The 72,089-nt window shown below is 37.8% G+C and overlaps 4 protein-coding genes across 12 annotated transcripts; 1 reads left to right on the top strand and 3 right to left on the bottom strand.

Moving 5' to 3' along the window:
* Nucleotides 1–16,463: 16,463 nt before the first annotated feature.
* Nucleotides 16,464–21,404, bottom strand: LOC113722708 (protein JASON-like). 3 transcript variants are annotated; one of them, XM_072048110.1, is made up of 11 exons: nt 21,184–21,404; nt 20,732–20,786; nt 20,511–20,605; nt 19,618–19,850; nt 18,871–19,028; nt 18,196–18,486; nt 17,991–18,085; nt 17,465–17,578; nt 17,265–17,347; nt 16,805–16,850; nt 16,464–16,663 (listed from the first exon to the last, which is right to left on the bottom strand). In XM_072048110.1, exons 1-10 carry the CDS (start codon nt 21,286–21,288, stop codon nt 16,811–16,813), a joined length of 1,269 nt encoding a protein of 422 aa, XP_071904211.1. In that variant the 5' UTR covers nt 21,289–21,404; the 3' UTR covers nt 16,464–16,663; nt 16,805–16,810. The 3 variants fall into 3 exon arrangements, with proteins under 3 accessions (XP_071904211.1, XP_071904212.1, XP_071904213.1); XM_072048111.1 differs by having other exon boundaries at nt 17,465–17,554; XM_072048112.1 differs by having other exon boundaries at nt 17,465–17,548.
* Nucleotides 21,405–33,681: 12,277 nt separating this feature from the next.
* On the bottom strand, nt 33,682–34,608 carry LOC140006838 (uncharacterized). The gene has a single exon (XM_072049503.1). It carries the CDS (start codon nt 34,606–34,608, stop codon nt 33,682–33,684), a length of 927 nt encoding a protein of 308 aa, XP_071905604.1.
* Nucleotides 34,609–51,164: 16,556 nt separating this feature from the next.
* Nucleotides 51,165–53,658, top strand: LOC140006837 (phytoene synthase 2, chloroplastic-like). Its single transcript, XM_072049502.1, has 5 exons — nt 51,165–51,709; nt 51,959–52,009; nt 52,091–52,263; nt 52,629–52,847; nt 53,147–53,658. The coding sequence occupies exons 1-5, from the start codon at nt 51,337–51,339 to the stop codon at nt 53,495–53,497; spliced, it is 1,167 nt and encodes a 388-aa protein (XP_071905603.1). The 5' UTR covers nt 51,165–51,336; the 3' UTR covers nt 53,498–53,658.
* A 2,186-nt stretch (nt 53,659–55,844) lies between these two features.
* Nucleotides 55,845–62,610, bottom strand: LOC140004220 (long chain base biosynthesis protein 1-like). 7 transcript variants are annotated; one of them, XM_072048336.1, is made up of 15 exons: nt 62,470–62,536; nt 61,987–62,086; nt 61,790–61,890; nt 61,117–61,212; nt 60,944–61,038; nt 59,688–59,779; nt 59,206–59,299; nt 59,047–59,119; nt 58,810–58,942; nt 58,035–58,209; nt 57,205–57,345; nt 57,030–57,125; nt 56,733–56,874; nt 56,520–56,647; nt 55,845–56,365 (listed from the first exon to the last, which is right to left on the bottom strand). In XM_072048336.1, the coding sequence occupies exons 4-15, from the start codon at nt 61,205–61,207 to the stop codon at nt 56,189–56,191; spliced, it is 1,437 nt and encodes a 478-aa protein (XP_071904437.1). In that variant the 5' UTR covers nt 61,208–61,212; nt 61,790–61,890; nt 61,987–62,086; nt 62,470–62,536; the 3' UTR covers nt 55,845–56,188. The 7 variants fall into 7 exon arrangements, with proteins under 7 accessions (XP_071904437.1, XP_071904439.1, XP_071904436.1 ...); XM_072048338.1 differs by lacking the exon at nt 61,790–61,890; XM_072048335.1 differs by lacking the exons at nt 61,790–61,890; nt 61,987–62,086 and having other exon boundaries at nt 62,470–62,610.
* Between the last annotated feature and the right edge of the window lie 9,479 nt (nt 62,611–72,089).

The raw sequence follows: 72,089 nt of genomic DNA, 5'->3' as shown, positions 1-72,089 counted from the left end.
GCCTGTTAATTGTAGTTTTCAATGCCACCAACCATGTCCAATTTCAAGTTAAATTGAGTGAGATGTGGTCAAATTACCGAACTGCACCAGTGATAGAAAACCCTAATTTTTACTAGTCGAATGGCCTAGCTTGAATTGGGACTTGTTATTTTGAAAATTTTGGTGTTAATCACTTATCAAATGTATATTGGATGTTTCTCAGATGTTTGTTTCATAAATGAGACAGATTTGAGTCGTTTTCATTGGGCAAAATATTTGAAAAGGAAGAAGAAAGCAAAAGACAGATTGGTCCTAGGATTTTCTTGAACTTTGGTAGTTTTGTACACTACCTTCCCGTGTAAATTTTCAAATGAAATTTGGTAGAGGAGTAGTCCTCATATGGAGGTTGAATTTTCCAATTTTGGTATCATTCTAAGACTGTTTTGATGTACAAATAAGATCTCAAAGTTACCTTTCAAATCTGGAAAATGGACCGAGCAGTCCTTGTTTTTAACCAACTTTGAGCTGCTATGTCTTGATGCTAGAAACTCCAATTTTAGTTCCACTTATTGTGTTTTAAACCTTGATTGAAATTCTAACTGAGGTACAAATTTCAGAGGTTAGTTCACTTTCTGTGAATTTTTTCGAATTTCCAAAGTTTACCGAAAACTAAGACAGAAACTGCCTTGGGAGTCCAAGTCAGCCCCTTTAAGCCAAAAATTGAGTGTCTTCCATTTAGAATCTTAGGAAAGTGTCTTCTAGGAACTTTTACTTTGGAATTAGTTTCCAACGGTACCAAGTTTTCCAATTTTGGACCTACAGAGTGTAAGATATGATTTTTCAAAGATTGCTCCTTAAAACTGAAATTTTCAAACTTGATGGGAATTGAGTTTTTGGAGAGTCTTCCCTATCCTTCAATACTAATTGACCATTTTGGACTTGCCTTCATGAATGAAATCAGTTTTTCCTTGCGTTATTAAACACCACTTTTGAATCTTGAATTTGAGCAAGTAAAGCCCTATTTCATGATATTTTCTTAGATTGTACAAGTGTACAATCTCTCTTGTTAATAAGGGATTTACAAGTGATAGTGAGTGATGGTCAATTATTGTTTGTTCAGACACTCAAGGGGACCTTCAAGAGGATCTCACAGGAGACGCCTAGACAACTGATTGTGCTTTACTTCCTTATATTACTTGATGAGTGTCAAGTGTATGTGAACTTGTTACATGCTTAATTGTTTTTAGTGATTGAGTATTTTGAAAATGCCGACTCGAGTGTGTACTTTATCGCACTCTTCTCATTTAAGTGAAGTATATTTGAATTACTTGAAGTGAATATTTAAGTGAAGTGTTTCAATGATTAATTATGCTATTTTTGCATAAGTCGATTGGAGTGAATCTCCTCGACTCATTGGCCGACCTTGGACTCTAGCCGGCATGGGCTTGGTCGGGAACCTTGATGAGCCATGAGAAAAACATAAGTTTGATCTATTGAGAGATCTCGCTTGGCATACTCAAGTAGTATCACCTTATACAAAAGAAGAGCGGGCCCGGTACTGGGGTATGTAATGGTGAACGGGGAATGGATAAGTGAAGTTTCTACGGACTAAATACCGACCCGGTTGACGGAGTGTCATCGCGGGGAGGTAATTGATCGAGCATTGGCAAAGCAAGTGAAACTTAACTCTTGAGAGCTCTTATATTCTTGAATTGTTTCTGTTTACTTTTCTCGCCCGAATTGTTATTTACTTGAATATTACGGTTTTATTTGTTAAATGGGATTGTTACTTGGACTACGTGCTTGCATGTGTGTTCTTGGCCTCAGAGCAATCGCTCACCCTGTAAATTTGTCTTCCTTAACAGGAGCGAATTTGGAAAGGATTATGAAAAAACCTATTTGATAGCTCTTTTGACTAGAATTTTGGATGTACTTGTTTAGACATCTTTTGGGACAGTTGTATATTTTGGGAAATCGATGTATTTCGAACTCGTGGTGTAAGATTGGATATTTATGTATGGAAGTGACTCCACTTTTTTAATTCGTCTTGTCTCATTAGTTACTATTGTATTAAGCTTAAACGGGAATTGTCTTGAGTGCTGGTGAGAGTGGGGCAGGCGTTCCGCAGATACCCTTGGGTTCGCCCTTGGGAGAAGTGGGGACGTCACACCATGGGTATTGTTTACTGTTATTCCGCTGAATTGGATCCACTGAATTTGATATACTCGAGTATTACCACCACTGTTACTGTTTGGTGTTCGGACCCGATAGCAGGTTGAACGGTGGACGGAGATTGGAGTAAAGTGGTGATCTATATATATTATTACTGTATTTCAAACGTTGATGAAGTGTCAACAGACTCGAAAAACGCTACTGTTGGACTGGCTGCAAGTGAAAAAATGTATGGGTCTAAGGGCTACGCCTGAAATTTGATAGAAGCCACCATATCAGTTGTATCAACGTTTGAATCCTGGGTTCTCTGTCTAGAATCTGGCAGGAGCTACCAAATCAGTTGTATCAACGTTTGAATCTTGGGTGCTTTGCCTAGATCCTGGCGAGAGCCACCGTATCGGTATTGTATCTTTTTTTGTTGGTGTTAAATTTTTTATTCGAATATGTGAACTGCTAATGATTTCACTTATTATTTCTTATTTTCTTCACTTTAAGATTTTTAGATATGTGGTTGATGTCGTGCCCATTTGACTGCATGTGTTCTTGGAATCTCATTGGGCAATAGCTCACCTCATTAATTTGATTTTCTTACAGGGACGAGAGAAAGGGCATGTGATTCGGAGAAGGTTAAGATTTTGTCTAGAACCCCTTGACTTTGTAATAGTGCTAGTGCTCTTCTAAAGTTAGTAACTCAGTTGAACTTGAATCTTTTGTAACATTTTGGGTCTGTATAGATATTCGCAGTAAACAAATGTACATATATTAAGTTTGAAAATTACTACTCCTCTTGCTTTTGAAGTTATGACTCATGATTCTAATAGTGGTGAATGAGTTCTGACGAAAGTTGGGCAGACAGTCCGCCAAACCTTTGGGTACGCCCTAGGGGGAGGTGGGATCGTCACATGAACTCTGTATATACTTGTGATAATGTATGAAAATTTTATGTTAGGTTGCGCTAGTTATTTTAGCTAATTTTTTTCTTGTAGTTGGACCAAACAAGAGTTAGACAGGCATTTCATTGGGGTTTCGAGATGGGCACCCCATTGGGGTTTGGATATGGAATCTAGTTGCATCATCATAGAAGTTAAACTTTTGATAAACAAAACTTCTAAACATCGATGTGGATATAACTGGTGATCTTAACAATAGGAAGTCCACATCTGGATATTTGATAATTTTTACAAGAATAACAGTATCATGACAAAGTAAGTTATAGAAGTGTATCGCCTTTTTTAGTACGGAGGCATAATATATCGCAGCCACTAAAGCATGCAAGGAGACTCTTTGATTGCAAAAATTTCTTCAAGAGTTGGGTATGAAGCTAGAGAAATATAGCATTTATTGTAATAGTCAGAGTGCCATTCATTTGTGTAAGAATTCTACATTTCCCTCTCGATCCAAGAATATTGATGTGAGATATCATTGGATTTAGAATGTGTTGGATTCCAAGTGGTTCACACTAATGATAATGATGCTGACATGTTGATTAAGACATTATCTAGGGAGAAACTATTGTTTTGCAAACAAGAAGCAGATTTGGTGGAGCTTCCAAATGAACTAGAGGGGGAGATTCTTGGGCTTGTGGTCCAACCCATTTGGTGGGCCAAACCACAACTTAAGCCCATTAGATTTCCAAGTCAATTTTTGACTTAGATTATGTCATGTACTAGTCAACTTGACTAGTACAAGTGGCTGTAGGTTTTCATTTTTAAAACGAGAAGAAAAGCTTCAGCCGCTTTTGAGAGAGAAACAAAGAGAGAGAAATTTGAGGAGAGAAACAAGAGAGAGAAACAACTTCAAGATCTTGATTGAAGAGTGATTCGAAATCTAATTGAAACGAAATTTTACCCACGCGATCTTCTTATCAAATTCTACCCATTTACTAGTTTAGATTTTGAATTTCCTCTTCATTTGATGATACCTTTCCAAATCCACTTTTTTGACAGTTATAATTTTTGGAGGTGATTTTGTAGCAATTTTTCTTAGTTGATTTTGGTGATATTGTTGTCATCCTATATTTCGGGTAGACCTATGTATTTCCATTATTGTGATAGTGGAGTTTTTGATTGGATTAGGTCCCGTGATTTTTCTCAATTTCGATTTTTCAAGTTAAAAATCTTGATATCCTGTGCCATTTATTTTTCTGTATTTTATTATTACTATTGGCATTGTTGTTTGGTGGTTTGATTTATTCATATTTTAACTAGTATTTTGGAAAAACAATAACTTGTCCTGAGTTAACTATGATATCGTTTGCTTATACCAGTACCCTTTTCCCAACACATTGGTCTATCTCAAGTTATCATACTGAATATGTTGACCTTCAAGATAGAGTATTTAAGGTGGTTCAGGAAACATTATGTTGATACTTTTTCTTTGAATCCTTTGTATTTTTTAATTGTTAAGTTTGCTAATAATGATTATTACTTGGATGGAGGTGTTATAAATTCCACATGTCTTACTTTTACATGGGTGAGAAAGAAAAGAAAGTAATAATTGTGCTATCAGTTCAGGAGAAAATCATTTCTTTTAACATCAACAATATGTTTGTTAAGGAGCTTGATACAGTAGAGGAAGAGAAGTATTTTTAGAATGAAACCTTCCACCACATTGAGACACTAGCTGATATTTAATTGTTCAATATCATTGAGGTAAGCATTTTGATTTACATGGTATTTTTTTTGTCTTAATCTCCGAAATCAAGAGTGTATATATGAATAGCGGAGAAGCTTACATATTTCCATTTTAAATACTTTATTGATGGTTCTTGGTTAAAAAACCCCTTAAAAGATGATTTGAACATTATTATGTGGAAAAAATAATAAGAATCATCAATTGAGTCATTGCTTTATCATTAGGTCTAAAACCTTCACCAACTTTGGCTAATTTGGACCTTGTTATGAGTGTAAATCAGAGTTAAATGAAAATATAAACTCAATCTTTATCAATTTCTTATTCAATAATTGCTAAATGTAAATTAAAAATAACAAAAGCAAATCTTGCTACATATTAGATTTTTTTTTTATAAAAATTGTGTTTTCCTCAATGTTACTTTTGATTATTGGTTGAAAATTTAGTTGCATATTCAAAAGTAATTTGGAGACAATATGCAAATCCCATAACAGATTAATACATTCTTTATGAAAAGTTTCTTCACTCCAAGCTAGAATAAAAATTATGGTTTATCATTATCCAAATCTTAAATTTAATAAATCCTCATAAAAAATATAACTTGTTTTGTACAAATACTGCTATCAAGATTCAACTTGCATTGGGTACAAGAAGGACCACTTGAATGTTTAGAAAATTAGCTTTCTTTTAATTGTTTAGAAAATTAGTTTTGTCCTTTCATTATAAGAAGGAACACTCAAATAGGTTCTACTTTTGTGTCCTTTTGTGATTAGTTTATGAAAGCAATCTTACTCAAATTTAGTAAAATTATTTCTTTTAAAAATTGAAGACTTTAAACATGTAGGATAAAACTCTTTCTTAGGGCTGATGTCTTTTATCTTATATATAAAAACAATTTATATCTTCTATTAGAAAGAAAACATAAAAGGAAACACGTGCATGAGTATCAAAAACTATTTACTTTTGAAAGAGAGAACATCTACAAGTGACGTGCATTAAACGTGCATCTAAGAATGTTTGAAACTATTGGACTTATAATAGATTTAGCATTATACTCCGTATCATGGATTCTATTGCAATATTCTACTTCATATTCATTGTTTTATCTTTGAGTACACACCAATTAAATGTAAATATAAAACTTTTGGTCAATTAGCAAAACAAACAAAAATGACCGACAAACCAAAGTATTGCACATTCATAAACTATGTATTTATGGTACCTTATCATATCTTATTTTTGTAATATAAATAGTAAAAGGTATATAAAGATGCCTAATATCACTAGCTCTTGACAACAACAGAATAATCATAACTTAACCAATGTAAACCAAATTTTAATTTGGGCATTAATTTTATTTATGTTCTAATAATTATTTATTTAATTTCACTCTAAAAGTTCTTGTTAAGGTTCCTATTAGACTATATTTTTATGAAGGTTTTTGACAAGATTACAATAAATGATGTTAACCTCTTCATATATATATATATATATATATATCGTGTAAGTTCTATGTGACTATTGGCTCTATTTCTCTATTTTTTAGCTCTTGATACTTCCCTTTCATTGATGACATCAGAAATAGATAATAAATCGTATATTTTTCTAAAACCTCTATTAAGATGGAAACCTAATCCTTTGAGTAGTCCTCATTTGATAGTAATTTTTCTCACAATTAAGACAATAAATATGCTCTATGTGCACTATTTTGTCGTATTGAATGATGATGATGATAATAATAATAATAATATACTTTTTCTGTACCCATCTAGTATGGTTGTGCCATTGTCGAAATACAAACACAATTTGGAAGTTTTCTTGAGATAACTGAGGATCCATTTGACAGTATTTCAATGCTCCTTACCAGGATTAGAGAGATATTGACGAACTACCTTAACTGCATGAGCTATATCTGGTCTAGTGAAAATCATAGCATACATTAAACTACCAACAGCAGATGCATAAGAAATATTTCTCATATTTTCTTTATCTTTCTCACTTGTAGGACACTGCTTAATGCTTATCTTGAAGTGATCTGCAAGTGGAATAGAGACTTTCTTAGATTTACTCATGTTAAACCTGCAAACACCTTCTCAATGTATTTTTTCTGAAACAACCAAAGTTTTCATTTTGCCTATCCCGAGAGATTTTCATCCCAAGAATTTGTCTAGCCGAATCCAAATCTTTCATAACAAATGATTTACTTAATTCCCTTTTCAACACCTCTATTTTCATAGCATCACGACCAACAATCAACATGTCATCAATCTACAGTAAGAGAATAATAAAATCACCATCAGAAAAATTCTTCACACAGACACAATGATCATATGTAGTCCTATGGTACTCATGGCCCGTCATGAATGAGTCAAATTTCTTGTACTACTGTTTTGGCGCCTATTTCAATCCATACAAATTTTTTCTTAGACGGCATACAAGATTCTCTTTGCCACTTTCTTTGAACTCCTCTGATTGTTCCATGTAAATTTCTTCTTCTAAATCACCATGTAGAAAGGTTGTTTTCACATCAAATTCCTCAATCTCCAAATTCAAACTAGCTGCAATTTCAAGAACAACCTGGATTGAGGACATTTTTATCACATGAGAGAAAATTTCTTCTGGTTGAATCTCTCCACAACTAATCTTGCCTTGTACTTTGGCTGTGAACTGTGCTCTTGAATCTTCAACCTATAAACCCATTTATTTTTTAGTACTCTCTTGCCTTTAGACAGTTTTACCAAGTTATAAGTGTGATTCTCATGTAAAGACATCATTTCCTCTTGCATAACTTGAACCAATCTTCTTTCCTCTCATGCTCTAGAACCTCACTATAGGACTCTGATTCCCCTCCATCTGTCAGTAACACATACTCATTAGGATTATATTTGTTAGAAAGTCTCCTTTTGCTGGTAGATCTTCTAGGTTCATCTTGTGGTGGTGGTAGAGTTGGCAGTATCTCTTACTCAAATTCATTAGTAACAGTATCATTACCATCAATATCCTCTCTCTACTCTATCTCAACTCTCCCATGATCAAAATCAACGGGTACTCGAATTGGATTTGAATCTGAACTAGCAAGAATATCATCTGAGAATCTTGACTTGTCATCTTTATCAATGCTCTCAATTGTTTGATCTTCAAGATAGACAACATCTCTACTTCGAATCACTTTCTTTTCAATAGAATCATACAGTCTATAACCAAAATCTTTATGCCTATAATTCAATAAAATACATGTTTTGATTTCACATCAAGTTTGACCTCTCATCTTTGGAAATATGAACAAATACCTGACAACCAAAAACTCTCAAATGTTTAAAGCACACATCTTTTTCTGTCCATACTCACTTTAGGATATCACCATCCAAAGGAGCTGACAGAGAAAGATTATTCAAATCAACTGCAGTCCTCATTGCCTCACCCTTTTGGTAGTTTATCATTGAAGAGCATGCATCTGACCCACTCAATGATGGATCTATTCATTCTCTCTGTAATTCCATTTTATTGAGGAGTTTTTTGCATTGTCTTTTCTAGTCTGATCCCATGAGACTTAGAGTAACTTTCAAATGATCCCCTATATTTACCACCATTGTCAGCACGAACACACTTTAACTGTTTGCCAGTCTCCCTTTCAACTTTATTATCAAAATTTTTGAACACATTTAAAACCTGATCTTTGAATTTTCAAAGCAAAATACCAAACTTTTCTAGCAAAGTCATTAATAAAAGTTACAAAATAAATAGCACCACCAAGAGACCTATCTTTCATGTAACAAATATCAATGTACATCAACTCTAACGGATTTAATTTTTTAGATGGAGAAAATTTTTGAAATGCAATTCCGTGTTTTTTTCCATAAATACAGTTAACACAAGCTTTATGTGCATTACCTCTGATTTCAGGTAGGAACTGTTTGAGTACAAGTGTCTGAATCACCTTTTCACTCATATGCCAAAGTCGCCTATGACAAAGGTCAATGAAGGAATCATGAACTATATTTACTTCTCCCTTCTCCAACTTGACTTGCATTAAGTAAAGGGTACACTACTTCTCTCCTCTGACAACAACAAGATTTTCTTTGCTAAGTTTTCATTTGTTTCCACCTTACGAGTTATGGTAACCCTCATCATCAAGTTTTCCTATAGAAATGAGATAAGCACGAATATCAAGAACATGTCGAGTATTTTTCAAGACTAGTTGGCACCCGGTATCTGTATCTAAATACATGTCTCCCATGCCAATAACTTTACACGAGACCTCATTTTCCATCCTAACATAACCAAAGTCTCCTTTGGCATAGGTTGAGAAGAAATGTCATGAGGAGTAACATAGTAGTATTGTGACGCCCCCACTTCTCTCAAAAGCGAACCCGAGGGTATCGGTGGGACGCCTGCCTAATTCGCGCCAGAACTCAAAACACAAAATAATAAAACTAGATAAACCAAAAGAATACTATTCACAGTATATACAACCCCAAAAGAGTTCTATTTACATCCTCAAAAGGAGTTATCCAAACTACTACATTATCCTATGCTAAATCAAAAGTAGAAAGTAGACCCAAAGAGGGGTTCTTATATAGATCACCAAAACAAGAAGAAACATCTTAGTTGTTCGGCTATTACAAACCAAGCCTAACTATTCTAGTGATAGTGCCAAAAGAGTTCTATTTACATCCTCAAAAGGAGTTATCCAAACTACTACACTATTCTATGCTAAATCAAAAGTAGAAAGTAGACCCAAAGAGAGGTCCTTATATAGATCATCAAAACAAGAAAAAACATCTTAGTTGTCCGGCTATTACAAATTAAGCCTAACTATTCTAGTGATAGTGCCAAAAGTCCCCCGCGTCAACCCCTGTTAAGGAAAACAAAGGAAAATGGGTAAGTTATATGTTTAGTAAGTAAACAGGGGTAAAAATGTAAATTTCACATTAAGACGAACAATTACGTCACAAAGATGTCAAATCAAAAATATAAAAGTAACAATACAAATTAAGGATACAGGTTGCTCCAAAGCCACATCATGTGCCATGTGTGACCTCCTGTCGACATTCCGTCGACCACTGATAAGGGTCCGTAGAACTCCACTTGTACTCCCACCTAACACCTTATCACCCTCACTGGCCAGTCATCTCACGAAATGGCTCGAGCAAACGAAACGAAATTGAACTTGATTCACAAGCTCGGTTCACAAATTTGGTTTACAAACTTGGTTCACAGAACCACAAACTTGGTGACCTTAAGACTAGGTTGGACTGGATTCGACCAAACCCCAACCGGCTCGAATAGTCCGTCTAGGTCTTAAGATCGGGCCCCACAAAAGTCATCCCGAACTACAAGCTCAAGGGGTTTAACACCAAAATACTTCATATATACACATCTCATAAAGAAGCACAAGTGCAAATTAGGATTTAGATCGAGTATGATCAAGTACACCCTCGTCTAAGTACCCTCTCATTCACACCAAATCACATAAGCAAGTTATACACAAAAATGGCCTGAATACTTACACAAAACACAAAGATAGCACAAGGGCGAAAATCACTTCGCGTGTGATAGCTAGTGGGCCCCACTGGCTCCGTCTAACTCGCCACCATCTGTAATAGAAGGTTGCACTACATTATTACACAAACCACTACTAAAGTACATAAATCAAGCAAAACAGCAAACGAAAACAGAAACGGCCGGCAAATGAAAACGGGCAGATTTGGCACCTAAAACTGTTTTGATCAAATTTCAGGTTACGGTTATCGGATCGAAGTGCATGTGGTACCGTTACGAAGCTAAGAAGAAGGGCTACAACTTTCATGAAGACACCTCAAGTAGATCTCAATGGAACTAGGACAAAAATGCACAAGACAGTCCCAACCGTTTCAATTCAGGTTACCGAGCAGGCCCTGTTTGAACGACTATAACTCATGACTCAGAAATCAGAATCAAGAAATTCTAGAGGCGTTGGAAAGCTCATTTATAAAGCTATAACTTTTATGTTTTGACCAAAAGCTGAATCAGTACAGAGCATAGGGAAAAATGGGTCCAAAATTCCTGTCAGAACTGTCCAACTTCAAAGGTAGTTCTGACACCCGATCTTGTTTTAGGTATAATAACTAGAGTTACGGAACTCGGATTTGGACGCACTTTATGCGTTTTGAAGCTGAAACAAAGATCTACAAGTCTTATGAAGACCTCAATACCCAGTTCCTTCGTTATCAATGTGAACTGAGCACGGTCAGAAGCAAAATCAAGAAACGTAGCACAATTCATAGTTTAGAACAGAAGCGAGGGTTTTGGCCATAACTCAGGCTACACATATCCGTTTGACCTGAAATTTTGTAGGCACAACAAGAACTTAAGAAGCTACAACTTTCATGTTTTGGGCAAACCCTAAATCAGTACTTAGCACAAAGAAAAATGCAGCCAAAGTTCAGATTCTGGGCTGCCTTGTTTTCCAGTTTAACCGGTTTCGCACGTCGCAAACGCTTGGTCCGTTGCTATGGTTCTCATGCAAGTTTTCTAACCAATTTCATACCAAATAAACACACATATGTCAGCTCCTACATCTTACACAACTAATCCAAAGATTCTCCATAAAATTCCACAAAAACTATCCAAACACGAACCACAATTTCGAACCTAGCGTTATATACATCACTTAACCTAATCCAACCATTACTTAGCCAAACCCTATCCAACCAAACCCTAACCAAGCTAATACACCCTACCTTAACCTAGGGTTTCTTGATTCAAACCAGCCCTTGCTATCAACCAACCAAACAAATGAGGCAAATCATCAAACATATCAATTGCAAGTTAAACAACACAAGATTAGAACTAATTCACATGTGCATCATTAAACCCTAACTAGGGCAGCCATAACCAAAAGTTTTGGAGCAATAAACCACCAATATAATCCATAGAAACATCTCACCATCACTTCATAAGCCATATTAAGGCTCAACAACAACCATACACTTCATTTCCAACCATCTCAAAAATCATTAACCAAACTTAAACTTGCAAGAGCTTTCTTACCTTCAAACAAGGTTGATAAGGGTGCAAGCTACTACAACAAGCTCTCAAAGAGGTTTCTCCAAACTCTAACTTCAAGATTGATAGACAAAAGTTGATGCACCAAAGAAATTTTTCTTCTCCTCCCAAGCTTCAAGTTTCGGCCCTCTCTCCCTCTTTCTCCTTTTGATTTTTGTTTTGTTTATTTCTTATGATTATCTAGCAAATCTTATGATATAAACTTAGTCAAAGCATTAGAAGATATTTTCCCTAACAACCAATCACATAAAAGCTTCAATTTTGCTCTTTAGCACTTACACTCCAACTTTGCATGTGATCAACTCTTGCCCTTAAACATTTGAACTTCTAACTTTTTACTCCATAGGATCTAAACTTAATCTAGTCCAAATTACTTAGTTTCTCTACTAATCACCCCACTAACTTAATCATCTATACTTAACCATGTATTAACATACACAAATGCAATTAAACAACAAGCTTTTTGTCATGGGAAATATTAAGGGTTTAAACCCAACTTAGGATTCTAATAAATCATAACACTAGAGATTTTTTTTCTAGTTTAGGGTTTTCTAAGTTTTTAAACTTACTTAACCTTTATCAAATTGATCAGATCCTATACTTACCTGTACTAAAACACACACTAGCATAACTAACTGTAACTACAACTCGAACTTATGATTAATACAAAGACTAGGGTTTCAATTCCTAACCCAAATTAGAGTTTTCTAATTAGCCCTAACACCTAATTTTACCGCACAAATAATTCATTTCACCTACTATCAAACTTAAGGACTAGCCGGGGTCTCACAAGTATGCACCCGAATCAACTATTCATTCACTGTCATGACAAGTAATATTTACATGACCATCATTGCAGAACACAAGCATATCTTCATGAGCTGCCACAACTGATGTAGTTTCTTTATCATTTTTTTTCTTTCGCCTTGCCTTTGCCCTTTTTCTCAACTTATTCCTATTTTAAGATTTTGCACTCCTTCATATAATGCCCATTCTTTTTATAATAAAAGCATGCATCATTTTTTCACGATTTAGACCTGTCTTTGGATTTGTCATTCCTATTATGGGGTCCTCTACTTTTACTTTTCCTTCTTCCTTCTTTCTTTTCTATCACCAGGACCTGGAATTCATTCACAACTTCTTGTTCCTTTCTCCTAAGTTCTTCATTCATCGCAGCCTCTTTTGCTATATCCTTGGTCAACATACCATTTGGAGGTGAATTACTGATAGAAACCATCATTGTCTCCCAGCTATCCGACAGTGTACTGAACAATAGCAAAACCTGCACCTCATCATCCAAGTTCAAGTTCAACATAGCTGCATGGTTTATCAAGCTCTGAAAATTACTCAGATGCTCAGTCATGTCTGCACCATCTTTGTATCTCGTCCGAGTAATTTGCTTCAGACAAGAGAATCTATTTAAATCGGTCTTTTTTCATACATACTTTCTAACTTTTTTCACAGTACATTAATTCTAGTTTCATTAGCAAAGTGCTGAAAAATATTCTGACCAATCCACTTTCTAATATTATCAACAGTTTTTTTTTTTTTTTTTTGCATAGCAGCCCACTTCTCATCACTCATATCACATGACCTACTCTTATCCCCTAAAATAGATTCAAACAAATCTCTACAATACAAGTAGTCTTCCATTCTAGACTTCTAAATCGAATAATTAGTTACATTCAATTTTATTATACAACTACTATCCGAATCATCCATTTTAACCAGTATAAATAAGCAGTCTAACCTGACTACTGTAATACCGCTTTATTGAGAAAAGGGTACCGGTGCAGACACACAATATCAGAGTTAATCCAAAATAAATTACTCTTTTCCCAATTACCAGTTAAAATAGGAATAAATCAAATCACCAAACAATGATACTAACAGTAATAATAAAATGTAGAAAAATAAAAGGCACACGACACCAAGATTTTTAATATAGAAAATCCAAATTGAAAAAAATCACGAGACCTAGTTTAGTCAAAAACTCCACTATCACAATAAAAAAATACACAAGTCTATCCGAAATATTCGGATGACAAGAATATCACCAAAATCAACCAAACGAAATGTTACAAAATTACCCCCAAAAACTACAACCGTTAAAGAAGTGGATTTGGAAGGACGTTACCAAACAAAGAGAACATCCAAAATATGAATCAGTAGATGGGTAAAGTTTGACGAGAAGATCGCGTGGGTAAAATTTCGTCTCAATTGGGTTTCGAATCACCCTCCAATTAAGATTTGACTTTGTTTCTCTCTCAAATTTCTCTCTTTTCTTTTCTCTTCCAAAAGCGGCTGAAGCTTTTCTTCTCATTTTAAGAATGAAAACCTACGGCCACTTGTACTAATCAAGTTGACTAGGACATGACATAATCTAAGTCATAAATTGACTTGGAAATCTAATGGGTTTAAGTTGTGGTTTGGCCCATCAAATGAACTGGACCATAAGCCCAAGACAATGTAATACAGATGCCCTTCTAATACCCAAAATAAGAAGATTAAATCTTATATACACAAATATTATATGTACTATTACCGTTGGATACATGACATATGTACAAAAGTTAAATTTTAAATTCAAGTATATATATTGTTAATGTAGGAAAGATTAATCCAAATAAAAATCTCTATAAAAAAAATAATAATCATTGATCATGGAACTAGGCATTTCAGGCCTTAAGACTGTCATAGTCCAAAACAAAACACAAAGCACTACCCAATTGACTAATCCAACGAATATCACCCTTCCATAATAATATATTTTCAAAAAGATACAGCTTAAGATGCAACAACGAATTTGCAGTCTCTCTACAATCCAATTTAGGATGAATACACTAGGAATCGAAAACGAATTTCTACTGCTCTCATTCACGCGCATATAATCTTCCAATGATCATAGGGTCAAAATGGATATTGATAACTGGCAATATATCATACTCTTCTGCTTATAAACGTTTAAACTATACCAATATAGATATGTGGCTTACATGTTTATTAACTCAAATGAAAAAAATACCCTCCGAGAAAAAAAACAGACCAACTTATATCCCAACCAGCATTAATCATTATCTTGTCCTTACCTAATTCAGCTTCTCCTCAATCACAAGTTCACAACTCATTCTACACTGAGAAACTTGTGGAGTGAAGCAATTTTGTTGTTCCATATTTTTTTTATCAAGTGAGAAGAGACATTTGAGATCTAGAGCAGTGTAACTTAAACTACCTTCATTTTTTTTAGATGAAATGAACTTTCAAACCGTTCAGCATTTCATTTAAACCCTCGCCTCAGCCCACTCCATTGGTGTTATAGAGAAAGTTTTGACTAATGCAAATTTTTATAGAATTTAATTGAAGCAAATTCTAAATGGTATTGGGGCTAAGTCAAATAACTGCGAAGGAAAATCGTTTATTTAGTCCTCAAACTTTTGACTAGGATAGGTTATTCCCTAAACTTTTATTTAGTCAATTTGGTCTTTAAAGCTTAAATTTTGGACTTCTATATACTTTTTTGCCAAGTTTAGCCAAATAAAATTTTTTTGACACTAGAGGAGGTAATAAAAATACTTGGCCAAGTGTAGTCTTTGCGCAACCTCTTAGATGCAATGCTAGGTCATGTTTAACCTTTACTGGACATCTTTACTGCCCATCTAGCATAAATACACACTTGACTAAGCATTCAAAGCCAGTAATTAACCTTGTTTCTACTAAAAGCCGCTAAACAAATAAGATGTCCATGTGATTTCCATGACTACCATTATTAACAAGTTATGAACATGAAAGTGTTATTTGTACTTTGGAAAACCATCTTTTCTGCGTATATTTTAAAAGCTTTGCAAGAATTGCATGCGCCATTTTATTTTTAACTTATATGTATAAATAAACTGCATAGCTCGGGGGAGAAATGAGTTGAATCACATAGAAGGAGGAAATATAAATAAGAGGTACCGAATTTGATAGCTCACACTTACACTTAAAACAAAAAGATTAGGTCTTAGAGAAAAGAGAACTGCATAACTCAACAGTGGTGGTAAGTGCAGTGTTTGAACCACACGTTACTCAACCCATATTTTTTGCGTTTTTTATGTTTTGACTCACAAGTCAGACCCCAGAATACATGTAAGAGGATGACGAGACAGCCAAGGCCTTAGTCTGGTAGAGCTTGATGGTGGATTTTTCAATTTGAAGTTATCTTAGTTCTATAATTGTTCTAGGGAAAAGAGCAAGGGGTCCAAGTTTAAAATGGCTAGAGGAAATGCCGTGAATGACAATGGCTGCGCAAATGGAATTTGGCAATGGAAATGGCCAAGATGGCAAAGTACCACTAATGGTGATGCCTGCGCAATTTATCATTGGGGATGTATTATTATGCACGATGAAGACAGTTCAGGTGCCTACTTTAGATGGTTAAGTGAACCTGACAAATCACGGAAATGCCAATGCGAGGTTCAGTAAGACCAATCTGATATTGGTATTCATGCAAAGTATTTCGCAAGAAAATAAGTGATGATCTAAAGAGAATATCCTGATATACAAAGCTACTCATCAAGGCAACGGAAATTGGACAGGGTGGATGATCTACAATTCCTCATCTTTCCTCATCGTCTAAGCATGCAGTACAAAGTATCTTTTGTACAACTTAAGCAGATATATTGATTATATGCCGATTTATCTATCCATAACACAATCTTCCGTGTAAGCATGAACTACTAATAAATTTCCGATTCAATTGGCTGTACAAACACTATGCTCAAACTACAGTCTTGAAATGCTTGAAGGTAGCGATAAAAATCTGCTTGTACCACCCTCCTGGTTTAATGCCTACAATCTACAAAAACTTAAAAAATAAAAATTAACAAATTGCAGGAATTAAATTAAAAGTTTTGTTCAACAAGAGCAGAATATTAAACATCAAACTCCTGATAAGCACAGAACAAGGAATTTCCAGCCCACTTAGTTTAACTAATACCTCAATTCAGCTGCTTCCAAAATTTATCGCCCTGCTGGTTTGACGCCTACAATTCACCAAAGAAAAAAGAAAAGAAAAGAAAAAAAAACGTAGAATCCCAATTATCTCAATCATGAATAGCAGGAACAAAATAAATTCATTGAAAATAGCATTTTACTGATCGTTTCATTTGGTTTAGAAAAAACAAAATAGAGTTATTTGCCCAAATCTTATCACAATCTCTAAGACTTTGAGGAGTTCCTGAACAGAGACAAAATATGTCAAAATTTTCAGACACAGAGAAGTCGTTCAGGAATATGCTTTAAAGACCGAACAGGGAGAAACTAATGTCTTTGATGCCCAGCTAACAAAAAATTACAGACACAGCTTAACACATTATTAACCTCTACAGGACTGTACCAAAAAGATTGATAATGATATTCAACACTAATTTCTAAGAGGCGCAAGAAGCCATGCATACCTCTGCCGGATGAAAGTCTCCTCAAACAAGGCTTTTTCTAGTCTCTCCTCAAAAGGAGTCTCATGCCAACAAACTTTCCGATCCTGCAAACATAATCAAATTTACCAGCTTTCTTCTTCATTTTTTAAGAGAAAAGAAAGAGGCAAGAAAACTTCAAAATAGGAAGAGAAGAAAGGAACGATCAGGACGGAGAGATATACCTCTCTGTACTTGTGTGTTGTATTGGGAATTCCATTCCCATCCCACCATTTGGGTGAAACCTCTTTGCACTTGTGTATTCTTCCCTGAAACTTAATCCAGCACATAGCCCACACCTTAAAATCAGAATATACACCGACTAAAATTCTATCCAAGCATTCACAGCAGGGAAAAATAACTCTAAATTGAGATAAATTACAAAGCTCCATGGATCTCAATCCACTGGTAACTATTACAGCAAATCTCAACTGTTCCATGCTACACATGCAGAGAGTACTAGCAAAACCTAGAAACATGCATATGACAATTACAGAACTCTTAAACTTAAGCCCAAAGTTATCTGTCATGACAAGGCCATAACATTTTAATCTTATCAAGAACAATATTACAAAACTTGAAAAGAAAGGACTCTAGACCAGAACATGTTCAATGCACAAAATAAGCAGACCAAATTTAATGAATTAGTCTGACTTAAAACAAGAAGGGATCTACTATCTTAGCATTGAAGATCATACTAGAGCAACAGACCTCATCCTTGAGCTTCTTTATATTGGACTCAAGTTCAGGCTTTGGCGTTCCCAAGTCTTGATCTTCCTTCAACTTAGTTGGAGTATCATCAGTCTCTTCAATTTTGCGAAGTTTTGTCCAAAACAAAACAAGATTTCTCCCATCAGAATCCCACAAACACAATAAGAAAATCAAATAAATAACACAGAATCACATGAGAGAATACCTTCAGACAGTAGTGCTGATGATAAAGGAGTCTGATTTCTAGTCACCGCACCCACCTGATCATGGAATTCCAAAAGAGATTCATCTTTATCCCAGTCAGAGGCATCCATCCCAAGAATGGACCTATCTACTTGAATTCTACAACAATGGGAGTTTTCACCAGCAGCAAACTCATTATGTTCGGGATCACCATCAGGATCTCGGAAAAGTGCTCTTGGCCAAGAGGACCAAGAGGACCAGCTTGCCTCTACCTTCAACTCTTGTCCCGCTGAAGTTCCACCTGTCCCCACATCTGACATAGGAGTTTCCTTATCAACACGTACACAAGGTTCTTTAATGTGACTGTTCTGATGATCATTAGTATCTTCATTCTTCAACTGTTTCCACTGAGAGAAATTCTCAACAGGATTCAAGACAGAATACAAATACAGAGATGTGATACGAGTATTTTTGTCCTGTCCAAAAGCATCTAGATATACAGGGAAAACTATTCCAGATGTTTGCATCTTATCAGACAGTTTGATTGGGGTTGGATAACAGGAAGAATTTGCAGTACTTAAATTGCTTGCTGATCCAGATTGATTCAAGCTTTGAGTAGATGTTTCAGATGAATAGTTTTCTGATGTAACTGAAGAAGTATCAGAGTAACAATCAAACTCCACAGACTTGTTCTCACCTATTATGAATGGAGAAATATCCCTGGGTGTAGCTAATGAACCTGTAAGGCCGTTTCTCGAACTAGCAATAAGTTCGACGGATCCAGCATCCTCAATTTCTTTGCCTTCAGTTGAGCTAGTAGAAACTCTTCCAGCATTTTGCCTATTAGTCATGCAACTTCAGAATCAAAACATGAAAAAATGTCAAGAACCATTGAAGTTTCAAGTAAATGGCAAATAAAACAGAGGAATGTTCTGATGTTTGGAGCAAGATAAACTACCATAAAGCACTGTATAGTAAGGAATTCGGAAGGCAAAGACAATGATCAGCTTTTATAACAAACTCTCCCATGGAATACCTAGTGTTTTCCTTAGACCTGTTCAAAAAAGAGACTTACTCCTTTTTTAACTCCAAACAAAAAGATTATACATGAACCAACGTCTGCCTACTGAATTATACAAACCATAATAAATAAAAACAGGGACGGAAAACCAATAAAAGTTATAAAGTTTATGTTCAACCAAATTAGTAGAATAAGCTTAAAGTTCTACTTGAGCTATGTCTAGTAAATTATAAAAACCATGTAGGGGAGAAATCTAGAGACAAAAAAGAAAACCAAAGAAGAGGTAAGAAAAGAGAACAGATTAGAATTTATGTAGTACAGAAAAAAAAAATGAGAGTTCTGCAATACCTTGTAAGTTACCATTCTACGTCATGCCCAAATATGACACATTCTAAAGACTAATAGGGAGGCCAGGTATTATACCTGCTAGATTTATGCTCCAATGAACCAGAAACCTTTACCCACCGCCCACAACATTTCACTGGTGTCAGGGGCTGCTCAAATTTCACTTCTAAGTCGCGTTCCTCAACAGATGTATTGGTGATCCATGATCTACATCTTGAATTCTCACAGCCTCCCTTCTGAGCTGATAAATTGTTCCATTTCTCTGGAGCTTGGCAAAAATTTGCAGGAGTTTCACGTAATGTTCTACAAGCCTGCAGCATAGTTTGCCGAAAACAGTAAATACCTTTAGTCTCCACATAGTAGATAAGTGAATAATGCTGCCCTGAAATAGTGAAAGATGTATCTAAAGTTAATTTTCACTGAATCTCAATCCAGCAAATGGCACACCCTTAATTATTAGAAGATTTACCAACTAGGATTTTATCCTAGATTTAGCAGCAGGGAAAAGTAACTCTAAAATGAGATGATGGCATGAATAATAAAACTCCATGGAGCTCAATGCACTGATAACCAAATAGAAAATCTCAATTGTTCCATACTACTTAATCTGACAGTACTAGCAAAATCTACAAACAATCATATGGCAGTTAAAGAACTTCGGAGTCAAAAACCAAAATTCCATAAACGTTTCATTTTTATCAAGAATGGTAACCTGAAACTTGAAGAGAAAGAATTATAAGCCAGCAGGCATTCCACAAAGTCTTTCTACATGGATTTATATCTGTATAATCCAAAAAAATGCAAATCTCAGAGGAAATCAAACAGGAAGCCTCTTGTAGCCTATGACAACCAGAGCAAGTTCAATGCACAAAATAAACAGACCTAATATAATTAGTTCACCTATCTTAACTAATCAGTAACACGGAAGAATATTACATGTTACTATTGAAGATCATACTAGAGAAACAGACCTCATCCTTGAGCTCCTTCAAGTTGAATCCACGTTGGGGCATTGGTATTCCCAAGTCTTGATCTCCAATCAACTTAGCTCGTGCATCCTCATTCTCTTCATTTTTTTTTTCAGAGGTTTATCCCAAACAAAACAAGATTTTGCCGATCAGAATCCCACAACGGCAATAAGAAAATAAAAAATTTAAATTCAGATGATAGAATTACATTTTAAAAAAATTACCTCCAGACAGTGGTAAGGATGAAAAAGAACTCCAATTTCGACTCAACATGCCCAACTGTTCATGAAATCCAAAAATATCACTGAATTGATAAAAGGTAAGAAATTTACTCTAATTCACATTGAAAATTCCAATTTTAGGAAAATGAACAATAACTCAAACAAACATAACAATGTGCGAATAACAGAATAATCTTTCGGTTTCTTCAATTAAAACCAACAAATAATATCCAATAATTTCCAATTCCATTTACTCACCCCAATTATTAGGAAACATCAAGTACTTCTATACATTTCATCAATTTCAGCATATTACGTGCCAATTTCATTTTGTTTTAATCATCATATTTGCTCACAAAATCAAAACTAAGCCCAAAAAAAACCTCAACTATCACTGAAAAGCAAACAAATTAATAAAAATTCCAAGAAACCAACATTATTATCAATTTTTTTACCAAAAAAAATTTAGAACAACACCAAACCGCTACTCCGATCATCTTAGTGAAGAACATCTTCACTTGGAAAAACCCCTGCCGCATTGTTTTAGTCAAAAAAGTCATCTTTTCAACTCATTCTCGCTCGCGGCAACAGAAGAGTATTTGTACTAAAACGAATTTAACTGGAAAACCAGCGCAAATAGAGATTTTGGAAAAGAGAGGAACGTTCAATGAGGCATTTCCAGTTTCCAGTTTTCCACTGCTCAGCCAGTCCCAATCAAATTTATACCATCTCGTCCGAACCTTTGCCGCCATAGGGGTTAATTACCAAAACCCCCTAAGGTATGTGTATTTTGCACTTCAAACCCTAAGATAATTATTTTCTCATTTTTCTCCCTCTGTTGGTGAAATTCGTCAATATGACCAAAATATCCTTGTTGTAAACCGGTGAAATTTGAGAAAGGTACCTTTGAGGAAAATATATTGAAAATGACTTGGAAGTTTTCGAAGCCAAATCTCTGTTTCTCCCCTTTTTAGGTATGTCGATTGTAAAAATATATATAAAAAATAATAGGAAAAATCATTCAAAACGTCCCTCATATTATGTATAATGATTTTTTTCGTCTCTCACTTTTAAAAGTATAATTTTACGTCCCTTACAAATTCATAGTGGTCAAATTTGGTCCCTATCTAAGTTTTCGATTAGTTTTTTACCAAAATCCACCACACGCCTTGCACGTGATCATTTTTTAAGAGCAAATTTGTCAAATCAAAGTTTAGACAATTCAATTTATAGTCCCTCATACTTTACAAAATGAATTTTTTCGTCCCTCATATTTTACAAAATGAATTTTTTTTGTTCCTTACATTTTACAAAATAAAATTTTCCATCCTCAATTATACAAAATAAATTTTTCATCTCTCATTGATCATGTATATAAATAGTTTTTTTCTTAAACTCATGTATGTATCTATTTGATTTTACCTAAATAATACGAATAGTAGGTGTACAACTATAATTAGCCTATTTAGACGAAATCAAACAGATATATATTACATGTTATTCATACTGTTTAGCTAAAATTAAATAGATATATACATGAATCTTAAAAAATTGTTAGTTTTTCACTCATGTTCATTTTATGTTACTCAAAAATTGAAAACAAAGAAGAGATTTAATCCGAAACATTGTCAAGTGTTTATATCGAATTAAATTTAGATAGAAAAAATAAAAAGGTAAAAGTAAAACAAAAGGAAGTAAATAATTGGCACTTTCAATTTTTAAGACAATCACAAAGCAAGTAATTCAATTGTTGGTCTTAAAGGTAACGAGTAGAAATTTTAAATTTAAACTGCAATTTGTTAGCATAACTATAGAATTCGAATTAAGACCCATTAATTAGATAGCCTTATTATACAACGCAATAAATGAATTATTACCAAAAGAGAAAAGGCCACAAATATTGAACAAGTTCATATGACAAAATCAAATAGATATATACATGGGTTTAAAACAAAATTGTTAGTTTTAAACCCATGTATATATCTATTAAATAGCATGTGTATAATTACAATTAATATATTTATGTGAAATCAAATAAAAATATATTACATGCTATTCGTACTATTCAGGTATAACTAAATGGATATATACATGAGTTTTAAAAAAACTATTCATACACATGGTTAATGAGGGATCAAAAAATTCATTTTGTGAAATTTGAGGGATGAAAAAATTCATTTTGTAAAATGTGAGTGACGAAAAAATTTATTTTATAAAATGTGAAGGATTATGGATTGAATTATGTAAAATTTGATATGACAATTTTATCCCTAAAAAATAATCACGTGCAAGGCATTGTTTGAGATTAGTGTTGCTAGAGTTGACTAACGACTTTGGAGACAAAAGGAGAAAAAATTTATGATGAATGACAAAATACAAAATATGCTATACGAAACCATATGCATGGCACGTAGTTGACCCTAACTAAGGAAGCCATGGTCTATTACCAAAATAAATAAATGACTGTAGAGTAGGAGTAAGAGTAGGTATAGAATAAACTATTACCGATTATCGAAAAAAAAGAAAAAAAATACAGGCATGGCTTTTATTTCACGCCTTTTTGGTTTCAAGCATTCAAAGGCATATTGTATTCTCTGATTTAAATTTTCTGGTCAATTGCCTTCCTTCTACTTAACTTATAAAACTCTGGTGTATTCATTTTCTGGTTGTTTTAGGAAAATTTTCTTGTAGCACCTTTTGTGATAAAAATTTGTATTGAAGAGATAAAAAAATGGCTGAAAATAAGTGCTTGGAATCTTTCACATATATGTATCTAAAAAACATGCATATTCAAACAAATTAATTTGATAACCAACTACTCTAGTAGTTGGCCACCAAAAGAGTTTTAAAATTCTACTTGGATGTAGTTCAAGGAATCAAATCTCTTAATCTACATTCTAATATTCAGATTTTCTTGAAAATGTTTCGCCAGCGGATACGTAAGCACCTGTCTGAATTAGTGGTGATTCACAGAATTAAATCTGTCGTGTCGATAAAAAAAAATTAATTTGATTAATTAGCTGCACATTCTGACGATGGGATGTGTAGCGTGAGTAGTAGCGTGTTGGAACCATTTTACATTTGTGGCTAACGTCTCTCGTTTTATGTGGGCCTAGAGTAGTTGGCCACCAAAAGAGTTTTAAAACTCTACTTGGGTGTAGGTCAAGGAATCAAATCTCTTAATCTACGTTCTAATATTCAGATTTTCTTGAAAATGTTTCGCCAGCGGATACGTAAGCACCTGTCTGAATCAGTGGTGATTCACAGAATTAAATATGTCGTGTCGATAAAAAAAAATTAATTTGATTAATTAGCTGCACATTCTGATGATGGGATGTGTAGCGTGAGTAGTAGCGTGTTGGAACCATTTTACATTTGTGGCTAACGTCTCTCGTTTTATGTGGGCCTATGACGTGGGAAAAATTTGTTTTGTCTAGTGTCAAATGGGCTTTTATCGATCATGCCGAACTCGACACAATTTTGATCACAATAATAGATTGGGTCTCGATTTGGTTGTGTTTTTAGAACAGTTTTTTTTCTTATAGAAAAATTATTGTAATACTTTTACAATGTGATGTGTATAAATTTAAAGTATAGATTAAAATGTTAAACATGGTTCACAAAATATTCTAAAAGAAAATTTTAAAAGAAGTGAGTAATACCCAAATAATCTCCGCTCTTGAAGCTGTGTGAGTCAAAAATATGAAGGCCCATGCTCAGACTACATCTGGCATTAAGTTGGGCTGGCTTGAACGCTATTTGTTCAAAAAGATATTTGATTGCAATTATACAAACCAAAATTTTAGTTACTTAATATAACAATATTACCAACTAGTAGTATGCAAACTAATCCACTAAATATTGATTACACTTTAAAAAATTGACAAAGCCTGTCAGGCCTCTTTCGGGCTAAGCCGATCTTACGCCTAAGACGGTCCATTTCCATATCAGGCTTGATGTTCAATTTTGAGTCCAAACATGACACTCCATGCAAAGCCCAACCTTAATTTTGTCGACAAATTTCAAGGTAGCTCGACCATGTTGCAACAGCTACCACCTTTTTTTTTTTTTTCTTCAATTCAAACTTGTAGGGATGAGGCACCTCTACAATTGCCCCAAGCAATTTTTTGTTTGGTTTTTGTTTTAATTTTTTTTATAGCATAAGTGAGAGGATTGAATCCGAAATCTCTTACTTATACTTTCTCCGAATCATCCAACTCATCTCTTCTCAAGCCCCAAGCCCACGAACCAATTGTTGAACGATACTCACACATACTTGTGTTATGTGAGTCTATTCATGTGGTACATTATTGTCTACTTTTGTGGTTTAATTATCTATATTACAATGTACAAATGCTATCTGGTGCCCTTGATCTAATCTAATTTTAAATGTTTTGGTACATATATATATATATATATATATGCATACATTCTTATAATACAACAATTGTTTCACATATTTCTAGAATTAATATATTTTTTAACTAAGAATATTTTGTATACTACGTATCCGAGTAAAATTATAATTCAAGGAATTAATCATCAGAAATTCATCATTTCGTCTTTCTGTGACCACTTTCTTGAACATTGCCTGATTCTATGAGGCATATGCTAATGTATTACCATGCATGCAATATAAAGACTGACTCTTCTGCGGAGAGATTGAGTTAGTTCTCAGGTTCTTTTGTTGTTTTTCTTGGAGAAATTTTGTGCCTTGGTTTGGACATGCTATATTAGCACGAACACTTACCTTCTATGGATTATTGATGCGTTTCTATAGCATATTAAAAAGGATTGGGTTACTCCCCATTACTTTTTTTAAATTTATACATACGTTTACGTTTTGATGACTAAAATTGTTACGAAATCAAATTATTATATTTGTTCAGTAAGTACATCAACATACTTAATAATCAAATCTAACTTTTTGTCCAAATATTTCGATGGTCAAAATGGGTCAAAACCATGAGATTGGTAACAACAACTAATCGAATGGCAAAAATTAGTCAATTCAGTTTCATTTTCTATGTATAATAAAATATTTAATGAAGAATACATGTATTTTGGTATAATATTGAAAATAATTTTGTTATGGTGTAACGGAGGGAAGTCATATTCAAAATGTAGCTTGTAAAACTACAACGTGTGGCGGTTTAGTCAAAATTGAGATTGTCCTACCTTTAACTGCAACCTCATCCAGGATTTGGTCCTGTTCTGTCTTTAGCCAATCGGACTTGAGTAATAATCTGTCAGCCCAAAATGGTACACAAATTGTTGCAAGCACATTCCTACATTAGTCTAAACACCAGCTTTTGCCGTGCTCCTCTCTAGAACTGCATACAATTCGAACCGCTCACGAGTAATTTGAATCAAAGTTCAACTTGAGATTAGTCAATATCGAATTTGAGTCGAGTTCAAACTGATTAAGTCAAACTCGAGTTCAAAGATACTCTTGAAAAGGCATCAAAGCATTTTTCTCTCTTGGGGTTTTTCACTCTTATACAATTGTTGGTAAATTGCCTGTCACACAGAGGATAAGCATCATTTTTGTAAAAGAATAAAAGATATAACAGGATAATACTCAAGACCCATAATTCTGCGTTTCGAGTTCGCAATATTCATAAATGAAGTTGAGATCGGTGACTGAGTAATATTATTTTCATTTTCAGGTAATATTGTTATATTCATTTGATAAAATTTACTTACTAACTGAAGAAAATGCATATGCACATAGTGAATGAAGAAGAATGGCTGATTCGTCCCAATATAGGTTAACAACTAAAAACACTTTGAAGTTGTAGTTTGAATTATGAACTCCATAGCTTGGCCAAATGTAGAACTGTCAACGGGTTAGGCGAAATCGAGTTCAGCCTTAAAAATTTAGGGCCAAGTCTTTTATATTATTATACTGCATTGAACTTGTGTTTAAACATGAGGCTCGATTAAATTGTGAGTCGTGTTTGGATCATATTAGGCTCAACTCAATAAGAACCTGTTTTGAATAAGTAAATAAATAAAATTATATATATATGTATAATGATGTGTATAATCTAATATCTATACATACTACAACATACCTAATTTATTATTTATTAATTATTAAATGTGTATTGATGCGACTGCCAAAAACCGTGTCCGAGCTGATGCGGCCGACCTGATTGGAAAAATCGAGCTGGGATCGTGCTAGGTGACCTGAGAAGAAAGAACGGAGGCGGGACTGATGTCGGATAACTCCGACGGTCAAGTTAGTTTGGCCGTAGAAGGATATAGTAATAGTAGAGAATACTTGTGAGCCTACCTTGCGTAGTCTTGATAGCGGAGTATATATAGGACCGTTCGAGTTGTAGTTTCCTTATGAGAGTCAAAGTTCCCTTAGGGTTCGGAGTCTTCCTAGGGTTTCCCGCGGCGGCCCCTAAATGTTCGGAGACGGCGGCCCATCAAGCCCATCATAGGAGACCTTCGACATGCCGAGCTGGCTTTCTTAGGCCGAGCTGGCCCATGCCAGCCTCGAGGTACCTACTGCCGACCTGCCGCGTGTGGTCTACCGACCTGACACATGTCATGCGCGGATTTGCCCCACTACACTAGCCCCCCTTGAGCCTAGAGTCACCGAGGGGTCGCGTGAATTTAGACCAAATCTCGAGGCGTCAGGTCTGCCAGGGATGGGACCCACGATCCCACGACCGTGCACCTTGTACGGATAACCGCCACGCATGCTGTCATAACCGTCACTTCAGGGGTCACGTCCGCCCATGACGGTAGTTGTCAGCTCAAACGTTTTCCAAGGTGACGGTTTCTCAGCAATAAATTTTGAGATTTCAATTCGGGACTCTTCATCTTCCCGCCCTGGTGGCCTATAAATAGGCCCTACCAGACGTCACTTTCATGCTTCCTTTCTCATTTCTCCTCCTTCACAAATTTTACCAGCTCGCTCCCTGTCTAGAGAGTTCCAGAGTAGCGCTTTCCCTTAAGCACATATCAGCTCTTCATCCACTAGTAAGTCTTCTTTTCCCTTTTATGTCTTCTTCCTCCACGCACTCAGACATCACCAGCTCGGCACCTAGGCGTAGAGTAGTCCGACCTGCACCTATAGAAATAATCTCTTCCTCCTCTAGCTCTTCTTCTTCCAGCTCGTTAGAGTACCTACCTTCCCCCATTCATTCTCCTGCTTTAGAGATGGACCAACCCACCCAACCTGTCCGGCCTGACGCTGGAGCTGCCGACATAGGGATTCCCCTAGAGGTAACTCCAGCTCGGACCAGGGCGGGACCTTCCAGGGGGCCGGATATCGACTTCGGGGAAGTCGAGCTTATCCCCCCTATCCTAGACCAGGGAAGTGTCGACAAGCTGGTGGGGAGGTATGATATCCCCCTTCAGTTTGAGGCCAGGGCTGCCCGACCAGGGGAGTACGCTTGCCGACCTCCTTTTGAGGTTGTGGCTATCTACAGGGATCAGCTCATAGCTGGTCTCCGTCTTCCCATTCCCCAATTCCTTTACCAAATTCTAACCTTCTGGGGAATTCGTATAACCCAGCTCGTTCCAAACGCCATCAGATCGATCCTCGGCTTTTTTATTATGTGCCGAGTCCTCGAAATTCCATACTCCCTAGACCTTTTCAGGTCATTCTTTCAGATGAAAGTGAGCAGGCCAGTTCATGGCTGGTTCTATTTTGCTCGCAGGAGCGGGGGAGAACTCCCAACCCGCGAGCTGTTCACGCACACCCCCTCTTCCATTAAGGGTTGGAAAGCTCAGTTCTTCTATGTGAAGAACACGGGTTTCCCTCCCTTGACCTGGAGGGAGGAGACCTAGGTGTCCGACCCCATTCCTTCACCTCTTCCTGCGGCCGAACTGGACCTCCTGGTCAGCTCGGATGCTCGATTATCGGTGAAGGAATTTACCAATGCCCAGCTCCGGTCGGCGGGACTGATTCGAGCAGAGGTGAACGACCCTGCGCCTGACCTCCGACCTCTCACCCCCGAGGAGCTTACAGCTTGTAATCCCTTTGATCTTCTTTTCCTTGCTTTCCTTTCTTTTCCTTTGTCGCACGAACTGACCCCTTTCTTTGCTCTCAGTGAAGAGGTTCTCCCAGCTTCTGAACATAGGGGGGACAGGCAGCTCGCGCGCGGCTACCTCGGTACCCTCCTCAGCTCCTGGTGACGTGGCTCCTCCCTCACCAAAGCCTATTCCCGCAGCTCAGTCTACCCCCTTGGAGGAACCCAAAAAGAAGAGGAGGAAGACCACCGCCAAGAAAGCCAGGACCGAGGTGACCACCTCGGCTACACCTATGCCCCAACCATCTCCTACTGGCGCTTCCACGGAGCACTATGGGGTCAACACTGCCGAGCTGCAGGCCTCATCTGAGTCGCCCCCTTCGATGTGGCGGACGAGGAACATCATTCCTCTCAAGCCCCCCACCGAGCTGAGCACACATCCCCACCCCCTCCATTTCTGCCCGAAGTGGGGGTTGTCGATGAATGACCGAGCTCAGTTTCCAGAGGCTGCTCGAGAGCTCGTCAAAGGTTCGGTGCTCCCACGCGACCATCACTTGATCCAGCTCGCATCCAACTCCGAGTTGCTGTCGCACTACTACCTGAGCGCAGCCCAGGTAGCTTCTTCACTTGGTACTTTATTAGTATCTTTAATCCGTAGACTTCTCATAGTTGGACCTGCAGCTCAACGCTGCCGGTGCCGAGCTGGCTCAGCGATATGAAAACATGGGAGAGAATCTCTCCCAGGCTGATGCGGCCAAGAACAGGCTGTCCGGTCAGCTCGAAACGACCGAGGCAGAGCTGGAGGCAACAAAAAAGCAGCTTGCCGACTCCCAGGCCGCCTGCGAGCTTGAGAAGAAAAAGTCCGCCGAGCTGACTTCCCAGCTAGAGAGTGAGCAGAAAAAATCAGTCGAGCTAGTGGAAGCGGCCAGGACGGAAGGGCGCCAGCTAGGCGTTCGAGATTTTAAGAAGTCCGAGGCCTTTATGGATGATTTGGCCATCTTGAATGGCCCCGTCCTGCAGCTTGGCTACACCAAGGCCATGGCGGATGTTCAGTCTTTGAATTTGCCGGGTTTTGACCTGAGCAGATGGCCTGATTATAATCCCCAGGCTGCTGACCAGATTGACAGACTCGTCACGGGCTACTCCAATGGGCGCGACCTGGCTGCCTTGGTCGCCAACCCTGCCCTGCCTGCGACCTCCCCTGAGCAAGAGCAAGAACAGCAAGGGGAGAACTAGGGATAGTGACTTAGATAAGTCTATTAGACTAGGGCGAGCTCGGCCAGCTCACTTTTTGTATGGCCCCCTCGATGTTTTTCCTCTTTTTGAAATGAAATAGATAGCCTCTGATGGCCTTTCTCGTCCAACACTTGTAAAGATTTTCCTTTATTCAAAGTCTTTGGGTACATAAAAATATCTCAGCTCGGGCATTGGAACCGTTCTAATACGGGCCGAGCTAACTAATGAAGTGAAGATCAGACCTGTCCAGCTGATTACCTCAGCTCGGACGAACTATCAAGAAAAAGCCTCAAAACTGAGTGGTGCCAAAATAGGCCCAACTAGATAAAGTGAACCAATAAAGTGAACTAATAAAACATAGAGCCGACCTGTCCAGCTGAGCACTTCAGCTCGGGCAAGCCCCTAAAGGAAAAGCTTCAGATTTGAGTTGTGCCAGGTACGTGGAACTTCGCTTCCATCCTGGCGGGCCAGCCTACAATAACCCGCTCGGTCAGCCTCTTTTACCACGTAGGGACCTTCCCAGTTCGGGTCCAACTTACCGGTGCCCATAGCTCGGCTAACGGAGTTTTTGCGTAACACCAGGTCTCCTGGCTTGAAAGAAATGCGCCTTACCCTAGCATTGTAGTAGCGTGCGACCTGGCCCTTGTACTTAACCATCCGTATAGCCGCCTCTTCCCTTCGGTGCTCGACCAGGTCCAAATTAAGCCGCATCTCCTTATCATTGTCTTGAGCCACAAAGTGTTGCACCCTACCTGAGGGTACCCCAACCTCTGCTGGAATCACCGCTTCGACCCCATATGTTAGGATAAATGGGGTTTCCTGGGTGGCCGTCCGAGGAGTTGTCCGGTAAGCCCATAGTATGGTGGGTAGCTCCTCCAGCCAACTAGTTCTCACGGACTCTAATCTTGTCCTCAAGCCATGCAGGATGGTTCTATTTACGTTTTCGACCTGCCCATTGGCCTGGGGGTGCCCTACTGAAGTGAAGTGCTGCTGGATGCCGAGCTCCGTACACCACTCTCGGAGAGATTGATCAGCAAACTGTCTGCCGTTGTCCGAGACGAGAGTCCTTGGTACGCCGAATCGACAAACTATGCTTTTCCAAAGGAACTTCTGAATCGACCTGCTGCTTATCGTGTTAAGGGGCTCGGCCTCTATCCACTTGGTGAAGTAATCAATGGCTATCACCAAGTGCTCACAACCCCCTGGAGCTCGGGGAAACGGCCCCAACAGATCAATTCCCCACTGGAAGAATGGCCACGGGCTGCTGAGAGGAATCAATTCCTGAGTGGGGCCGTGATGGATCGGGGCATGTAGCTGGCAAGACCTACACCTGGCTACCAGCTCGGCTGAATCTTTAAAGATGGTGGGCCAATAGTACCCCGCCAACATCCCCTTCTTGGCTAATACTCTCGGGCCGACATGGTTGCCGCAGATGCCCTCATGCAGCTCGCGTAAGACGTAATTACCTTCCTCAGGCGTCACACACCTCAACCAGGGCTGCAAGTAAGATTTCCTGTATAAAATCCCTTGTGTGAGTACATACCTCTGTGACTTGAGGAGGATCTTGCGGGCCTCTGTCCTGTCTGGTGGAAGCTCTCCCTGAGCTAAATACTGAATGACATGATCCATCCAGGAGCTCACTACCTGAATGACCGCCGTGCTGACTTGGTCATATGCTCGACTTTTAACCATCTCCACCAGTATTTCCCGACCTATGCCTCCTGCCGAGGTGGAGGCCAGTTTGGATAAGGCGTCAGCTCTCCTATTTTGGCTCCGCGGTATCTGCTCAAGCGCAAACTGCTCGAACAAACCCTTCAATTCGTGTGCCTTCGCTACGTACCTTCTGAGCGTCCCCGCTTTGACTTCGTAGCTTCCCCACACCTGGTTCACTATCAGCTGTGAGTCACTATAGATTTTTATCGACCTGGCCCCTAACTTCCGGGCTATCTCCATCCCTGCAATCAAAGCCTCGTACTCTGATTCATTATTAGAGGCTCTGAAGTCGAATCTTAGTGCATAGGGCAGTTCTTCCCCCATAGGGCTAATAAGGAGGAGACCTGCTCCGCACCCCTCTTTGCTCGACGCACCATCCACGTACAATGTCCAGGTGGGACCTGCTCGTTCCACCGCCTCTGCGTCCTTCCTAGCCTGGATAGTATCCCCTGCCAGTTTAGCCTTGTCTGCTTTTTCAAGATGCCCGGCCTCGTCAGCATCGGCGGCCTGTCCGACCTTAGCTGCCTCCTCGGCCTCTCCGGCCTTGGCAGTTCCCTGGGTCTGCTCGGCCTCCACTGCTTTTCCGGCCTGCCTATCCTTGACGGCTTTTTTGACCTGCTGAGTCTCATCCGCTTCTCTGGACGGTCTGTCCTCGGCAGCTTCTTCGGCCTGCCGGGCCTCAGCTGCTTCTCCGGACGGTCCTCTCTCCGCTACCTGTGTGACCTGGGTGACCTCGGCAGCATCTTCGGCCTGTAAGACCTCTGCTGCTTCTTGGGCCTGGACGGCCTTGGTAGCCTCGTGAGTCGGTAAAGCCTTAGCTGCTTGCCCGGCAGGTACCTCCTTACCAACTCCCCTGTTCCTCATAGCCTGCATGTCACTGGCCTGATTGACCTCCGCTTCAGGCGATCCAAAGGATACACCATCTGCTATGAAGTCTGCCAATGCTTGGGCTTTGATAGAGGTCCGGGGCTGGTAGCCCAAGTCATACTCCGACAGCTCCACAGCCCATTTTACCATCCGTCCCGAGGACTCGGGTTTGGAAAGGATCTGCTTCAAGGGCTGGTCCGTTATGACCACTACAGGATGAGCTTGGAAGTACGTCCTAAGCTTCCGAGCTGCATGTACCAATGCCAGAACATAGCGTTCTACCGCCGAGTACCTTGCCTCGGTCCCCTGCAGGGCGCGGCTAACGTAATACACCGGCTTCTGCGTTCTTTCTTCCTCTCGCACCAATACTGCGCTAATGGCCCCCTCTCCCGCAGCTAAGTAGATGAACAGGGTCTCCCCCAACTCTGGAGAGGTCAGGGCCGGCAACCGTGCGAGGTGGGCTTTCAGCTCATCGAATGCCCTTTGGCACTCCAGGCTCCACTCGAACTGCCGATTAGCTTTCAGGGCCTTGAAGAAGGGCGCTCCCCGAACTGCCGATTTGGACAGGAACCTGTTCAAGGCTGCCATCCTCCCTGTCAATCGTTGTACCTCCTTTATATTTCGAGGAGGAGCCATGTCCGTGATAGCCTTGATTTTGTCTGGGTTAGCTCTGACCCCCTCTTTAGAGATCATGTAGCCCAGGAATTTGCCCGACCTGACCCCGAAAGTACACTTCTTGGGGTTTAGGCGCATTCGCGAGCTCCGAAGGACCTCGAAGATCTCCCTCAGGTCGGAGACGAACTGCTCCTGGGCTCGGCTTTTCACTAACATATCATCCACATAAACTTCTAGATTCCGGCCGATCTGATTTCTGAACAGCTTGTTCACCAACCTCTGGTAGGTTGCGCCTGCATTCTTCAGCCCGAATGGCATGGTAACGTAACAGTAGGTCCCGTCCTCCGTGATGAACGAGTTCTTCTCCTGATCCCCCTCGTCCAAAGCTATCTGATGGTACCCCTTGAAGGCGTCCAAAAAACAGAAGATCTCGTAGCCCGTTGTCGAGTCCACGAGCTGATCAATCCGTGGGAGTGGGTAACAGTCCTTCGGGCAAGCCTTATTCAGGTCAGTGAAATCCACACACATTCTTCAGGCTTTCTCCTCCTTCTTGACCAGCACCGGGTTGGCTAGCCAGGTAGGATAATAGACTTCCTTAACGATCTTAGCCTCCAGTAACTTACCCACCTCGCTCTTAACGACCTCCTTTCGCTCAGGAGCGAAATTCCTCTTTTTCTGCTTCACTGGTCGGACGTTGGGATCTACATGTAGTCTGTGGACTGCCAGCTCGGTGGGTATTCCGGGCATATCATCAGCACTCCAAGCAAAAATCTCAGCATACTCTTCCAAGAGAGATTCCAAAGAACTTCGGATCTGCTCACCCAGGCCGGCGCCGACCTTCACTGTGTGCTCGGGTCGGTCGGGCTGGACGGGTAGCTCGACCAATCCCTCATCTGTCTCCAATCTTTCCCCCCTCTCCAGGGGTTCCCAGGATTTCAGACAAATCGTCTGAGCTACTAATTTTTCTTTGCCCTTAAGGGTGGCAATGTAACACGCCCTTGCCACCTCTGGATCTCCCAGCACCTCAGCCACCCCATCAGAAGTAGGAAATTTCATACTGAGGTGCAAGGTGGAGCAAACAGCTCGGAGGGCATTCAACGTGGGACGTCCCAGGATCATGTTGTAGGAGGACGGCTCCTTAACCACCGCAAAGTTTACCGGAATCGTTCGGCACTTCGGGGACACCCCCACCGTGACCTGGAGAGTGATCATCCCTTCCGGCCTCACCGGAGGACCAGCAAAGCCGATCAACGGAGTTCGGACCGGTACGAGCTGTCTATCCTCCAGCTGCAGCTCCTTGAAGGTCTTATAATACAGCACGTCTATGGCGCTTCCGTTGTCTATATACACCTTCCTCACCTTGAAGTTACAGGTGATGACTTCTATCACAATGGCTTCATGGTTATTAGAGGCCAAAGGGACTGCGTCTTCAGGTCCATAGATTATTTCCTCATACATCTTCAAACGCTTGGCCGAGCTCTCCCCCGTGGGAGGGGGACGGTTATGCCGCCGAGCTGCATGACTATCTCCACCCGCAGGTCCTCCGGCGATGGTGTTAATCACCCCCGCCAGGTTCTGTATTTCCTGCTCGGGAGTTCAGCCGCGGGGCCCCTGAGGCCGGTCCCGCAGGTAGCTCGGGCGTTCCGACCTGGGCCTTCCCCGTTGCTGGTCAGCTCGTTCCTCTCGTACAAACTGCCCCAGATGACCTCGTTTGATGAGCTTTTCAATGTCTTTCTTGAGGTGACGACAGTCCTCCGTATCGTGCCCCACATCCCGATGATAAGCGCAATACAGACCTTGATCCCGTCTGCTTTTGTCCCCAACCAAAGGTCGAGGAGGTCGGGATAGCCCCTCCTGCTCCATTACTGCGAGCACTCGAGCTCTGGGTGCCGTGAGGCCAGTCCAGGACTTGTCCCCTCCCATCGGGCGACTCCTGGGGAGGCGGTCATAAGCACCCCTCCTTCCCTGGTCAGGCCGTGCCCTCACTTGGTCGGCGCCCTTCCTGCGCTTGTCATCCCTCAATTTTTCTTGTGCACTCTTAAGGCGATTGGCTTCCTCCGCGTTGGCCTTCTCATGGGCTCGATCTAACATCTCCCGAACTGTCTTGGGAGGTCTCTCCACCAGCTCGGTGTACAGCTTTTGCTTGCGCAGCCCGTTAATGAAGGCGGCCATGACCACCTTGTCGTCGCGATCTCGAACCTGAAGGGACTCATTATTGAAGCGCACCATGTACTCGTGCAAGGACTCCTCGGCCTTCTGTTGGATAGTCATGAGGTGCGCGGTGCTTTTAGAATAAGCTCGTGAAGAAACGAACTGTGCTGAGAACTGCCGTGCGAGCTGAGTGAAAGAACTGATCGATCTAGGGGGAAGCCCCTGGAACCACTGCCGAGCCCTTCCTTCTAGGAACATTGGGAAGGTCTTGCATCTGACCGCATCCGCGGCTGTTTGTAAACGCATCTGCGTCATGAACACAAACAGGTGGTCTTCCGGATCCGTAGTTGCGTCGTAAGGCTTCATGTTCGGAATTTTGAATTTCGCGGGCAGTTGAAACTCCTCGATATCGAGCACAAAGGGGGAAGCAATGTACCTGTCCGCTTCTGGGTCCAGAAGTAGGTCCAGTTCGTCCCGCACCTGCTGTCTCTCTCTCCGGGGGGAGAGGTCTTCCCTGGGGAGCCTCCGGACGGGCTCCGGGTGTTCAGTCCGGGAGTTCTTGTGAGAAGGCTCCATGACCTCGACTTGCTCACGCGTGACTTCCCGGTGTGCTCGCTTGGCCCCAGTTTTGGTGGGACTCCCAGTTCGGGATTCTGACGGATCTGCTCCCTGAACCTTGGGCTCCTTGTCCTGATGACCTCCCAACTGCTCTTTGAGGTAGTTCATGATTGCCTCGAAGGTGGGCAGGTTTTCGGCCACTGTCTGAACCAGTTGTTCAGGCGGGATTCGTGAGGGCCCTGCCCCTCCTTCTCCGGGTGTTGGACCCCGAGAGGGGTTTTGGGAGCCACCACGCTCGGTCCCCTTGGACCCGCCAGCGTTCCTCTGCGACCTAGTCTTCGGCATGACTCGCAATGAAGTGTAACGTGTTTCCCACAGACGGCGCCAATTGATGCGACTGCCAAAAATCGTGTCCGAGCTGATGCGGCCGACCTGATTGGAAAAATCGAGCTGGGATCGTGCTAGGTGACCTGAGAAGAAAGAACGCAGGCGGGACTGATGTCCCTGGGATAACTCCGACGGTCAAGTTAGTTTGGCCGTAGAAGGATATAGTAATAGTAGAGAATACTTGTGAGCCTACCTTGCGTAGTCTTGATAGCGGAGTATATATAGGACCGTTCGAGTTGTAGTTTCCTTATGAGAGTCAAAGTTCCCTTAGGGTTCGGAGTCTTCCTAGGGTTTCCCGCGGCGGCCCCTAAATGTTCGGAGACGGCGGCCCATCAAGCCCATCATAGGAGACCTTCGACATGCCGAGCTGGCTTTCTTAGGCCGAGCTGGCCCATGCCAGCCTCGAGGTACCTACTGCCGACCTGCCGCGTGTGGTCTACCGACCTGACACATGTCATGCGCGGATTTGCCCCACTACATGTATAAATAATAAATATGACATAATATGTATACTATATATAAAGTCTGAGTAAGGAGTTTGGAGTTAACATTGGGTTAACATTTATCGTCATTTTATAAATTTCCTTTTATGCCCTTATAAAAATTACTTTTACTTTAACTACCTATAACTACAAATGATTATTTTTATTTTTAACTATTTAAGTATATGTTTTCAGCATAACTACTCCTAAACATTACAATTACCAATATAAAATTATTTTATGAAAAAAATATTTAAAAGCTTAAATATTGCTTTAGTAATAAAAATTTTATTTAAAATATATGACTATAAATATTATGTATTTTTTTATTGCACACACATGGGGTGTGAATTCAATTCTAGTACATATTATGTATAATTATGAGTTAACTCTGTATAAATTAGATCCGAAACTTTAATGTATCTGTGAGTTAAGTATGGGTCTCATATTATGAATTCAAAGCCCAAAATCCATAAGCCAAAAATGTTACTATAATTGTGAGTCAAACTTGGACTTACTAAGTGCCACTCACAAACCCCGATTGGCAGCCAAATCAACGTTACACAACTTTTTTTTTATGATAGCGTTACACAGCTTTTGAAGATTGTGCAAGACACTTTATTGATAGGGTAAAAAACCTGGATGACTCTTAAACTTTTTGTCTTGTTTAACTTTTAGCCCCTTAACTTATAAAAGTGTACACATGTGACCCTTTTAGTCAGTTTAGCCAGTTTTTCAACCGGTAAACCCACTACAAGAGCTGCAACCCCAAATGTGAAGGGTGTTTTTGTTCGAACAAACTTAGAAAAAGTGATCAAAAACTCCAACACATGTAATGGAAGAAACCCTACCTCCATATTATCATCTGCGAGTTGCAGAGACGAAGGAAAGGAAAAGCGGAAGATGTCTTAGTCGAGTGCAAAGATGCACATAGTTCGTAGCCCTCCCCTCTCCATATGCCAATGTGGGAAAGTAACAAAGATGATAACTTTGTGGACGGATCGAAATCCAGGAAGGAGGTATGCTGTTTGCTCAGTAAAAGTCGGTGGGTATGGGTTTTGGGATTGGATCAATGAAGAGATGTGCCCGTTGGTCCATGGAGTTGATACTAGGGCTTTTGAGGAGGATCAATGCAATGGAAAAGAAAAAAGATGAACTTGAAGATGCCACAAGAAAATTGTAGGCAAAAGCTGTGAAATTGAAGGCAAAATTGAGAGGATTAGAGCAGCAATTGCGGTGGCAAAAATGGGTCAGCAAGTTTCTTCTGAGGCTGCTTGCGGTTAGTTTGTTGAGTTTGCTATTGATGGTAATAGTTTGGCAACACCGTAAAGGAGGTTATTTAGGGATGCTGCAAATTGGTCATGAATCCCGTAGAATGATGGAAATTGAAGGTGGCTTATGAAGGCTCTTTATTCATTGACTGGTAGTCAATGAATAAAGATTGAATGTGAAAAATCTATAGTACTTGTAGTAGTAGTAGTTATGGTAGGATAAAATGTGAGAAGTGGCTGTACTTTTGTTACTGAGCACTATAAGATTGGTTTGTTTGAATGAGCATTTAAATCAAAGTTTCATGCCTAAACATTTCATTTCATATATAATTGACTGAGATGAAGGATATTAGCAAAAGGAACATAATCGAATGCTATAGTTTAATAGAAACCAGTTGGGAAACATTGTCATAACATTGTATCCAAAACCTGGACATGATGAGAATCTTTGACATCCCAAAACAAAACAAAAAACTACACAAAAAGGCTGTTCCAGGCTACATCCAATCAAAACATTTGGCAATTTATCTACATACACATTCAATTTTTGTTCTTGGTTTCAACAAAATAACAATCAGATTTGGAGGCTATCTTCCATTAGCATTAACTAGCTACTCCTTTGCCTTGATAATACCGTAATCAGCTACAGCAGACTTAATTGCGCACGTGACTCAAACTTCATGTCAACCTCAAACTGAGGGTCCATTAGAAATTTCTCTAGCACAAAATCTTTATATCTCCCTCTAAAATCTTCATCTTCTTCCTCATCCGATTCGCAATTGTCACTTGATAAATGATCAAGTATGAAGTCTTCCTTAGGTGCATCAATTTCATCTTCAACAGGTGTGGATTGGCTCGGCACTTTAGATTTTCTTACCCTCACCTATTTTTTTTCATGGCTTTGATTGCTGTGATTCAAATGGCTGGTCAATCACCTAAGCCTGTGACTGCTGCCCCATCTCGGCATGTTGTGTCCCTTCTCCTTGCTCATTAAAGTCTAACTGCTGCTGCTCGTGAGTCTAATTTCCATTTGCAGTAGCATTTCCCTATTACTATTGAGCCCACTATCATCGAACATGTTGTTGACCAGCTGCTCATCACCACAGTATTCATTTGCACTACTAAATCTGTCCTCTTCACAGTCTGACTCTGATTCTGGATCACTTTCAATGGACCCCTCTCCATTCTCACCAACACTAGCTGTTTCTTTGTTACCAATACCAGTATCAGGCCCTTTTGATCCCCCGGTTTCTTCTGTGTCCATGAAGACAGCATTGCAACGCCTTGTACTAGGGATCAATGCCAAAGAAGGCTTTCTGAACATGCAACCTTGCTAACCAAATCTTGTATGATAACTCCATCTTTCCTCTTTTCTATTGGTGGCCCTATATCTAACAGTCTTTTCAATTCATCAATTTCATTTGCTATCAAATGATGGTAGTACACTTCCATCACCTTAAACTGATATGCACATGACTATCAGTAGACAACTCTTGTAATCCGGTCAACATATCTTTATCCGGCTCAAGGTAATAGTATACTATGGATGCCCTAGTTTTGCAACCATACTGTCAATCTCATGAATGGACATTCATTCAGCATCACAAAGATCAATGTAATTTACGTTCCCACCATCATAGCTTTCATAAGTCCCCCCAACTAATTCTTCCCCCATGGTGTATTCTTATGGGAAATAATTCTAAATTTGTATCTGTGCATGAATATTTACTTATCAATTTCACACCCAACTCAGAAAATGACAGATACATAATGAATATTTAATTACCTATTTCATCGATAGCAAGCAAATATTTCATATAAAAAACCCTAATCGAATACTACTGTAGACACCAAAATTTTATCATTTTATTTTATTTTTTTGTTAAATTTTATTTATTTTAATTTGTTTGTTTCATTTCTATTTCTTGAGAAAAATCAGAAAAAGAAAGAAAAGAAAAGCAAAAAAAAAAAGAACAAAAATAAAATATAATTTTGAAAAAAAAAAAAGCAGACCCAAGCGCGCTTGCCATTGCCATTTTCGTACCCAAAAGACGGGAAACGCAAGGCATGAGTACAGCAAACTTGCAAATCCATTTCTCCTCCTATTTCCACTCATTTTTTCTTTCATTTTTTCCTCCATTTGATCACTCTAGTACATGGCCACCTGGCCCTAATCCAAAACATCAAGAATCTTCTGGAATCAGGCCAATCTAATGGCTCAAAGATTGCCAAGAAAGTGCAGCAAAATATGCACCATTGATCCTAGGTTTTGAGAGAGGTTTTGTTCCTATAAAAAGGCTCCAAATGCGGCCATTAAAGGAGGAGAGGCAGTGGACAAAGAAAAATAGAAAGAAAACAGAGGAAAAAGAAGAAGAAAAAAGTGCAGAAATTTTTTCTGGAAAAACTTGAGCCAAGGTTGAGCGGGAGGTCCTGTTCAGAGGCAATTTTTCTCCTTTGTCCTGACTTCTTTTGGATCGATTCTTGATTTCTGAATACTCTATAGATGTAGGAAAAGAACTTTTGTGTTGGAGATTTTTAGAGAAAACGTCTCTAAAGTCATCGAATCCGGGCTCGAAATCGGACCATTGTTAGCTCTTGAAGCCAGTTTTTTCAGAAATCTTCAATTTTATCTTTCCGATCTTGGATCCCTTTTTCCTGAGGTTTACAGCTCTCATTCGACTTCTTGAAACATCATAGGTATCTGTTAAACTGTCTTCCTTCGTACAAGTTCGGATCTATGACAGATTTCTCCCTTTTTTGCTCTCTACATTTTCATTCCTCTTGTTATGTTTTTTGTAAAATCTTGGTTGGAATTTTTTTTAGGGCAAAAAACTGCGGTGGTCCTCTAACTTTCAACTTTGTGCACTTTTAGTCCTCCAACTAATAATTGCGCAAATGTAGTCCTCGAATTAATAAAATTGTATATTTCTAGTCCATCCGTCCAATTTGGCTGTTAAGATGGACGGGAGAGACATCACAGACTACTCTCATAACATTTGTTGGGGGCAAAGTCATCAGCACAGCAGAGGGACTTACTTACCTTAAAAATCCCATTATTCTCCATTTTCACTCCAATTGACATCTGAAGCTTGTAGGACTGGTAGCAGTAGATTTTTGGTCTCAATTGAGCCGAAAATGAGGAGATTGAACACTCCAACTCTTCCCGTGTGCCCCTACGGTAAATCGACGTGACTTCGTGGACATCTTGGAATCCTGGCAAGAGGTATGCAGTATGCGCAGATGGGGGTTGCGACTTTTGGGATTGGATCGACGGGGAAATGTGTCGTCGGTCAATTGAGGTGATACCCGGTCTTCTAAGAAGGGTGAATGCAACTGAGCAACAAAGGGATGAATTGCAAACTGTACTGATCAAATTGGAGTCAAAAGCTGCAAAGTTGAAGGTGAAAGTGAAGGACATGGAACACGAATTGGTGAGACAAAAGCATATTAGGAAGTGGCTTGTAAGACTACTGGTACTCTCTTGGATTTTAATCTTATTAATGGTGGTTTGGCCTCGAGATGAAAGATGGACTTCTGGAATGCTGCAAATTGAAGAAGCTCTATGAAAATTGCATAGCTGACCAAATTGTATCTATCAAGATGTTGATGGAGTAATCTGATTTTAAGATAACTGTAAAAATTGTGTTGTAATCTTGCTATATTGTATTGGCCTTTTGTAGTGTTAGCTAGGCTAACGAATATGCAGTTGAATTGTACTGAATGCTTTTGGAAGAATGGAAGTAATAGAACTTCATTTGATCTGAACTGGTGTATTGTGCTTGGCAGGCTGGCAGCCATACAAGAAGACGATATTAGAATGGGAAAAATTGAATGAATGCTAAAAATAATAGTAGAAACCAGAATAAAACAAAACAAAATGCCCTGTTATGTTCATTCATTCATTTACTTGATACCATCCAACTATGTGTTTAAAAATAATAGTAGAAACCAGAATAAAACAAAACAAAACAAAATGCCCTGTTATATTCATTCATTCATTTACTTGATACCATCCAACTATGTGCTAAAAATAATAGTAGAAACTAGAATAAAACAAAACAAAACAAAACAAAATACCATGTTATATTTATTCATTCATTTACTTGATACCATCCAACATAGCAGTCAAAAGAGATACAATAGTCAAGCTTGACCATTTAACAATTAGTAGAAAAAAAAAACTAATCCACTTATACATAAAAAGCTAAGCAGTTGGACAAAACCATTACTTGGTCACAAGCTGTCTAATACAAAAGACAAAAGACGTTTCCCAGTCAAAAGAGATCCAACAATAAAGTACTGCTGGTTTGCAAAACAGTGGGTGTTGTTGGATTAAGCTGCTATCTATCCTCTTGTACCTCCAGTTCCCCTTCCTCTTCCTCTACCAGCTCTTCCTCTGCCCCTGCCACTCCATTTTCCCTTCCAATTCCCAACAGTGAAGGGAGGTTGCTTGCCCAAATATGCATAGTTCTGATTGATAAATCCTTTATCAGCATCTGTTAAAGGCTGGTTTGTTGAATTTTTCTGCTTCTGCCTCTTAGGAGATAGTTTCTACAAGAGGCCTGCTGTTCTTGAAGATTAGCACCATGCTGGAATGATGATTGGTGGTCTTCCTGATCCACTTGCTGTTGATGTGTCTCATTCTGATGCTCATGTTGGTGTTCATTCTGATGCTCATATGCCTCGTGAACTTGAGGAGATTGTCGCTGAACATTTCTTTTTTTCTTCCTTTGCTGGTCCTTTCTAACCTGTCAATGGCAGCAAATAACAAAAAGTAAGATTTTAATCTGTTTTTTCATGTATACCAGAATTTCTATACACTTATAGTCTGTCTTTTAGATGGCCTCGCAGAGGACTTTGGACTTTTAGGATTTTCTGCACCCTGTGGAGTATGTACACCAATATCAGTACCCTCTTTTACTTGACTAGATTGAGTAGACCCTTCTTTGCAGCATGTAGCCGCATTGTGACCTGCCTTCCCACACTTTTTACAATGTATAACAATTCTCCTTCTCAGTTTTCTACCATGATTTTTTCCTTCTGTGATGTCTATCCTTCGAGCCTTTCTTGGCCTCCCAGGCTGAGTAACAATGAGTGGTGGGTCCAATATAGGCATGGTGGATGGGCCATAGAATTTCACCACTAATTGGTTGGAGGACATTACAATATATCTTCAAAAATAGATCTGTACTGTAGCAACTTTCAACTTTGTTATAAGGATTTTCATTATTCTTATGAATTGCTGCTATTGCATGACAGTAAGGAATTCCACTTACGGCCCACAATTTGCACGTGCAATGCCTTTTTTTAGGTCTACAGCATATTGGTCTCCTTTAGGGCCCTTCACTTGATAACCAACAGCAGCATTCCAAATAGGATTCCAGTGAGTTGAACGCTTCACCCTTTCATCAACAATTTCGGTGGGCAATGGTCCAATAGGACCTTTACATTTCTCCATGGCTGCCTTTCTTTGTTGAATCCTATCCATAATATACTCTTTGATAGTCTTCAGTAGTGAAATTATAGGCTGATCTCTGGCTTCAAGGATATGAGCATTGAAAAATTCACAAAGGTTATTGACCAGAATATCACATTTGGTATGAGTTGGGAAAATGCCTTGCACCAATGCCGAGGATGAGGTGCCTTTTTCACCCAGCTATGTGCTTTCTTGTCATACGTCTCCAGGTTTGACATTGCCTCATTGAAGTGCTCAGGTGTAGTACAGCATGCAATATTCCAGAATCTCTCCTTCAACGCCTCTCCTGGATGCTTTTTCTTAAAATTTCTATATAAATGCTGTACACAATATCGGTGCTCATAGTTTGGAAGCACCTCAACTAATGCTATGTCCAGTCCCTGCAATATAAATAGAAAAGTAAACACCTAACTTGACGATAGAAACCAGATTACAATGATATAGTGCATAACCTTTTGTTGGTCAGAGATAAAAGTGTAGTGGTATTGGTTTTGTATATCCAAATCCACACTCAACAACTTCAGAAACCATGTCCATTGTTCCGTGGCTTCTTTCTCCACAACTGCCCATGCAATTGGCCAATAACCATTGTTAGGGTCCACTCCAAGAGCAGTAAGTAATTGTCCTGGATAAGTGCCTTTCAGATGGCATCCATCAAAGCCTATAATAGGCCTACAACCATCCCTAAAGCCTTGCTTAAGTGGCCCAAGGCAGCAGTATAGTCGCATGAATCTTGGATTACCTGTAGGCAGTCTAAATGGGGTAAACATGACCTCCATAGTACTTCCCTCATGTGTCTTCTTTATCTCATTGCAATATTCTCAAATCTTCTTGTATTGTGGCTCTACAGACCCCTTAATAAGCTGTATAGCCTTGGCTCTTGCTTTTCTAGCCACCCATTTAGAAATCTCAATCTCATAATCCTCATGAACAGTTTGCCTAAGCTCCCTAACGGGCATCTTTGTGTTAGACCTGATTCTCTCCATATACCTACTGGATAGCCACGTAGAAGTCATGTTTTTATTCTTCCAAGCGTGATTGCAATTCTCATGCACATCATGCATTGTCTTTACCACCAAATCTGATGTACCAAGTGCCCTCTCTATTGATGCAAAGACAAACCAAGGATACGGGTCTCTACAAACAGCCCTTACCCTTTTGGTATCATTTTTACATGTCCAGACTGGTTTACCTTTTTTGATACCATATTCGGTCACTGTTGCCTTGAATTGTTGCCTTGACTCAAACTTCATCCCCAATTTAAACTTGGGGTCTATCATGAATTTATCCCATACAAATCTCTTGTATCTCCCTTCGAACTGGTTCTCATCTTCTTTTGATGAACTGTAATCACTGCTTAAGTGATCCGGTACATAGTTCATCCAATGCATTTGTCTGCCTCTCAGGACCTTCATCTACAGGTTTCTCTCTTCTTCTTCTCACTTGTTTCTTCCCCTTTTTTGGCTGCTGTGGTTGCTGATTGTTGGTTTTCTGCTAACTGAGGGCTGTTGGGGTTGTTGCTCAGCTCCTACTTGATTTTTGGACTGCCGATGCTTGTTTCTAGCCTGCGAAGACCTCTCAGATGTATCATGCTGCTGTTCACCTCTTGTATCCAGTTGCTACTGGTCTCCTTCTCTAATGAGGTTATAGAGAAGCTGTTCATCTCCACAATAATCATTATCCCAAGGAAACCTCTCTACTTCAGCATCTGATTTAGATGCAACTTCACCATCATGTGTAGTGCCCTCATGTGTAGTTCTAGGCACCTCATGTGTAGTGCCCTATTCATTCCTTGGATTTTCAGCAGTTGGTCCATTGTCCCTTAATGGTTCTGCTGAAGTCTGCCCAGTGTCATTGTCAACAGTTTGCCAAGTTGACTATGATGCCCCACCTCCACTACGTACCATTTGTAAACAAGGTTCCGCAACCACCCTACCTTCATCATCTAGTTCTTCGATTACCACACCACATTTTTTCTGCTCTACTGAATTACCCCTACCAGTAGCCTCCATCAAAACTTGATCAATTTTTTCAATTGTTAAGTGTTTACAGTAAACCTCCATCACTTTATATTCATAAGCCAAGGTACAAAATTTGTTTACATCAGCATTTGTACACAATTCCCTTAATCCACTGTTAAGATCTTTAGTTGGTTCAAGATAGTAATACATTTTGATTTCCTGAATATGACCGAGCTCCTCTACCATTTGATTCAGTTCATGAATTGACATCCGTTCACAATCACATAAGTCTACATCGTCCACATCACCACCAACATAACTTATGTAACTTTTCCAACGAATCTTTCCCCCGTGATGCATTCTTATAGTAAATCATTCAGATCCTGCATCTACATTAACAATTATGAGTAATCATTAATTTGGTAACTAATTAATTAACTCATTAATTTGGTATATAAAAGACCTTAATCACAAACCTAGGTCAATAGGCACTAATATATACTAAATTAATCAACATTAGAAATTAAATAATTTGGCTAGCTCAACAAGACAAAGTAGTCATGGCCCAGTAGTTTAAAAAATATGCTTCAGGACCACTGGTGCTTATTTATAGACAGAGACAGTGAACCCAAATATGGGACCACTTTCCTCCCATATTTGAGACAAAACACCCTCACATTCAACCCCACAACCAAAATAAAACTTCCTATGTACTTAGCAATCACTATAACACAAATAACCATCAATTGTTGCTCATTTTTGCAGAACTTTGTACAGTTTAAGTGCACATACCGTATACTAATTGGGGGTCGAAGGAGACGCCCTTTCTCGTAATTTTCCATTCCACTATTCCTCTGGGTAGACTTCAAACCCAATCGTCTTTTTCTTTGCTGCAAATCTCGTCACAGCAAGGCGTAATTTAGGGTTAATTGGAGAAGAAGGAGTTCCACTAACAGTCCAAACTTTGAAGCTTTCGAGGGACTTTGTTGTTTTCGAGGGACTTTGTTGTTTTGTGCTGATGACTTTGCCCCCAACAAATGTTATGAGACTAGTCCGTGATGTCTCTCCCGTCCATCTTAACAGCCAAATTGGACGGATGAACTATAAATATACAATTTTATTAATTCGAGGACTACATTTGCGCAATTATTAGTTGGAGGACTAAAAGTGCGCAAAGTTGAAAGTTAGAGGACCACCGCGATTTTTTGCCCTTTTTTTATCATGTTTGCATGTGATTAAAGATGATATGCAAATGATGAGTTTTTGCTTGAGTTACCGGGCCATAGGATCTTGTTTTGGTCCAAATGATTAATGGTTTGTTGGTAGCATCCATTTTGACATGAAAACCCAGAAAAGTTGCGGAAGGAAGAAAGCTTCTTAGTACCAGGCTGCATTTTTAAATTACAGTTTCACCCCTCGATTTTCATCTAATTCCACTATAGCCCAAAAACTTGGAAAAATAAATCAGTTTTGTCCCTTTTTAAGTTTAATCCTATTTTTTCATATTTTAGCATGTTTTTTTCAGCAAATGATTCATGGGATTTAGAGTATAATTAGACTTTAATCATTTTTAGTTGACTTTTTAATTTGTTGGGGTTGGTGAATTAAAGGAGAATTGGATTTGGTTATTTTGTTTGGATTTTTTGGAAGTGGGTTTTAGTTATTTCTGATTGGGTTTGACTTAAGCTTAGAGGCTAAAGCCCATGGATTTTCCGGTTGGGCTTGAGTGATAAAAGTAAAGGCTGGCTTGTGTTATTTCTTTTGAACTTTTGGTTGGGCTAAGCGGTTTCTGGCCTAGGAAAATAAAAGAATGGCCCAAATGGCCTTTTATTTCAAGAAGTCTGATACAAAATTTGCATTCGAGCCCTATAATTTTAAGTAATTTTACTACGACCCTAAAAACTTTTGTTATCTTTCAATTAGGTCCCTAATTTAATTTCAATTTGATCCCTAAACTTTATTTTTCTTTGATGTTGACCCCTAATTTTTGTAATAATTATAATTTTACCCCAAAAACTTTCTTAATTTTTGCAATTAAATCCCTAATAGTTTTGATTTCTTAAATATAAGTTGCTTTTCTTCTTTAATTGTTAATTATACGTCATTTAAGTGCTTTAATTGGTAGATTTCATGATTATTTCCATTTCTTTATAATTAAATTGGTGCCATGATCATTTTATTGATTTTGGAGCATAAGTAGGGTAAATTTCACCCCATTTAACCACAACTTCAAGGGAGGTAACATTCTTTTATTATTTTACATCCTCTTATGTGCTCTAATGTGTTTTTTATGTGTAATTGCATGTTTTGAGTGCCTTTTCTTTTAATTATTCATTTTAAGTTTCATTTATTTATTTTTTTAATGATTATTTGAGAGGCATTAAAATGCCAAATTGTAATAGATAGGTGCTCAAGACATGTAATTAGCTAGCCTTTGTAATAAATAGGTTTTAATTTTTGCCAAAAATACAATTAGTTAGATAAATGTAATAGTTAGGTTATTATTATTTTAATTTTTCCCTTTGATTGTAGTTAGGACCCCAAATGTAATAGTTAGACTTTTATTTGCGTTTATTTGCTTGTGTGCTTATGTATTGATTCGTTTTCTTTAGGGTTTTTGCATCTAGATATTATGCTTATGTGCTATGTGCACTATGTGCTTTATGTGTTTACTTGTTTTAATTATGTTTTATATGGTTTATTTAGTTATAATAAGTGCATGATGTCACTACACTAGTCCAACACTAGTTGTGGCCTTTCTCCCGATTTCTCACTGGTCCAACACTAGTGAAGAGTTATAGAAATGTGTTAGTTCAATACTAGACTCTTAAGGCCGTTTTCGCGCTAGATTCACATTCCTTGCGTAACATCCATTGCATTTCATGCATATTTTTCATTTTTAGGATATTTTCTCATCTTGCATGATATTTCCTCTATATATAATCTCCCTTATCTCTATGTGTGCGAAACATGACATTTAGACTTGCATTTCATTTAGAAAATTAGAAGTAGGTTAGTCCATTTGCTTGATTAGGTTAGGAGAGTTACCCTTCAAATATGGGAAATGAACGAGTGTGGCTTTTTAACCTTAGCACGCGCTCGTCTCCCTCTATACGAAGGAAAATTTGAGTTACGAATCTTAGTTCCCTGTACTCGTTATATTGCATTCCTCTCCTTTAGGTCACATATGTTTATATATTATTATTATTTTTTTCTTCGAGTCTCATCATTGCACATTCGTGACATCTTCTAAGAATCATTTTGGACTTTACAATTAATGTGATTTGCACTAATTAACTTTTGAAGAGATATTTTGACCCTCTCGATATTCATTAGGTCTAGAATTGCATCCATATAGAAAAGCTCTAATGTGATAAGTTTTATAGGTTAAACTAAGAAAATTTTTAACTAAATCTCGCAACTAGTTTTGACTAGGTTGAAAGGGTGTTATTTGACAAGTACATGATAGGTATTGTAAATGCACGCCCACTGGTTTTGTCCAATGACACATAAATCATGACTCATACTTTTCGTTTTTTTTTAAAAAAAAAAAATGATAGGCATTTGATTGTCAGAAAGTGGCAATAATGATGATCCTAATGGTTAACATGATGTAATTAAATAAGAGGTTGGAGTGTTGGGACCTTCACCAATGCTATGCCCTTAGACTCACTACTCAATGGCAACGAAGGGGTTTACTTTACATTACATCTGTTGGCTAGAATTAGAAGCAAAATATCAAACTAGAGACTGGTAATATATTAAATGCACTTGTCACACCATTGAAATCTTGAAAGTTGCACCTACTCGTTCCTAACATTATTGATAAGATTCATTGAAGGTGGAAAGTAAGAACAATATATGTTAGCCTGAGGATTCGGTGCAAATGGGAAAGCTTGTTTCCCGATGTTTGCCTACAAAATGTACAGTACCTGACATGCATGGAATAGCTTTTACTAGCGGATATAGTTACAGATTCATTGAATGAAGGAAAGGGTTAGATTGAGTAATAAAGTGGAAGGAATTATAAGTTTGAGGTTCTGATTTTAGATATTTTATTTTAAAAAGTTATTGAATGAGTTTGGCATCTTTTTTGTGTTTTTATTTTTTTACCTTGTTTATGTCCTATTCGTGAGTTAGATTGAATAATAAAGTAAACAAAAATTGTAAATAAAAGATTTTAAATTCAAAATCTTTAATTATTTTTAAAAAAAAGTCATTGAACGAGTTTGACATCCCGTTTGTGTTGCTATTTTCTTCTTTTTTTTTCACATCCTACTCACATAAGTAGACAACAAACTCTATCGTTTCCGGAAAAAAAAAAAAGGTAGACAACAAACACCATGTGATGGATTGCATCTCTATAATCCAAACCAGATTCATGGTCAAACTTGTGGTTACCCTACATAGAATATGCTAGCCTAATTTTCTGGTGTGAGATAACTCACAGCTGAACCAGAAAGAAAATCAAATAGTACATGGTTTAATGGTTTTCAAAGATTGTTTGAGAATTTTCATGTCCCAATTATTCGTCGGTTATAAAAATCTTAGACCACGTCAACTTACACTACAACTGACATAATAAATTTTATATGATTGTCTAATTGTTCTAATTGTTGGCATATTAAATCAAGTCTAAAAAATAGAAATTTCTATGTTATTGTTTAGTAGAAGTATTTTAGTCAAGTCAAGTTTTTAATAATTCATTGAACTCAAATTATAGTAGTTTTATTATTTAAGAATTAATATTTTATTAAGTAATTCTATTTTTAATTTTCTTTTCTGGGTTAAGCTACAAATGTACACTGCACCACTAGTATGCTTCAATTCACACAATTAAGGTAGATTAAGATGCAGCATGTTTAGGCGAATCATACCATATTTGCTGCACATGTTAGTTACGTATTCCGGATTTGGAGCAGCACATAGACTAGAATAATCCTTATTTTATCCTTGATCACACATAATTTTTGCGAGAATTAATAATTAAATTTGGGATAAATTATATATTTAACTCCCCGTGATTTCAACATAATCACGACATCTCTAATATTTTTAAATGTCCACATAACCCCATTGTAGTTTGATGTAAAGTAAAAATTTGATGAAAAATAGTATACGTGACATCGTTAATTGAAATGTCAAAGTCACTCTTACCTAATGTTAAATCGAACAGTGGTTTAATAATCATACATAATACCATAAAGAAAACACAAGCGGATAATGCAGATAATCATGTACAATTCATTTGGGGGAAGGGGGGTAGGGGAGGTTATGTGCATATTATGAGTCCATGACACGCATTTTTGGAGATGTCTGGTTAAATCACCACAAAACTATGGTGCTTCCAGTCCATTTTCAGTCTTACATACAAGCATAGGGGGTCATGTGGGTATTTTAGAGCCTTAATGTGATCATGTGACAATATGCAAAACTATAAGGGGCTATGTGTAATTTACCCTTAAATTTGCATATTTACTATCTACACAAATAGCTTGTGCAACTCCAAAATTTTATGTGGTTGATCTCTCTCCATAACCAAAGAGAGTGATGGCACATTGTGGCATCTGCCTTGGGTTTGTATAAGAAACTGCCAAAGGAAAATAGGAGAAGCTGACCATATTGATCAAGTTGTCCGGCCTAGCCAAAAGGCATCCTTAACATAATCTTAAAAAGATCCTATAACAGATGTTACAGACATAAGAAGTTGGGTATATGAACTCGAGAAGATCTCTTTAATTTACCTGGCTAAAACTCTATTGCCTTTATATTGTATGTATATGGTTACAGGTATCTTCGTTCCGCCTATGATGCAGACAATAAATTACTCAATACAGTTAAGATTGACTGCTATAAATTAGTGACAGAAGCCACGTTTTGCTCTCTGCAATATAGGAAAGATGTCATGTAGAAATATAAGTATGGTTTGTCCAAGGGAGAAGTCAAGGTCTCCGTTTTCTTTCATCGCTAGAAATAGGAATAGCAAAAGTAACTCCAGAATATGTTTTGAGCTGAAGTTTTCATCGGCTGGAATGGTGCCTGCAGCAGTAATAACTGATGTTACTAGTCCATCAAGAACAACATCAGAGGAGAAAGTGTATGATGTAGTTTTGAAGCAAGCAGCTCTTGTGAAACAAAAGAAGACAGATAGAAGTATACATGAAAAGAAATTACTGGAGCAAAGAACTGGTAATATAAGCTGGGATTTTCTGAACAAGGCCTATGATCGATGTGGTGAGATCTGTGCTGAGTTTGCAAAAACATTTTACTTAGGTACCTCCTTGTTCTTCTTGCACGTTCTTTACTTGATCATCTCATTTTTTCGCCTTCTACTCAGTCTTGGTGAACTAGCTACTGATCGATTAAGCAAGCAAACAAACAAATCAGGGCTGACAAACCAAGGTTTCATGATTATGCTAAATATAAAAAACCATGAAAGTAACCATTTCAGAAATTTCCAAAAATCCAATGTTCTGAGACCATATCACGAAACATACTTGACCTTTTCCAGTACTATTTCAGGAACATTATTGATGACACCAGAGAGAAAAAGAGCTATATGGGCTATCTATGGTATGCCTGTTGAGTCTTTTGAAGCTTAATTCTTGATATCTGATTGTTTGAGTAATGATGAAATGAATGACTTCGCTCTAGCGTGGTGCCGAAGAACTGATGAACTTGTAGACGGACCTATTGCTTCTCATCTTACACCAAGGGCTCTTGATAGATGGGAGGAAAGGCTAGCCGGCCTGTTTGAAGGCCATCCATATGATATATTTGATGCTGCTTTATCTGATACTGTATCCAAATTTCCGGTTGATATACAGGTGAAGTATCAGAAAACAAAAATTTAGTACAATCACTTTTTGTCCTCAAGCTACACTATTTTAGTGTTGCAATCTTCATGTTGATAGTCAAACCAAATAGACATGCTTAAACAGAATGAAGAGATTCTAAGCTGAACCTGACTTACCTACCATTAACTCTTTGTACCCCTCTGGAATTTAACATAAAGTTCATGTTCTAGAACAGATGCAGTCTCAACTAGACTCGGTCTATCTCTGGATCTTCTTGACTAAATTGGTTATAAACAGTTCATTTTGTTTGATTTTTATTTAACTTATATTTGTCATATCAGCTCATACTACATCATTAGCCCTTAAGGTGACGTTTGTGTCTTATATTTTGACAGCCTTTCAAGCACATGATTCAAGGAATGAGGATGGACTTAAAAAAAACACGGTACAAGAATTTTGATGAGCTTTACCTCTATTGCTATTATGTTGCTGGAACAGTAGGGTTAATGACTGTTCCTGTGATGGGGATTGCGCCAGAATCAAAGTCCTCAGCAGAAAGTGTCTACAATGCTGCATTAGCCCTTGGGATCGCTAATCAGCTTACCAACATCCGAGTAAGACCTCTTGAAACTCTAAATTAATGCTAAATATTAACTAAACTATACCTTGAAAGATCGCAAATAATGAATAATTTTCACAGGATGCCCCATGCATGTAGAAATGCTAATACAACCCTGTTCAAACATAACAATTTAGCAGACACTTTTTATTAATCTGCATTTCATCACTAAAATCTACATAGTTTCCACTACAATTATACAGTAATTTATCTATTTTTTTTCCCATTTTATCACCCTAGTATAGTATGGAGGAAACTGATCGAAGTAATTTTTCCATTTCACTGTAAATATTTCAAAATAGCGCGAGGAGAGGAAGAATATACCTTCCACAGGATGAACTCGGGCAAGCTGGTCTATCAGATGATGATATATTTCGTGGCAAAGTAACAGAAAAGTGGAGAAACTTTATAAGTGGACAGATAAAAAGAGCAAGGATGTTGTTTGATGAGGCTGAGAGGGGCATAGCAGAGCTGAATTCAGCTAGCAGATGGCCTGTCTGGGCATCTTTACTAATATATCGACAAATCTTGGACGTCATTGAAGCTAATGATTATGACAACTTCAGAAAGCGTGCTTTTGTTGGAAGAGCAAAGAAACTAGTCTTCCTTTCAGTGGCTTATGGCAAAGCTGTTGCTGCTGAATGATGTTGCTCCAATTTTAGCAGAGTTCATGCTAACATGAATTCAAATAATACTTAGAGCAGACTTGTGAATATATTGTAGTAAAATTTTTGAATGTAACAGGTACTTGTGTATATACACTTTTGGGGTTAATACAAGGACTTGCTTTGCAATCTTCTGCTGTATTCTTGTTAGTTGTTTCTACACTACATATATTTGCATATGTTTATTGCAAAATAGTAACAGCAAAAGACTCTAAAAGCATGAATTAGAGATCAAGAGTGGGCAGGAGAGAGTTTTTAGAATGCTTCTTACTGTTAGGTTCAGAGTTCAAATCTTGTGCCTCATAGTTAAGGATAGAAAGGATGTGGGGAGGAGTAGGAGGATAAAAAGAGAGAGAGAGGTCAAGATTAATTATCAACAAATAATATCGCCACAGTCAAAACTTTAATGCAACCGTTTTGGTATTTATTGTTAAAATTACCTTTCCAAATGGTCTTGGAGGGGGTAGTTTTCGAAATTTTGGTTTGACATTTAGATTTTGTTTGTGGCAATATCACTGGCCAAAAAATTAGTTTGTAGCTCTTTGTTGAGCATATAGTTTGAGCTACATTTTGAAATTTTTGCAGTTCAGCAACGTGAAATACCTCTCTCTTCCTATTAATTAGCGTAGTTTTGACAGTCAAATAAGTTGATCATCGGATTTTTTTCTCTATTTTACTATTTCATATTTTGAGAGTCATTTTTATTTTTAAAAATTAAGAAAGTGACTAATAACTAAAAAAAATTTATTGAGTTAGACAAATGATTTTGTTCCTTTTTTTCACACTTTAAGAACTTGAATATTCCAGTGGAAAATTTTTGCGCATAAAGTTGGAATAATGGTACGTTTTATACATGAATGTGGGAAAAGAGTAAAGACACAACGAATCTTGAACCAAGGCTGCACGTGCTCAACCACAGTCCACTGGGTTCCTATACTTAAACTATCAAGGGGAGAGCTCTTAGGATCTTCTCCACAGTGCCACTAAAGCTCTAAATTTGGTTGAACTGAATCTTTCATAAGACAGAAATTGTTAATATAAAATTGGGCAAAGAAAATTGGTAGGTGTCTATTGCGAGGAACTTTGACCAGAGGGTTTTCCGATAGTTTCATACAGTGGATTTAGTTTAATTATGTATAGGGATCTATATTGATAAATTATTTATTTATTTATTAAAAAATAAATTTATCTGTACTGATAATATAGAGTATATTTCTTAAATATCACGCCTCCCTGCTAGAAAAAAAATTTTAAAAAGAAAAGTTTGTAAATTTGAAGCATATCCTCGACTATTCAAAATTTTGAAGCTAATCCATCTTAAAGTAGCAAGCTAAAAAGTAAATTATTCGAGTTTGAAGGAACAACATAAATTAATAAGGTATCATGAATAAATGACAACATTGCCAATTACTAATAACACGTGAATTTTAGTAGAATAGCTTGCTTGAATCTTTCTGGGATTTAGATTGATCCTCTCTCTAGTTATTCTGCCCAAAAATGCATTAAAGAAAATAATTTAGACTCGTTATAACTAAATTGTCAAACTAGATTAACACTAACTAGAAAAGGTCGATATTTCAACTTCAAGGAAACGTGAGCATCAATTTCAACACTTGGCCAGTTTTCAATAAATATTCTTCATTCATATCATACAGAAAATATTTTAACAACTACTTAAAAACTGTAAATCTAAACATAAGAACAACTAACATCAAGAAGTTAGGCTGCCTATTGAAAAAGCATTAGAAGCTTTTACAGGACAACGTAATCTGAGGTATATGCAAGCACTGAGCAGTGTTGCAATACACTATGTTTTCGGCAGCAAATCCTAATTCAGCAGATTTGCTCAGTTTGTATCTTTTCTGTTACCAAGGCTTTTCCAGAAACACTACCTGGATGTATGCAGATGAAAAAGATTTTAATAGCCTGGTACTACATTTCCTCATCCATTGATGTCCTTGTCTAGTCTCTTTCTCAAATACAAATCTTTTCTAGTTATTATGTGATATCACTGATATGGTAGTCTTGGTACTGCTCTATCTTCCTTGCAAAAACTATTGTGCAGTGCACTGAGAGAATAATCACAAATAGATGTCCAAGTAATTATTGATTTCATCTTTTGCAATATGATTCTGGATGAGACTCAACTACTAAGAATCGCAACGAGCTTTGAACATAAAGCTAGAATGGTTCAGATGTCATATTTCCGGTTTGGTGTTCTCTACCTTCTTATGGATGGTCTGATAAAGCATCTTTTTCATCTGACGCTTGCTGTGTAGCTTAAGATGGAGACGCCCAACAAATCCAGGAAATAGAGGTTAGTGACGTTTAACTTAAACATGAATATCTACATTCAATTGACGACTACGGTTCTTCTGTTATCCCCTTTCTGGTGCTCAGGGAGAATAAAAGGAATCATATTCCACTACAAAGATCTAAATAGCTTGCATCAGTCAAAATTGTACCATTTTAGCAGTCCTACTGAATTCGGATACAAGGATTAAAACCAACAACAGATTCAAAATACTCGTGCACCTGTCTTCAAATAAACTTGCAGTCTTCTTGCCATTTCTGCTTGCATGAGAAGATCACTGAATTGAAGGTCCATCACCAGATCTGAAATCCGTGCTCCAATTGAAAAGACCATGCCAGACTTCCAAGTTTGCAACATCTAATCATGACCATTTAAAGCCAGAGCTGCAACTCTCTTCAGTGATTCACCTGCTTTCATTAGGTCGTCTTCTGTATGAGCAGCAGAGACAAATAATCTAATGCCCACAGGCAATTTGCATTTGTCAAGAGTTGATCTTCTTGAAGTAGCAACGAAAACAGTGTCTTCCTTCAGTACCTGCGGACACAAGATTTATTTCAACTTCAATTTTCAAGATGGACAGAAAGGATGTGCAGGCGTGTGGTTTCCAAGTTCCAGATGTAAACTCAATCAGGCAGACCAATTAGGGAAGTAAAAGAATTTACTGGATGAGTTCAAGTACAAAACTTACACGGTGAGCTATCTCTTCAAGCACCTGAAGGTCACCTTTCGAGGAACCTGTTGATTTTTTTAATTGGAGAAAAACAATTGGTGATGCCGGATCACTTGCTATCTCAAGCCCTTGAATACCAGATAACCCTGCAAGCCAAGTTTGAAATGAAGAGCATATTCCTCACAGTTGAGGGATAAATGTAAATAACAAGACATGAAAAACTGAACGAACCTTTCCATAGCGTGCCAACATTTTTCTTCAGTTTTGTGATAAGATCAGGATTTTTTTCCAGGATATCAATTGCTGTGATTGCTGCAGTTGCTAGGTAAGGGGGCAAAGAAGCAGAAAAGACATAGCCAGAACTGCTAAGCCGCTGCCCAAAATATATACTGGGTAAGCATTAGTGCAAAGACCTAAACAGCTCAAGGAATATTGTAACTGAACTTTAGAGTCGTAAATTTATCTGCACTGTATCCTCATCAATGCAAGAATTCATATTACAACATTAAGCAGATAAAGTTTACATACTTGGTGGTCAATCACTCTTGCATTCCCAGTGCATACTCCTCCCTCTGTAGCCAATGCATGCCCCATAGCCGCCGTTATGATATCAATCTTGTCAACCTACAAGAGGACACAAATATAAAGCCACAAACAGGGACCTTTTGACTAATTAAACTTGGAAAAGGTACAAAATCATTACCGGAACTTTGCAGTACTCAGTTAAACCTCTGCCGGTACTGCCAAGAGCACCCAATGAATTGCTCTCATCCAGTAAAACACGGAATCGATACTTTTCCTTGAGTCTAACGATTTCATCTAAGGGAGCAATTTGTCCAGAATTCTGTAATTAAGCTAAGCCATTCAGAATAACACATCGTTCATCAAATAGAAGCTAGTTTGGAAAAATAAAAAATTTTAGTGGTAAGCATGTTAAGACTTGAAAAATACAAAGAAAAGAGAAGAAAAGAGGCAACATCAGCACTGCCTTCTTGGGACCAGTTTCCTTAACTTTGTCACATGGCACAGCCAGTAGTGCTACATGATCTATCATACTACTCTCTGGATTTCATGATTGATCCTTTATACCATATAATGTATAGTATTACTTGCTCGCCAATATTTTTCTTGCCATGTATCCAGCATACACCTCTCCTTGTCCTCTCCTTGTCCAACATACACCTTTTCATGCCTTTACCTGACATGCCAACTTGACCCTATCCCCTTGTCCTCTCCTATGAATAACAATCCCCTCTCACTCTGTCTCCCTTGTGTTACTTTGTCTAATTCTGTCTACTGCCTTGATCACACCCAAGTTTACATAATGCCCCTGACTAGTTTACAACTAAAAAGATAAGAAATACTCTTAGCAACTCAACAACTTGGAACAATGCAGAGGAAAGTGGGGGGAAACTTTTCATTAAGGTGAGGTGGGAGGGAAAAGGGAATATCACACTACATATCTATTTGCTTCTAAAACATGATATGTGCAAGGATGATCAATGCACGATGTCATAACAAACCAAATAATACCTGATACACCGCTTCTACCACAATATAGCGCCTCAGCTTCTTTGCACGCTTGTTCTCCTGGGTGACCTTCTCTAGCATATTTCTTAAGGATTCCATGTCATTGTGCTTGAAATATACTACTGTACTTCTGGAAAGCTGAAGGCCATTTTGAATTGCCCAGTGCACTCCCTCATCCCTGGAAGAGCAAAAATTCTTTTGAGAACTCATAACAAACCTTTAGACAGATTACTGCAATAGATTTGCCAGTCAACAACTGAAAGAAACAAATACACAAAATTCCGGTGAATCATGACAAAGTGACATTATATGATGATGTATATTGATGCCCTGTACCATGAAGGAACAGGTAGACATGGAAATCATAGGGATATAACTGATATATCATATAACTAATATCCAACACTGTTGCTCAAAAGGGTGGCCAGTATATGCTAGAGAGTAGCATGAATGAAACAAGAAGAATAAGAAGATGATGCTGATGAGAGACCGAAAAGTAATTAGGCAAGCAGGAGGAAAAAGTTAAAAGAAGGGGCAAAGAAACAGATGATAGCCAAAGCTTTAGAAAGGAAGAGATGTTTCAGTATGCAGAAGTGATCAGAAATTCTACTCAGACATCTTCATTCGTTGTTAGTTACATAATTGGATGATGCGATACATCAAACATAAGGCAAGCCATTAATGACATATACTTGGAATCCGATCCCCAAGCAAAGAAACATCAGTAGATGACTAATGTTCATTGATGAGTTAAAACAGATAGATTGGATATACTCACACAACAATAACATCTCCCTTTTTGCAAAATGCTGGGATTGCACTGAACATGGTGGAAAGCCCATAAGAGTAAAGTATAGAATCTGGAGTACCCAAAAACTTTGCTATTCTGGCCTCACAATCAAGGTGGACATCTGTACCAAAGATCAAAGGATAACTGGGTGCCCAAATTTCCAAGTTAAAAGGAGAAAATTGCAACCATGCCCATTGAAGTTTTGCAGATTAAATCAATTTATACCTATTGTTCCATAAAATCCACGAGGACCGCAAGAACCGACACCATATTTCTCCAATGATCTTGTACAAGCTTCCTGTTGTGCAACTTAGCTATGAAGGACATGTTTAAGAAATCCAACAGCACAAATTACCAATGACAAGAAAGGTAGCTTCTCCTTACAAGTAATTTCCCATGTCCGACTAATCCAAGGTAATTTGCTGAGGCAAAATTGATAACTTCTGTGCCATTAATTAATGTATGTGGTCCTGCAGCACTGCAAAGATACACCTGTTAATCAGAATGTATTCTTAACTGCAATAAAATCAGAAATTGAGATACTCAAGAACTTGTTTACTTAAACAAGGGAAGCATCATTGCTTTATCCATCACCTGGAGTCACAGTATCACGGGACCAATTTTTTGAAATAGGGCTATCGAAACAAATGGCCCCATTTCATTCAGTAAATATAAATTCAAGTTGCACATTTCCTTTCACACGTACGTTATTCTAACCATTTTCTCGGTAATTCCAGATAAAATTCTATGGTTCCATTTACCCCTCAAAAAAAAAAAAAAGTCCAACTTTACTAAACATGGCAGTTGGAAAAGCCAAACTTCAACAGGAAAATACTATGTAGGGGGCAAAAAAAGCCCGACTTTACCTCTCCAATGCAGGAGGTTCATATTTCATATCATCTGTGATTTTAGGAATTAGAGGTTCAGGAACCCACTCATCACATAGCTCATCAATTTCCTGAAAATATCAAGAAAATGCATTTGTCAGATCAGCCTGGTGAAACAAGTGACACTTTAGAAGACAGAGACACCAAAATTTTAACAGGTTAGCCCGGTCAGAAGACATAGAATAGTGCTTTCATGTAGTTTACTCTTCTTCCATTACTCCAGTATGTATTAGGCTTTATAAGAATTGATGGACTTCGATTTTCTTGCACTAGATATTGGAAGGTAATTCACTTGTAAGTTTAGGCTCCAAAACTTGGTGCACACTTCAGCTAAATATTATGCATCTTCATTGTGATAAAACAGGTAAGATGACATGCTCTATACCCTACTTTCTCAATGTGGGTTTTCTTTAAAGACCAAAAACAATACGTATACTAATTAACAATTAAAAAAAATGGACACCAATTGAATTATTCTCAGATTGGAGAGGGGGCCTGGCAGAGAGAGAGATTGCAGCTTTAACATCATATGCACAGATACATATTGGGGCAAAACAAACTTACCATCTTTATATGCACTACAACTTCGAATATAGACACTTCTCAGTCTTTCTTTTCTGAAGTGTTTGGTTGCATTTGGCTGGGGAAATCTTTTGTGTTTCCCCCTTTTTTTTTTTTAATTTTTCATTTCCTTGCTTTCATACTGTGATATATATCTCTCCAGGAAGTTTTATTTCTACAACATGCTCATCATTCTATTCCTCTAAATCCTAAGCTCAGGGAAACAAAACTTGGCATAGATGCAGCTATCTAGTATCTCAGTTAAGACAATCGCACTAATGTTTTGACACCAAAATTCTTACTCTAAGACATGATACGGATAAAGAATGGTCCAGAATGAACAGATACACCAGCCTCGTGAGAACAGAGTAACATACATCAACTGTATCATACAACGCTCATTTTAAACAATAAACAAGCACTTTTCCTATAGACACAGAACAATTCTAGTATCAAGAACTTTACATCCAACTCTGAGTATTACTGCACCCTAATAGCAATTCTCTTACCATATAAAGAATCAACACTGGAAGCAAAGGAGTAAGAGAAAAGCCCAGATCAAATTCTTTTTCTTAATTTGAGTCTCAAAAAGCACAACACAAACCAGGCCAACTGAAAAAAATAAACAAATGAAGAAATACAAGTCCTTTGGTGGCTAGGTATCCCTAACAAACCTTCTTTGTCAATGGTCTTTTAGGTGGTTTATAACTCTTCTGCGAAAGAAGGAAAATAATGACCACAACGAGAAGACCCTCCACAAATAGATGACCTACATGGAAACAGGAAAAGTTATACACCCCCAATATGAGGAGTAAGCATTAGAGCTTTATCTGGTTTGATGGCATACCTCCAATGTTCACTCCAAAGACAACTGCTCTTGCAAAAGGAGCATCAAAAGCAAAAGTAAGCCAATCTGATGCAGCTTTTAGCATATCCATAGCAACTGATGCCATTGTACTAGTTAGCTAATTGCATAAATGCAAGGAAATTTCATTCAACCCACAAAGAAGTAAAAAGAAGGACAAATAAAAGGAATTAGAAGATTAATATATAGAAATTAAAGGTTGACTAATAGCCTAAAATAAACGTTGCATCTTCTCAAGCATAAAAAATAAGAGACATATCTTGTTAGACGTGCCAATCATCTAATATTCAACATAGTAAAGAATTTTCGCATGCTTTGGTGTTTGGGGTTGGCAACAACATCCTAGTTCTCCTAGTGACAGATATCTGGATAGATTCTTCTTCTTTATCTCCTTTATTTTCCCCCACATTCAACTAGAAGAAAGGAGATTTAACACTGACAGATATTTTAACCTCCCTTAAGATGAAATGTCAGTTTTACACTAGCAACTACACCTCAAGGTCCAAATGGACGTAACATGTTTAATGATGGCATCAAGAAACTCAGAGATTCTTTATCGTATACATGTCTCTAAAGAATGGTCTTGATTATTTCTCTAATCCAAAAAAAGTATAAGACGATGAGTTTCATTGTCATAAGATATCAAAAAACTTACTAAATGAGGCCTACAAAGCTTTCTGATCAATTACAATATTGATATGGTTTGAACTTTCAATCCCATAATTCTAGCTCACACCACCGCTCATGTTTTTGACTCTGCATTCAAAGTTAGCTTCAGCTTACGTCGTTGTTAATTTAGTGCCAATAGCAATTAATAATAGGAATTATAAGCATAAAGATGAGAATTTTAACTTCATTTGAAATGGTTTCTAGCCCAAAAACTCCCATATATTCTTCCAATTACATCATCCATCCACTAGGCTCAAAATCACAGCCAATCAAACAGTAGCTCCTACCAAAAAAGGGAAAAACAAGATGAATATATTTGGCAAATTCTAACATATTGAAACTGGCCACCCCAAAAAAGTGAATTTGATCAGATCACATCAATCGCCTAATTAACAATCATACTCGCAACATTTTCACCAAAAAACTAATACTAATCAACAGCTTAAGAAAATCAAATCTAGTTAAACGGAGGAATTCCTGTGGAGGAGAATATTTTTGTAGAAATAATTAAGCAAAATCTTAACCTCCAAATCCAAAATTATTCTAATATGCATGCAGAAATTACCAAAGCAGATTTACTAATACATAAGGCGGAGAAGTGTTAGTGAAGGGGTGGGGGATGGTCGCCGGCCGGCAAAGAGGGGACGGGAGAGATGGATGGCGTACCTCAGGCTGGTGCTTGGCTAGATGCTGAATGACAAATGGAGAAACAGTTAATTTTGTTAGTCTTTTTGTTTTAATAAATGGGAAATAAAGTCCAATGTCTTTTTGGAAAAGTCGAATTTCTTTATGAAGCCAACTTTGGCGGTTCGACTGGTCAACCAGTGAACCAGTAGCATAACCGAGTTGGGTTTTTCTTATCTGATCGGACCAGAAAATGACCCAATACTCCAATAGGCACTTGAATTTCAGTTTATTTACCCCCCCGCGCGCGGGTTTCACCAACACCAAAAAAAAAAAGGGTAATTTCAGAAACCTCCCCTAAGGTCTGTCATAAAATCGCTCAGCTCTCCTAAAGTTTTTAAAATATCACTTATCTCCCCTATTAACTTGATAAAACTAAATACTCCAATGAAAGGTTACAAATTGACAATAATACCCTTGTTCTTAATAACTATTTAAGCAAAATGCCCAAACAAAGTGAAATTTTTAAACCAAAACGTGTAAATTAAAAAAATTGCTATTTAATAATGGTCCATATTTCTTTACATTGGAGTCGTGGTAGGATAGCCAAGGACCGGGATAAATTAAATCTAATGAAGATCAGCTGCTTAGGAGCATTTAATGAGTAATTAACATGTTGAAAAATTTCGTGGGCGATTATAATTAAAGAAGTGAAGGTATTTTTTTTAGAAAATATGTTTTAATAAATGATTTAGTTTAAGTTGTATTGAAAACTAAAATAATCTCTTCATACATGTGAATTTTTCAAGGTGTAGAATTTGTTTTTGCTCCAATACAACCAAAATAAATAGTTTAAATCAAGAAATTTACCCCTTATAAAAATTTAATCTTATTTTATTTGTTATTGTTGTTATAAACTCCATAAGTAGGATAACATAAGAGTAGTATTGGAGCAAAAGTTTTATCTTTCTTGTATTTCCTTCAAAGGGGTTACAATGTTACAAGAAATGGCAATTCAAAGGAGGTAAGTGAGATTTTAAAAATTTTAGGGGGCTAAGTGATATTATGAGAAATCTTAGGGGAGGTTTCTAAATTATTCCAAAGAAAGGAAGAAGGCTTTAAATGATATGCCTACTTGGCTAATTGATAAACACAAACATGGGAATTTCTAAAAATTAGGAGGTAAACCATTTATTAGTTTAGAATAATATGCTCCATGAGTTTTATGTTGTTCATAATATTTGGTTCGCGGAATGACACAAAACTGGACTACTAATCGTATGTCATCTTATGTTTGGTTGCATTTTTATACATGAGATGATACATCCCACCTAATCGAATTAACCCCTCATACGGGACATAAAATAATTCGATAGGGAGAGGTGATATGAATTATCCCAGGATAGTTTAGTGGTGAGATGATAAAATAGACTTATTTATCCCTACCAATAGAATAACGTTTTATTCCAATAACTATATAAACTTATCCTCTCACTATAATATTATCTAATTTTTGGACTAATTTGCCACTATTAATACCATAACAAGATTTTGCACGAATTTGCCCCTGCAATAAAAAATTAATTTTGGACTAATTTGCCCATGTTAATAATATATAATAATCTAGGACTAATTTGCCCATACTATTAACAAAAACTAAAATTTTTACTATTTGCCCATATTAATGAAAAGACTAAAATTTTGGACAAATTTGCTCTTACTAATGAAAATTTTATGTTTTGAACTAATTTGCCCATTTTGATTAAATAACTAAATTTTGGACTAAATTACCCCTATTATTAGTAAAATTAAAATTTTGACTAATTTGCCCCTATTAAATTTTTAGATTGATTTATCCTTATTAAAAGCAAAAGTAAATTTTGTGCTAATTTGGCCGTACTAGTTAATTATATGACCACATTTTGTTGGTTAATATTAATGTGTAAAAGATTAGACACGTCAATTGAAACTTGTGAAACCCATTTGGTAAGCTCGAATTGGGCTCAAAATAGAAAGACTTGTATGTTGGTTCAGGCTCGAACCACTCAAAACTCATATATGTGTGTTATTTACTAATATCAAATTCATGTTCAAATCATGTACATATGTACATGTGCGTGCGTGTGTATGTTTGTGTATGTAACTTTCTACAAGTTGAGTTTGGGCTTACTAAAACCCAGTTAACAATAACTATAGGTTTGCTATAAGGGTATTTTGGTCTATAAATAAGTAATTCCAACTCATCCTATTTTCAATTAAATACAAGTTGAGATTATTTTCTAAAACATTCCATTTAACATAAAACCAACTAAATACTAGCTAACGAGATTACTCATCCAGAGATGACTCAATCCAAGGATAAGTAATCCTCTCTCATCCAATCCGTGAACCAAACGTACCAAACCTTTGGTAAAGAAAAGGGCATTTCTCTTTAAATGTTTTGAATTTAAAACATAAGCCTTTGAAACTTTAAACTTTTCAAAATTCATGCTATTAGGTAAAATCATTCTTCTCCTAATTTACTATTTTATGAGAATATAAACAAATAATGTTGAATATGTACAATATATGATTATAGGAACTTATTCATCTTGTAATGTTAGTTACTAGTGTAATTTAGTACGCATTTTTTGTTATTTGGTCTTTTGTATCAAAAATTTCATGATTTGGCTTACAAGGTTTCTTGGAATCTATATGATTTTATGAATGAATGATGTTTTTCATATAAGATTCTTTTAATTTCGACATGATAATTTGTAAATGGACGCAAATTTGTTTTTGATATGGTTCATTTTTTTTTTATATGTCATTGTTAAAAGGGTAAAAGAGTTAAGTATTGATCCTTAAAAGATAAATGTAAGAAAGAAATTAATAATTATTATGATATATGTGACATGCGTATAAATAAATATAATAGAGAAAAACCTTTTAAAGTTTAGTAACAAGTTAACTAGCATCACACAATAGCACAAGTTATCTGAACTCTCATGTGAAAGGTTACAATGAATTACATATTTGTAGAAAGGTATAATATATTTTACAAAATGAGACATTTTCCTATACCTATATCATTCGTGGACCATGGAATAAATAGTAAATATTTAAGTCTTATATAAGAAAAGTAATTGGCAAACCACTTTAAGAGGGCAAAATATTTTCTTATATACTTTGAAAGCACACAAAATTTTGTAAATGTAGTGATAGAAACATCATACTTATTATTGAGTTGTTGAACCCATAATCCAAGGAAAGTTACAATATAATGAGTTCCTATATACAAATACATATATATATATATATATATGTTCCTATAAGTTTCTAAATAAATTAAATCCTTTTTATCCCAATCAATAAATACAAATTGTGACGACCCCACTTCTCCCTAAGGCGAACCAGAGGGTTGGCGGGTCGCCTGCCTAGCTCTCGCCAGGGCTCACGCAAGGAAACTGGCTAAACCCTTCCGACGTACAACTTAAACCATTACAAAATTCGTCACCCGAACAAGCCAATCCTTAAACGACCAAAACACTAAGAACACATTAACTTCAGAGATAACATTACCATTGGACAACTGAACATCCACTCTTACGTACATCTCCAATCAGATTAAAACATAATTACACTTATACATTACAAACCACAAAGTGAAATCATAAACCCAAATACATTCATACAAGTCAAATAACAACACAGGGTTTGCACTTTTCCAGTTTCAAGTGGCAACCCAAGACGAAAGATACGTTGTCTGATTCAAAACAACATTCATAAAAGGTAAAGGCAGACTTCAGGTCTCTCAAATGCCAGAACCTGTTCAGGAAAACAAGTAACGTGAGGTGAGCTAAAACTCAGTGGTGCCCCAAACATGCAATCATATAAAACAAGTAGCAAATAATAACTCCAAACTAAAATTCAACAAGTAGGAAAGCATATAACAGCACAAGGTAGGATACAGGGCTCTCAGGAATCATTTTCCACGAACTTGATCAAAATTTAACCGCAGTTGACCCTCCGTCAACTCTCACTATCTAAAGTCCTAGTAGATTTTTTTTTCATTAACATGCTCCGACCAACTTACTTCCACCGGGCCCATTCATCTCACGAGAGAGTTTGGTATTACTCGAGTATACCTTTTTATAGCCTAGTCGAGGGATTCACCCAACGACGTCACAACAAGTGGTTACCAAGTCAGGATAAGAGGCCCTCCCACCTTAAGGTGTGGTACATTCCCCTGCCTGGTGGTTTAGTTGATGAGTCCATACTCCAGTCAACAGTTGCAAGGTTTTTGGTACTTGAGTTAGGATAAGAGGCCCTCCCACCCTCAGGTGTGGTACATTCCCCCACTCAGTACTTAACTAGAGCGAGCAAAATATTCGAGAAAATATTTCAAGCAAATCAGCACTCGAAAGGGCTAGTGCGATAAAGTACACACTGCCCATTTCGATGGATCAGGAAAACCACTATCCGATTATCACATAACAAGTCAAGAAAGCACTTTAACAAGATAAACATAGAACAAGCAAGGACACTCACCAAAAGTGAAGCTCAAAAGTCAAGCTGGGAATCGAAATCCACGTCCTCGCTAAACCCTAAAAGACCAAGTTTTAAAACTATAAGTTTTACTATACAAGTTCTTGGTTTATATATGAAAGATTATCCGATATATAACTAGTTTATCTTCTCAAAGTAAATCCACAATTCTCTTTGAATTAAAACTAGTAAAAGTGATAAAGTATTTTGTACGGTTTCTTTGAAGGTACTTTCTTTCTAGAGGTGCAAACCAGAACCCCCTTACTTCAAATAAGGTTTCTTGCCGGACAAGTTTTCTACGCCTTTCATTTAAAGTTATTAAAATCTCGTGTTTTTAACAATTTTCCCCTAAAACAACTAGCCAGAGACAATTTTACAAAAAATCTAGAGTTTAGAAGTTAATGCAATTATTTCCTAAAGGTAATAAGGCTAGTTTAAGCAAAGGAAAGAATTAACTAGTTGGCATGGTTTTAAAAGTCCCGACACTCGAATTTTAGCATTATCGTACTATACTCAATTTCTATAGCTTGATACTAGGACAAAATATTTCAACAAAGCTTGGTTAAAAAGTACTCAAATTCAAAGGACCAAAACGGCCTTCACGATTCTAATTTACTTGCACATTATATTCCAATTTGCCAATATAGAAAAATCACAATTCAAACATCAATTTCACTAGGGTTTCATCAATCATTAGCCCTAGGTCTCAACAAGTTCAATTCTAATCAAGAAAAAAAAAATTAAACAAAGGAAGTCCAAGACATCAAAACAATTCCAAACCACAAGTCATGGACTTTCCAAGTGCATTTCGGCCAAATCACTTAAACGATTCCACCAAAATTTGACTCTTGTAAAAAAATACTCAAATGGCCAAGAGCTTCATCAATCATTAGTTCTTGGCATCAAACAATCACTTCTTACAATAAATCAACCGGAAATTCAACTCAAAACATAAAGGAAAGTCACGGCCAGCTTAACTCACAAGTAACTCTAGAAATTCAGATTTTTTTTTCTTTCATCCACGGCTCAATCAGCAACATGCATGATCAAATAACTAATTAACTATCAGTTTAATTCAAAACCAGGCTCGGACATCATAAAAAAAAAATCATCAACCAATCAGAATTTCATCCAAGGCTTCTCGGTTGGCTTGCATGCAAGCAGATTCTGCACTGCTTCGATTTTCTTGCTTATTCAAGGCTGATTAACCTCATGCAAAGCTTAATCATCCAGTTTTTAGTTAGCTAAACACACATCTTGGCTCAGATCACCTCAAATTAACAAATTAAAGCTGCAATTCCCAGCTCAATCTCTCGGCAATTCCCATTTTCTTCACAATCAGATTTTCCTGTGACTTAATTCATCATCCAACTGCACAACCATCACATGCATGCTCATAAGCAACTTCATCTACCTATAATTAACTAGTCTAAGTCCAGAATTTACCTCAACTTGAAGCTCAACTCACGCGACAAGCAGCTGCAATTTTTCTCTCCTCTCGGCTTGCTAAGGAACTCGGGTATGGCTGGTCTGAGCTCGGTTAGTGCAGGCTGTGGTGTTGGTTGTTGGAGTTAATCACAAGTGGTTGAAGATGAGGAAGGAAATGGTCAGTTCTCGGCAGTGATGAAGAAGATGAAGACAGATAGCTCGCACAAACTACCTCTTGCTCTCTCTCTCTCTCTCTCTCTCGGACAGTTCAGAAATGCAGCTTGCCGACTCTCTCTCCCTTGCTCAATCTTACAAATGAAATGGAGGAAGTGTTGGCTCTCGGTTCTCTTCACCAGCTCACGGATGGAATGAAGGAAGAACGGTAAGTTTCTCTCTTTTCTCTCTAGCTTACGGACAGAAAGAAAAAAAATAAAGAGCTCGGCTCTTTCTCTCACTTCACTCTCGGTTTGCGGCAGAAGAAGGAAATGGAAATGGAATTGTTGTGGTGAATTGGAGTTGATGTAGTGGTGTGGGTGTAGTGGGATGAGCCGGCAGTATGGAAGTGCTTGGATTTGAAGCTTGCCCAATGAAGTTCCATGACTGCATGGTTAATTTGAGATGGAGGAAGGCTAATTTGGTCTTTTAACATCTTGTCCGACCTTCCACTTAGGTCCTCACTCATAATCTAATTCCCAAACTTTACCTCAAATGAAATTTGATAGCCTACTAGTATACTAATCTCGTAAAAATTCAATTATCGAGATTTTAACGTCCTAAGTGAAATTATAAAGGGTTTTGACCTAAAATCGATTTCATCTTAATTCTAGGTTCCCGTTGACACTTAACGTTATTAACACTTTGAATTAGCGATCAGAATTCAAAGAATTAATTTTAAAGCAATAAAACAATCTACATCAATAAATATTATTTTAACTTGGCAAAGTTCAAATAGTTTAATATTTTGCACAATTAAATTATTTGTAACATAAGAATTATTATATTTTTTTTCCATACTTACTTAAGAACAAATGAAAATAAAATTTATTAAAAGTCTAAAATGCAAATGCAATATGTATATATATATATATATATATATATTTCAAGGTTCTCACATCCTCCCCCCTTAAATGAATTTTGTCCTCAAAATTCTCACCTTCTAAAGAAATAATTTGGAGTATTTTCTCTGCATATTTTCTTCTAGTTCCCAAGTTGCCTCCTCTATTCCACGATTTCTCCCAAGAATCTTCACCAAAGGAATTTTCTTACCTCTCAATTCTTTCACTTCTCTTTCCAAAATCTTAACTGATCCTTCTTCATAAGTTAACGACTCATCCACCTCAATTTCTTCCAATTGCAACACATGGCTTGGGTCAGGGTGATATTTCTTAAGCATAGAAACATGAAATACATTGCGAACCTTGGCCATGCTCGCAGGCAACCTCAACTGATACGCCACTTTACCGATTCAGTTCAAAATTTCAAAAGGTCCAATATACCTCGGCTTTAGCTTCTTACCCTTTTTGGACACTACTCCGCCCTTCAAGGGTTTAACTCTTAGGAAAATTTTTTCTCCTACTTTGAACTCCAAATCTTTCCTCCTTGTGTCGGCGTAGCTCTTTTGTCGACTTTGGAAAGTTTGAAGCCTTTCTCTAATTAGTTTCACTTTCTCATGAGTTTCTTCCATCCAAGGTATAGCCGTTGGGTCTAAAATTTTCTTCTCTCCCATTTCATCCAAATGAATCGGAGATCGACACCTTCTCCCATACAATGCCTCATAAGGTGCCATTTGAATTGAAGCGTGATAGCTGTTATTATAGGCAAATTCTACTAAGGTCATATACTGACTCCATTTACCTCCAAAATCCAATATACACGACCTCAGCATATCTTCCAAAGTCTGAATTGTCCTTTCTGACTGTCCGTCTGTTTGGGGATGATAATCAGTGCTAAATTTTAACTTGGTCCCCAATGTCTCTTGAAATTTCTGCCAGAAACGTGAAACAAACCATGGATCTCGATCAGACACAATGCTTATAGGAATACCATGCAATCTCATGATCTCTTCTGTGTACAACTTGGCTAGTTTCTCCAAAGAAAAGCTCATGCTCACAGGTAGAAAATGTGCGGACTTGGTAAGCCTGTCAACTATCACCCAAACCGCATCACATTCTTTTTGATTTCGAGGCAATCCCGTTACAAAATCCATGGTTATGTGTTTCCATTTCCATTCGGGAATTTCTAGTGGGTGCAATAGACCAGAGGGTTTCTGATGTTCAGCTTTTACTTGTTGGCATATCAGACATTTTTGTACAAATTCCGCCACATCCTTTTTCAAACCGTCCCACCAATATAACTCTTTCACATCGTGATACATTTTGTTCACTCCTGGGTGTATAGTATACCTTGATCGATATGATTCTTCTAGAATTTCTTTCCTTAACCCTTCATCAACTGGAACCACAATTTGATCTCGAAACCATAACACTCCTTCAGACCCTAATTTAAAGTCTAGGGTTTCTCCTTTTTGCACTTTCTCCAACTTTTTCTGGATTATAAGGTCCATTTTCTGTGCCTCCTTAATACGCTCCAATAATGGTGACTTCAACGACAAGTTCCTAAATAAAATCTTCAATCTCTCCAAGCGAGGGTTCCAAATACTAACCTCTTCTAACATGTCCCATTCTTTTACCATTAACCCCGCTACTTGGGCCTTTCTACTTAGAGCGTCTGCTACCACGTTGGTTTTTCCTGGGTGGTAGTTGATAGAACAATCATAATCTTCTAAAAATTCTACCCACCGCCTCTGTCTCAAATTCAATTCCTTTTGGGAGAACAAGTACTTAAGACTCTTGTGGTCCGTATAAACTTCAAAGGTCACACTATACAAGTAATGCCTCCATTTCTTTAAGGCAAAGACCACTGCGGCCAGTTCTAGGTCATGCGTTGGGTAATTTTGTTCGTGAGGTTTCAATTTTCTAGAGGCATAGACAACTACCTTACCCTTTTGCATTAGTACGCATCCTAGACCTTCCCTAGAGGCATCAGAGTATACGACATAACTTTCTACTCCGTCAGGCAATGCCAAAACAGGAGCTGATGTTAAGCGCTTCTTTAACTCCTGAAAGCTTGACTCGTACTTTGGAGTCCAAATGAACTTATTTTTTTTTTGTCATCTCTATCATAGGTCCAGCAATTTTCGAAAAGTTCTTGATGAACCGCCTGTAATAACCTGTTAAATCCAAGAAACTTCTAACCTCTGTTGGAGTTTCTGGCTGCTTCCACGTTGTGACTGCCTCAACTTTTGCCGGATCCACGGCAATTCCATCTTTAGAAACTTTGTGCCCTAGAAAAGAAATTTCTTCCAGCCAAAACTCGCACTTGCTAAATTTAGCATACAGCTTTTGCTCTCTTAAGATCTGCAGAACTACCTCCAAGTGTTTAGCATGTTCTTCTCGAATCTTAGAATATATTAGGATATCATCAATAAAACTACTACAAACTGATCCAAATACTTTTTAAAGACTCTCTGCATTAAGTCCATGAAGGCAGCTGGTGCATTGGTTAATCCAAATGGCATAACTGTAAATTCAAAATGTCCATATCTTGTATTAAAAGCAGTCTTAGGTATGTCTTACTTCTTAATTTTCAACTGATAATACCCTTGCCTCAAATCCAGCTTGGAGAAAACTACTGATCCTTGCAGCTGG

The sequence above is a fragment of the Coffea arabica genome, chromosome 5e (genome assembly GCF_036785885.1).
Source record: "Coffea arabica cultivar ET-39 chromosome 5e, Coffea Arabica ET-39 HiFi, whole genome shotgun sequence".
In the NCBI taxonomy this organism is placed as follows: domain Eukaryota; kingdom Viridiplantae; phylum Streptophyta; class Magnoliopsida; order Gentianales; family Rubiaceae; genus Coffea; species Coffea arabica.
This window is presented reverse-complemented; position numbering and strand designations above follow the sequence as displayed.

Excerpts from the sequence above, each read along its gene's own strand:
- LOC113722708 (XM_072048110.1), bottom strand. The coding sequence starts at position 21,288 with ATGACTTTTTTGACTAAAACAATGCGGCAGGGGTTTTTCCAAGTGAAG. Across the intron at positions 19,029-19,617 it reads TTGGAGCATAAATCTAGCAG|TTGCATGACTAATAGGCAAA; the intron begins GTATAATACCTG and ends TTGATTCTGAAG. Across the intron at positions 17,348-17,464 it reads CAACACACAAGTACAGAGAG|GATCGGAAAGTTTGTTGGCA; the intron begins GTATATCTCTCC and ends TTATGTTTGCAG.
- LOC140006837 (XM_072049502.1), top strand. The coding sequence starts at position 51,337 with ATGTCATGTAGAAATATAAGTATGGTTTGTCCAAGGGAGAAGTCAAGG. Across the intron at positions 52,010-52,090 it reads AGCTATATGGGCTATCTATG|CGTGGTGCCGAAGAACTGAT; the intron begins GTATGCCTGTTG and ends ACTTCGCTCTAG. Across the intron at positions 52,264-52,628 it reads AATTTCCGGTTGATATACAG|CCTTTCAAGCACATGATTCA; the intron begins GTGAAGTATCAG and ends ATATTTTGACAG.
- LOC140004220 (XM_072048334.1), bottom strand. The coding sequence starts at position 61,222 with ATGGCATCAGTTGCTATGGATATGCTAAAAGCTGCATCAGATTGGCTT. Across the intron at positions 58,943-59,046 it reads TGGATTTTATGGAACAATAG|ATGTCCACCTTGATTGTGAG; the intron begins GTATAAATTGAT and ends TCTTTGGTACAG. Across the intron at positions 57,346-58,034 it reads TGGTAGAAGCGGTGTATCAG|AATTCTGGACAAATTGCTCC; the intron begins GTATTATTTGGT and ends GCTTAATTACAG.
- LOC140006838 (XM_072049503.1), bottom strand. The coding sequence starts at position 34,608 with ATGTATGAGGAAATAATCTATGGACCTGAAGACGCAGTCCCTTTGGCC.